Consider the following 71,436-nt stretch of genomic DNA (forward strand, 5'->3'; position numbering starts at 1 on the left):
CTTCCTTTAGCCCTGAGGAGAGGATCATGTTGTAAATATGCATTAACTTTACAAAGCAGAGCTTTGTACCTTCACTACACATGACTTACACTGTTAAAGACGTCTTGGTATTGCTATTGTAGCAATGCAAACAAGGCTATAAACTCAAAAGTTTTCTGTCTACACTGAAAGTCAATCTTCTCCCTGTAGTGTATTTTATTTGGGTTATGGTTTTGACCCTGTTTAATGATGGTACCTTGCTGCTGCACATGTAACCTGAATCTAAACCTACCAGGAGTTTTTGTGCCTTGTTTTGTTTCCGGACGCTGGGTTTGATTGTCACCGTGGAGTAATAATCTCAACTTCAGACGATCTGCGAGTCTAAAAATGAAAGAAAGAATTTAGCTTTTGCAACTTATTAATATTATATTGCTACCATTAGAGATATTTATTTGTATACTCGTGCAACAATGTTTCCATTTTTTGTGTAGCTGGAGTTTGTAGGGGTCAGGACAAGACGGAAGTACGTGGATGTTGGAATAAATGGCAGCTGTTGCTTCTTCTGAGTTGGACGCTCCTCCATTGAGCCGGAGTCTAAATCAGTCCTGCTGAATAAACCAGAGAAGAAGCAATGGTCACTTTTCAGTGTGGTGTGATATGAGCTTTCTGTTCTTTGCAGTTTTTGTTTTTTCTTTCAAAAATGCCACATAAAGTTCAATTAAGAAGAAATGACCAGGCATGATTGACTTCTTTGAATATGTGAGCCTAGGATGTTATTTAAACAGCTTATTGTAGGTGCACTCACGTTTTTCTCTGCCGAGTTCTTCACTTTCTTCCTGAGATAAACAACAAAAGTTGACAGAACATTTCTGAATATTTCATCTTACGGAATAGCATGTTCTTACTTGTTGCTTAATCCTGTGGCATCTTTTTACTGATTGGAAAATACCATCATCTAGGGGTTCACTCAGATTATTTAAAAAACATTTTGTTTGGAAGGAAATATCTGGAGAATGAACAAAAATACAACAAATTTCTTTCATTTCTTTCCTCATTCATCTATAGAGTACACCCAGAGGGCTGAAATTTGCCACTTGATTAGTTCTATCTCAAGCTAAAATCAAACAAAACCATAGAAATGTTCTTTTTCATTCATTATATATGGTGGACTTAAGGTATGTTACTAGTAATTTTTACTCAATATTGTGTGCCGAGATAGAGTAAAGCTGTATTTTTATCCTTGCTTCTGTGATTTTCACGAGGTGCTGCCCGTCTTGGCATCCAGCGAGAAATATCACTAACCGTGACCATACCAACTACAAACATGCAATAGATCTAAACATGCTGGAAAGGCCAAGCATACGGTTACAAAAATCAACACATGGCATGGCATTCTGCACACAGAATTTACTGACTTTGTGAAATGCACGCCTGTGAAAAATGTCTGACAGCTTGCAGTAGATATTGAGGGTATGTTTACACTCTTCTTGGTGCAGTTCGTACTTCCGGCTTTCTGTTTAGTCAGAGTGGCTGGCGCCTCAAAGAGTGTGTATAGTTTGCTATTTCAAATGTTTTTGGGGGAGGGCTGTAATGTAGTATGTGTCAATTATGAATGCAGCACTGTTTTACGCTAAAGAATACGGCATGTCTTACAAGAAATTGTTAGATCTTTTTGTTTGACTTTAAGCTCAATTCAGATTGGATAGCGTCTGTTAATCGACATTTTCAAGGCTTGCTGAAAACCATTTTCCCAGTGGCCATGGTGTGTTCAGGGTCTTCATTTTTCACCTGACCTCCTGCCTGCTTCTCTGATTCATGAGCTCGTTGCCAGGCCTGTCAGACTGGGTGGATGAGCATGTCTTGGTAGATGCACAGTTGTGCTATGCTCTGTCCCTTTCTAGACAACGGTGCTGAGCAGTGCTCAGATGTAACAATACTTTAAACCACTTTGTTTCTCTGTCTTTATGATTCCGGTTGCTCTCTAACAAACTTCTGAGACCAATAATACAAGCAGAACAAAACGCTTAAAATCTTAATTTGAATTTGTTGACACTTTCTTGCCGTTACGTCATCAACTATATATATAAAAAAATTCAAGATATATCAATACTTTTGTGAGGCACTTTAAATGACCTTTACGTTGCTCTTTGCCTGCTCTGAATAAAAACAGCTCGACAAAATGGAAACTCAGTGATGTACTCCGTGTTCACAGTTAGGATGTGTGTTGGGATCTGTCAAAAGTTAATGTTTCCACACACAAAAAAGACATTTCCAGACAATGAAGTCCACACTAAATGTATGTTGGCCAACAGGTACAACTGCATGACTGAGGTAAGTCGTCCCAACTCCTGATGACTCACCTGAACAAGAGCAACGCTTGCGACTAACAGTGCAACGAGAAATAGTCCAACCCCAGCTAAGATGGGAAGGAGCTGGCTTCCTGGGGAGCAAACAAACTCATTTTAGATCATAATTAAGTCAAAGAAAGAGTCCAGCAGCAGTAAAGAGTGCCACAAACCACGCGGCTCTGCTGCCATGGCCAGGACCACCTCGGTTGAGTTGCCCTCTCACCCCGACTGTTTCCTTACATGGCAGACGTAGAGACCGCTGTGGGACGGCTCCATGGAGGGGAATGGACAAGCACCTGTCCCTGAGCCCACGTGGAGCAGGGAGTTGGAGCTGCTCGTTTCTGTCCTTTTGTACCAGGTGTAGCTGTCGGCCGCAGGATTGGCATCGCTGCTGCAGGTTAGGTTGACGCTGCTGCCCTCAAACGATAGGCTCAGCATTCACTGAGACTGAAACATTCTCAGGGTGATCTGAAGAGAAGAAAATGTATGTGTTACACAGAATTATTCAAAAATACTATTGAGCAAAATGCTCAATCATGTTAGGGACGTTCTATAGGGATTTTAAGTATGACACATAAAGACCTATTATTGGTCTCCACTAGATTTAACTTCTTACACCCTGCAGTTGGTATTCTGTTTGTTTTGAGCAGGAAACTTTAAGAACCAGAGACTATTTTTGCATGCATTGCAAACCTTTATCATAGACTGTGCACAGTCTAAGTGTGTTTTTTTTATGTCTTTATTTATGTTTTGCATTTACAGTGACATTCACGGTGAAAGACTGATTTGACTGCAGCAACTCTCTGTCTTCCTGTGTTATGCAACCTGCTCTGCGGCTGCACCGAGCTGTGAGGTCAGAGAGCTGTAGAAACTCCAAATTATGACCCTCAGCAGTGCCGGCCCAAGCCTGTCGGGGGCCTTAGCCTCTCGGGGGCCCCCCTGCCACCACGCAGAATCACCTATGCTAGAAGATTATTGACCACAAATGTCACGTTATAATGTTATAGCGAATATTATAAACAAATACAGCGAGGTTATGTATTAATACAAAATAAATATATACAATACTTAAAATACTTCACGTCTAATTAAAACTTCTGAATACAAACTGTCATTAAACAAATTAAATAAATTATTTCATCATTCATTCATTCATGTATACCACTTGTTTAAGTTATTTAATTGTAAATAAATAAATAACATAAAATAAACGATTGGGGGGGCCCCCCTGGCCAAGTGTCCGCTTAGTTCGCTTTGCCTCGGGCCGGCTCTGACCCTCAGAGCAAAGGGTTAAGTTTATAACGCAGGGCAGGGTCTTTCTCTGTAGGTTTTGACTGCACATGATCAACTGAAACCACATGTTCCAGCTGAATTATCAAGGGGGGAACGACGAAAACGCTTTGCATGAAGACAAGGTCTGCAAGAGCCAGATGTCAATCTATTGAAGACGTTAGCTGCATGTGTTGAGTCATATATTGAGGTCAGAAAACAAAAAGACTGCACCGCTGAAACTCCTGTTGGTATAAAAAAATCTGTTGATGTCAAGAGGAATGAGTACTGCAAAGCGTTATGAAAGCCAGTGGTGAGTGAATCTAGTGGGGCCTGTAACAATTCCACTGATCCACCCCTTGTAGCTCACACTGGACGTTGAGGTGTATCTCTGATGAGTTTATCAGGTCGCTGCCCTCTCCAGCTCAGGCTGTTCCACGCCTGGCAGTGGTACCGTCCCGTGTGTCCTGGGCTGGACCTCTGAGATGACACGGGTCTGACCCGAACTCACATACTCCCCCGTCCTTGTAGAGACGATATCCGCCTTGTGCCACAGGAGGGTTGGCCTTGCTGCTGCAGGTCAGAGTCACCGTGCTTCCTCTGTCGATGTCTCCAGATGGGTTCGCTGACAGCGTTACATCTGTGGGAGCATCTGGTTTTCCAGCGCAATGAGAAGTTTAGTCTCCAAGTAAGCTGAACAGATAGCCATAGTCAAAGATTAACTTTAATTCCAGTATGAGAAGAGAGGGAAATTACAAATATTTTGCTCTGTTGCCAATGCAAAAAGTATTTAAATCATTTGTTTGCAGCAGCGGTGGGTGGTGAGTCTAAATATGTACAGTGTAAGCATTAGCCAAGGTAACAGGAAACCATGCATTTCTTTAAACTCCGATCAAGTAAAAAAAAAAAGGTCCAGTATAAATGTAACATATATTTCAATAACATTCATTCTAGAGGAATTTTAAAAATTTCACCGATGCTTTTTGACAAAAGCAGGGATGCCAAGAATAAATGTGGAAGATGGTGTAATTTGATCAAATGTTTGATTTTTTTTTATTTAGATTTTATACAAGAGAAGATTGTAGTAAAAAAAAACTGATTATTGTTTTTAAGGTTTGATTTTAAATTAGAGAAATTTTATTTAGGTTTACTAACTGTAAGCAGACTAACAAACTGTTTTTACACAAATTATATAAAATACCAAATATAACGCACAATCTATTAGTACTATACCATTAAAAGTTTAAAAAAGTATAGAAGTATTCTTGTTGCTGTAAATAGAGTTTGTTATTTATATAAAAAATATGTTGAAGTGTCGGGTCCCTTTAATTGCCCACCTTGTCAGTAATCCAGGTAGATTTAGCTACTATTCTACAAGAACAGTAGCTCATTACCTAAACTTTGATACAGTATTTAGGTCTCTGTAAAACTATACAGTGTGCTGATTTAGTTAAAAATAGTCAACAACCAATGAGTCAGTTGTGTTTGAACAAGAAGGTAGTCAGTACTCAAGAAGATGAGGGGAAGGACAGTCATGTTTCTTTCCACAAAAAGAGCAGGAAATAATCAGTCCATATACTGTTTAGGTGGATTACAGCCTGGATATGTGGAGCTGGATCTCCATGCAAAATGACATGCTTGAATTTTCTGCCCTCATAGACTCACGTGAACGATCAGAGCAACAGAGGCGGACCAAACCCTCTCCTTTCCCAGCGTGACACAGAGGTAACTCCCAGCATCCCTCTCTTCTGGCCTGGAACACTGTGCTCCAAACACGTTGTCCGTCTTTGAACCAGGCGACCTCTGTAGGATCAGGACAGCCTGACCTGCAGATCAGCCTGACTGTGTCTCCCTCTCTGGCGGTGCTCGGCTGCACCACTGAAGTCAACTCTGTCACAGGGAAACACACGAGTCGCTGAGAAAATCAATCCCTATAAAATGTGTGTTTTATATGTACTCTTGTCTTATTACCTTTCACATACAAAAGCAGCGTAGCTGCTGACCTCTCTCCAGCTCCCAAGGGTTGTTGAAAAACTGAAATAATATGCTCCTTGGTCTGAGGGCTGAACGTTATTGATCCTCAGGTTGCAGTTGCCACGGTAGTTGCCCAAATAAGTAAAATGGTTCGGTGGTGAAGGGAGCGCTGAGAGGGGAACCAGACTCAACTTATTAGAAACTCGTTGGCCTTTAGACCAGCCGACCCAGGTAACAATACTCCCTAAACTATAGTCGTACTCGCACTTTAAATCCACTGTCGTCCCTATTAAAGCGCACTGGTTTTCGTAGGTCACCCCCCAGTTTCCACTCCATACACCTTTGGTAAAATACATTTAGAAAACAAGTAAAATACAACAAAATTTTCAGTCATCTACTTGGCAAAACAGTTTTTTAAAAGAAAGATCTTACCTGGAATAAATCCCAGAATGAGAATCCACCTTCCCATAGTTGAATTGAACAGTAAGTCATGAAACTGTAGCGTACAAAATGAGGACATGAGAAATAACCCACTCTGTGTATTCCTTGGGTATTTCTTGATCACTGAAAAGCAGAAGTAGACCGCCCTCCTACCGGCTGTTTTCTTTTATTATATCATGACAAACCTTCTAAGCGATAATTAAGTTTAAGCTAATATACCTCTCATTGTAAAAGTGAATGACGAGAGCAATGGGAAGCTAAGGTGTGGAGAAACAGGACAAATTCAGCTGATTTGTCAAACCTCCGTGTTGAGACAGAGTACAGGGTGTTCAGGATCTGACAGCAGGAAGCTGCGGTTGTGCAAACGAAGACATGCATGGTTAATCGGTTTTCACTTTCATGTGTAACAAGTACAGACTGGCTATTGAACACGTTTTTAGGAGAGGAATAAGCTCTCATCTGCTGACAGCCATGGCTGCCCTGTGCAGAATCTGTGGAGTGGGATGTGAGCTTCAACAGGATTTTCCTCCTTGAATTCTCACCATGTCTAAAATAGGGTGAGAGTTAGTTAGTAAAGTCACTATTATAAGTCATCATTCTCTCTGTGTTTAGATAAAAACTCACTTTTCTTCCTCCCCATGCCCTTTTGACCTTCTGCGTGCCAAATACCAGCCTTGTCTCATCTTTGTCCACTAGAGGGAGACACTGATTCACACAGCAAAAATCACAATTCAATTTAGCTTTCTGAACACTTCTAACCTTCAAACCCAGTTCATTTGATGTGGTTTGACACGTTTTTTTAATTTCTACTTACTGCATTTGTTTAATGTGTTTAACGTTAGTGAATGATTCAGTTTTTAACCTTCATGTGGTGTTCATTTGTGAAGGTTTGGTACTTTTAGTGCTGAAGGAATGTGAAAACCAAAGACATTTATCAAAAATAGTATTTTAAATTGACAGTTTAACATTTTAACCCAGGGTCTTTTGATTGAACATGCCAATGTAAACAAAATGCCTGAGCTCTCTGGCTCCCTACTTCTCCCCAGTGTTTAAATCTACTCGGCCAAACTTGCTATAGGTATTGGAAGAAAAAAAATGAATGAATCAATTAATTAAATAGTGAACTGAATGATTGTAAAGTAAAATGTTCGCATGATATTAATACAATGTTTTTACACTTCTGTCTATTCTCAGTCTACATTAATTAAGTTCTGAACCATTGCTTCTGAATCTCTCCATTATAAAATGAAATAATATGAGCACAGCGTGGTGACATTAGAGTTGCTGTTTTTCTGTTTTCTGAAAGTTAACATCCTTTAACTTCTTCTGTCATGCTGAGTCATGTGAAATTTTAAGGAAAATGGCCAGGTTGAGATAAAGTCTGAGGAAAACAGGGTTGGGTAACCGGGCGGTTGCCTGTCATGTTCACTTCCGTCCACCGCGTCTCTGACCAACCAGAGAGCATCTTTGCGTAACACCTGAAATGTAGATGCCATGTTTAATTTCCCATGTTCTGTAATATAGCGTCTGTGTTGTAAGATGGACAAAAAGAACAAATACTCGGTGTGGCAACGTCTTCTGGAACCGACCAGTGTCACTGAGGAATTTCTCAAATGTGAAGAAACAGTAATCAGTAATTCAGTCAATGAGCAGATTAGATGGAGTATTCTAGTACCCCTCATATGTTTAATATTTAAAGCCAAATTATGAAACACAATCAGTAGTGAAGTTGAAAAAAACAATCCAGGGTTCAAAAAGCACTGAAAGTCTTTTTTGTTTTATTTTTTCTCAGTATCCCAGTTGTTCACCAGTTGGGTCACAATTTGTTGAAATAATCTACCATCAGCAAGAAGGACTTAAAGCAAGCAATCAGATCCAACCCATTTAATGTAAAAAGTTTCTCTACCATTGATTGGCAAACATCAAGCTTTATTCACTAATGTTCCTAATGTCCCACTGTTGGTCTTATTAGAACAGTTATTTCTGAATACCAACATTCAGCAATCTAAATTTTATGATGCTGTAAAGTATAATGTAGTAACTAGAAATGCAGTGCCAAAATGTTGGTGGGGGCCAAAAACAGTAGCAGAGATATCACAGCTTGTACAGTACAGTGCATAGAAATGCGAGCAAGGCAGCCTAAGGTGCTTTTTTTTAAATTGGCGTTTCATCCTTTAAGCCCTTTAAAAACCATTTTACTTCACTGGACAGCATGCCACTCCGGGACGCATTGAAGGAAAGAGACGACATGCAGTTCAGGGGCTGCGTTAACGGAGAGGTCCTCGGTGCTCTCTGTCTGAACTGGGACGGTGTCATGATTCACACACAGATACAGGAAGTTTTCTGTGCCACCAAGTGATGAAAGCACAGCGACCCGCTTCCCTGGAGACCGCTTCCCCCCGCGGCGTTCTGTGGGACAAGGGCAGCAGAAAATCAGGAGAGTGACCACAGATCAGGCATAACAGAGCAGGCAAAGAGAACAAGACTGATTATCTGTCCATCATAGTACCTGTCAGTGGGTAGCAGATTGAACATTTTATATATTTTCAAGCATTAGAAGCTTAGAAACGAGCAACTGTAACGATTCAGAGAGCTTGACAAGGATTGAATTGCGAGGATGAGTGGGTCACGGCTCCTGCCCTGAACGGCACCTCTTGTGGCGTGTTCTTGGTCTGCTGTGGTAGGCCTTTATGAACTGTGGTCCATTAAATCAACACTGATGGACTCCTAGCAGCAACTGGATCTGGGCCAGAGGAAGGAACTACTTTGGCAGCCCGGTTTGGGCTTATGGGGACCAACGACCAATCAGAACGATGAAAGCACCATTTATTTTAAAACTCAGGAGTTTGTTTTGGTGTAGATCAAGACCAAACTAATTGTTATTGCAGCCGACGTGCTCCGTTTCCCTCATGGCTGTGACCTCTTGTATTTTTGTAAGCAAAATGGTGCAGAGAAATGGTTTGAGGTTTCGACTCAGGCTCCAAGTCTCAATCGAGCAACTGCAGGATGTGCCGACAAACAAGCCTGATTCATGGGAGGCCCTTTCATTTCTTACAGCATGTAAAGAACCTGCTGCTAACATCTTGATTATTCAAACGGTCTTGTGAAGCCAATGCCTCAACAATTGAGAGCTATTATCACAGCAAAAATGTTTGCCAACACACTATAGGGCAGGTGGTCATATTGTTTGTCATACATTTTTACGATGTACGTTCTGTCATTTACCGAAGGAGGAAGGACGAAGAAAGAAATGGATATTTTCAATGAAAAGAGCGCAGGCAAGACACTCCCAATGGACTGGGGGGGCATCATACTACGACAGAATTTGCAGTCTACACTTCCATCTCCGGTAAATACAACTTAATTCTGCTCTAGTCATTGTTCTACTTAATAGCGGCGGAGGGGTACACAGATCGCTACAACGGGGCCGCGAGAAGCGGTAGCAGCAGCAGCCAAGCAGCAGCGGCGGAGCAGGCAGCGGCTGCTCTGCCAGTTCACACGGGCTGCGGCAGCGGGCCGGCGCCGCCGGCTACACGGCAGCTAGCAGCAGGGGCTACAGCCGCTGCTGCTGCTATTACGCCCCGGTTCACGGGCGCTAGTACTTCTGTGTTTACGCTGCAATGTCGCCGACACCGCCACCCATTTTAACAAGACAAAAACACCTAAATAATCCGTAGTGAACATTTTTTTTTTTTAACCTACCGGGCCTCTGCTGAGACGCGGTCTGTGTCCGACGCCGCTTTGTGCTGTTGCACAAACATGTGTGAACAACATCCATCCATTTTCTGACCGATTAATCCCTCATGGTGTCACGGGCGTTGCTGGAGCCTTTTTCCCGATTTAAAATAATTGTAGCCGTCCAGTGGTTTCATGCTTTCGTGCTCTCTGTCTGTACTGGCCTGCCATGTTTATAAGGCAGCTGTATATGTCATGGTACGGAGCGCTTGGCCAGCATTTCACAGACTCGCTCCGTCCCTTAAGGCTTTTGCTGTGTGGATCTGGCAATCTGATACCATCAACCCATCAACTTACTCTTAAAACGATCTTGTAGTACGTTATCTAAAGAAGAAAAAATACGCGGAGAACTCGTCATTTCTCTGTTTGCGTCCGCCATTGTGTTCGCCTTTTGCCTACCAGTCCGGCGCGCATGCGCGAAAAACCCGCCTCAAAACAATAACAATGAACTACCCTATTTCTTCCTCGTTTGCATCTGTGAGCCAACCCCGTACCGCGTCGATTACAGCAGCTCACCGGGAATGTCGGACATCTTTCCCCTTCTAGCTGGGAGGGTTTGTTGGGCCGACTCACACAGCACACGGTGTCGGCTGGTTCTGGTGGACGCTTTGGCCAAACACAAACAAAGGCAGACAGACACAAACCGCAGAGGACAAACTAGATAAATAGGATCACAAATCACGGAAAATCATACCAGACTCCGCTGCGGTGCACTGAATCGTGATTCAAAGCCATGTTTTCTCCCTCCTGTCAGCTCAGTAAAACAGAAGATGCTGAGTTATTCTTAGACCGATTCAAAACAATGACAAAGACGGCTCTACCTTGTTTACATTCTCCACAGGCTCTGCGTCTACTCTGTGCATGTTCTTGCTGCGGAGACAGTGACGGAAGAAATTGAGAAAACAGACCCGAAAGTGACAAATAAAAAAGGGGGGGGGGGGGGGGGATAAAAACAGCTGCTGCAGAGGTAAAAGTACTTCCAGTCACCTGATCATGACGGCCACCGTCAGCGTGATGAGACCAGCAGACACGCCCACCGCTGAAGCCAAGGCGATCACTTTTAAGCGACCTGCCGGTGGACGCATTGCAAAGGTTATCAGCGTGACAGAAACATGAAGTCATCCTGAGCAAAAGAAGGGGGTTTGGCGGGCTAAAAATGAACAGAGGGCATAAAAATAGAACGAAAAAGTGATTAAAGAGCTAAAGATCTGCACATCAGAGAGCGCCTGTCTGGACCCCAGTTTAATATTTCCACTTCTTCCTTCCAAATTTCTTCAGCTGTCTAGACTCAAATAGCAGTTTTCCGCAGCACCTCATCGCCTCCTCTCCTTATAGTGAGAGTGGTTTACATGACTCACAGTGAATCATAGAAAAACAGAAAATCACGAGACAATGAAAGCCAGAGGCTGGACGGACCGCTGCGACGGGTGACAGCGAGGCTTCATCGCTCATTGCTGCAGGCAAACAGAAAGCCCATGTGGAAACCTTCTGCGGCGTAAACACGAACGCACACACACATGCAGTTGTTCGTCTTCTCCTTCGGCGTCTGACATAATCAGAAACACGGCTGTAAATACACAACAGGTGGCTTTCACCGCAGCTATCCGCGACACTTCATCTCTGCGGACAAGATACGACAAATTACTGACGGCGTCCGATGAAGTAGCAAAAAAAAAGAAAACAGCAGCAGGGGTGGTTGGAGAACATCAGCTTTTTGCTTTCAGACTGAGTGTGAAGGAGTCAAAAAGTATAAGGGTTGATGGATGCATGAAGGATGATGAGACTTTTCAGGATGAAAACCCTACGGAGCAGGGCTCGCTCAGCGTTGGGGCCTTAGGCTGAAAAGCATCAGATCAAATTTAAGAGTATGCTCATTCTCAATAAACAGACATAAAATGTGTAGATCTATGGTCTGTGTTATAATTCAAGCATTAGTGGGAGGCCCCTGATATTTTGGGGGCTCAAAACAACAGCTTATTGGGATTGTGCCTTTGACCAGCTCTACTATGCAGCCAAAACAGGAAAAGCCAAAAAAGGTAAAGTGGATAAGCGCTCCAGCAGTTGGACTTTCTTACATTATTTTGGTTATTTAAAACAAAAGTGTTGCCCACAATAGCTTAGGACTGAAACGAGGACCTAATCAAACAAAACAGGACTGATAACAGCCGAGTAGATTTTAAAGAATCTAGCCACATCCAAAGATGATCCACCATTAGGGATTCGTACCTCTGACTCTAACGGTCAGGACTGGAGAGCTGTGGGCTCCGATTGGATTCCTGGCTTCACAGTAGTACTGACCAGTCTCACCTGGACCGACCTCTGAGAAGGCGAACACAGGACCAGACTTGGTGGCCCATGCTGCCTCATGAAGAACAGAAGAAAAATAAGATCAGCTTGACAGTTTTACTTTGAGACAAATGGGGAAAAAAGGAGAAAAAAAGACTAAATTGGCTTTAGTGGCTGTAAGCCTTCAACACAAAGAAAAATGACTTGGTAATGCGGTTATTTCAGCTCATTGCTAACATTGTACTGTGGCCCCGTCCAGAGCCAGTCTGTGCCAGGTGAAGTTGTCCACCGCTGGGTAGGCCTGACTGCTGCAGGTCAGGGTGAGGGGCCGGCCCGCGTCCACCACGCTGGAGGGACGAGCCACAATGGAGGTGTTCTTCGGGGGGTCTGGACAGAGGATGTATGAGACGAAGATTCATGCTCCAATAAATCATTTTTTCATTAAGACAAAGCAAACACAGAGCGAAGTCTAACACAGAGTTCACATAACTTTTCTCCTGTCGCTGTTTAAACTCAACAGACTGAGCCTTAGACACGGAGACAACCGCCAGCAGCAGAGTCAGAGAGAGGAGCGGAGATCCAAAGAGAGTCCTGTTCAAGTGGTAACAGTCACAACCCTTCAACTTTGTCACATTTTGTCTTGTTACAGCCACAAATTGGAATGTGTTTACACAAAGTAGTCCATAGTTGCAGCCACAATGGATGGTTGCTTTTCAAAATATTTACCTAAAATAATCAGGTATGTTTCTGCCATCTTAGCCCACCAAAAGACTGAAATCTTTTCCCATTCCTGGCTGAAAATAAGCTTCAGTTCAACCGGAATGGATGGAGAGCATCTATAAATGTCCCTTTGTACGGCTTCCCACAGATCATCAATGGATTTTAGGTCTGGACTTTAACTGGGCAGTCCTGAGATTATTGAGCTTTGATCTAAACTACTACATTTTCGCTCTGCCACCATGTTTCTGGCCCGTTGTTTTGCAGTCTTTTGTCCTGGTTTAACTCCATCCATCAACTTTGACCAGCTTCCCTGTTCCTGCTGAAGAAAAGCCTCCCCACAGCATGATGCTGCCACCGCCGTACTCCATAGTGGGGAAGGTGTATTCAGGTTGTTTATTTTTTGTCACATATGACTATTTGCACGTATAGCCAATATATTTAGTGTTAGTCTGATTTTTTATTTATCTTTGAATTGGAATATGCTTTTGGTATGAATACCACCAAACACCATAGAATTTGTACCATAAAATAATTTCCAATGCCTGCTTTAGGCTTTGGGTTATATAAAAAATATTTATTTATTCAGTGTTTAAAATACAAATAAAAATAGTCTAATTATGACCCAAAACTACAAAACAAAACACAATGGCATTAAATCTTGTACCAATGATTCATCACTGCATGGTGGGCCCTTCTTCAGTTTAATGTAAAACGTTCCCAGTCAGAGTTTAGTGTTTACTGCTGGTGAGGCGATCCACATGTTGACCCTCCTCATGACAAGACAAGCCTTACTGTTACCTCTGGCTGCTACAAGAACTACTGAACCAAAAGCTCACTGAGCGCCCATGAGCTTTACCCTGATCAGGCCAAAGCACCTTCTTCCTCATGTCTGCTGTATCTTCAACATGTGTTGTTGTGGTAAACTTTAAGCCGGACTTCTTATGTGTTTGGCTAATAGTTTTCCTGTCACTAGATTCTCCAACCTGGATCCTAGAAGCTGCTCCAAAGCGACTGTGGGCCCCTGCTCTAAATATTCTTCAGATTGCCCTGACTCACTTTCTGATTTTGGTTTGAACGGGCAGATGTTTAAAGTTTTGGACGTTTTTGAACTAACAAGTTTGGCTAGATTTTATCTAGAGGTACCAGAGTGAACACCATGAAGCATTTATGTTTCCTTCCCCTTCACAATCATGCAATAGCTTACATTAATCTGTAACATAAAATCTAAATAAAAACATAAAATCCTGAGGTTGTAAAATGAAAAAATGTCAAAGAGTCACACCCGCACAGGGTGCAGGACATTTTATGTTGGCTTATAAGAAAGAAAAACAAATAAATGGCCGCCACAAAAGATAACTTTCAAAGTCGTCACAAAGACCCATGAAGGTGTCCTGTACTCACAGAGGACCGTCAGCGAAGAAACAAGAGAGGCCTGGGATCCCAGTGGGTTTGAGGCGATGCAGTAGTACTGACCCGCATGCTGAGCGCCCACAGACGGGAAGGTCAGGTTCTGAAAGTTACCTTTAGCCACAAGCTGCTCCCCGACAACTCGATACCAGGCATACCTGCAGAGGAAACCAGGGAGATGATGAGGACGATGATGAAGATCAGAATAGGGGTACAATTACCCAAACCTATTTTTGCAAACTGGCGTTGGACAGAACTGTGAATTGGTCGGTAATAAGTGTTTATTTGCCTGTTTAGAACACCGATAACGTCACAGTAACAACATATCCATGGTGATAAAGATGAAGCATAATAACCAGCTTTAGAAAAGATGAGGAAAATGAACAAGGCGACAGATGACAGATGTGAGCTGATGTTTTACCTGCTGGGAGGGGGGTAGGAATGGCTGAGACAGCTCAGGTGTACAAAGGAGCCCTCTCTGATGTCTCTTCGAGGACTCACCCACAAATGTGTGTTCTTTGGTGAGTCTAAACAGGTAAAACAGGAGACATAATTTCAACTTTGTGTTAGCTGACAAAAAAGTCATCAGGTAAATCATCTCTGCCGTCCTGCTGTGTAACTGATAGATCAACAGAACAGTAAATTGCTGTAAATATTGCTCTTGTGTGCCCGTAATACACTTGGCCTGGGGTGCAGCAGAAACCCAGAGGCAAACGTACAGGTGACATTGAGAAAAAGAGATCCGGAGCGATCTGTTCCCAGCGAGTTGCGAGCCACACAGTAATACTCTCCTCTGTCCGTGTATTTTAGGTAGGACAGGTGGAGCTGAGGACTGAAGCTGTCTGGGATGCTGCCGCTCTCCATGTCTGGAGGGAAACAAAGGAGAAACAAATGCACTTACACGCACACTTTGATATCAACACAGCAGTGGGTAGAACAGCTCAACTAAGTCATTCCTTTTTTTTTTTTTTTTTTTTTTTAAATGCTGATTAAGATAGATAGTGCCCTCCACAATGTGCTAAAGATGTTAACATAAATTACTTTCCTCCTCAGTAGTATAATCTCACACTAAATATTTAAACTCCACCTTTCATTTAATAAAAATTAACCATGCTATGAAAGATTTATAAAATCAGTGGTGGCATGATGTTGGTACTACTAAGCATCCATGCAAAAATATAGGCGACTGAAGCACTTTCTTAAATTAAACATTGCTCTGTGAGTTAATCATAGTTTCTGGGAACTATCAACAAGTAATCCATGACTTTTTGTTTCCCTGTGAGACAAATCTGACAGGACATGGAGCCCTATTTCTTTTACAAACTGGCCACTAGCTCTTATGGTCCAAAAACATAACTGATAGGTTAATTGGCCTCTCTAAATTCTCCTATGGTGTGAGTGTGTGTGAGAATGGTTGTTTGTCCTGTTTGTCTCTGTGTTTTCCGGCGATGGACTGATGACCCGTCCAGGGTGTACCCCGCCTCTCACCCACTGACAGCTGGAGATAGGCACCAGCACCCCTCACGACCCCACAAGGGATAGACATGCTAGAAAATGGATGGATGGATGGATATTTATCTTGCCATCATGCAGAATGAGCAAGATGGTAGGTAAGTAAAAAAAAAACTTTAAAGATCCCCAAATCTTTATGACAACTTTTAGATAGCTACTTGATGAGTGGCTAATTTGATATGACCGAAAAACATTTTTATCTGTCCTCAAATGATATTGTTAATGTGTTTTCTAAACACCACCGGGACTGCATCCGGTTGTTTTGTTCAAATCAGATTAAGATTGAAATTTTTCATAACCTACACTTTAGATAGGTTTGCCATAAAACAAAGCATGAACGGGCAGGAAAGCCCCACTGTTAAGCACAGCAGAGGATGTGTGATGCTGTGGGCATGATTCGCCTCTTTAGGCTCCGGGAACCTTGTTAGGGGGCGCGTTGGCATGAACTCTTCATGAAATTCATCCCTGGCTCTTTTAGAAAGTCATTGACCAAAAAATGTTTGGCCAACTAAACCCAGACATGGTTCATCAGACATAAAATGGCCATTCTTCTCTGGCTATTTTAGTCCCCAGACCTGAATCCAGCAGAGAAGCTGTGAGGTGAAGAGAGCACAGAATAAAAGAGGATTTTTTGCAACATTCCCCTTTCTGTTTCCAATGTACTCCAAATAAAGTTGAGATTCATCTCAGTAAGTCAGTGTGAGATTATTCTACTGCAATAAAAGAGGGATCTGTTTTACATATCTTTACCGGAGATATAAAGGAGAGTTTGGAAAGCATTGTAAACACTTCACAATGCATATTGAGTAGTTTACAATGCAGCTGTACCTTTAAACCATGCAAAGCTCTCGACCGGTGGGGCTGCATCACTGCTGCAGGTCAGAGTGACTGAACCCCCCTCTGACAACTCCCCCGCAGGAAATGCTGCAATGGAAGTGGAGCGAGGACTGTCTAGAGTGAGACGCCGAGGAGAAAACACGTAATTAACAGGACAGAATCATAATGAAATAAAGTGCAAACTGCTTTTCCAACACCTATTCAAATGCTCTGAGTAAATTAACCACAGCCCATAATTTAAAACAAGGTCTACTACATCATATTTCCAAGGAAAGATTATTAAACTTTCTCCAAATTCTCTGCTTCGTGTTTTGTTCAAATTGCTTGACAGCTGTGCTCGACCATGAAGAACTTGGTTTAGACGCAAAATAAATATAATTCCTTTTCCATTACTTCCAGGTGCCTGTCCACGGTATAAAACTTTAGAAATCATAAAAAGTTTCCATTTTGCTAAGCTGACTTTACTTACGTCCCATTGTCAGAGAGACAGGGGGTGACTGTACGTTCTGCGGCGGGATTGGTCGGCAGGTGTATGCTCCTGCCTGCTGCTGGTCAAAACGGTTAATAGTCATCCACTCCTCAAACGAGCCCAGGTTTAGTCCGTTCCTGTGTAAAAACGTTGCATAACAATGGAAAACCTGTGATTTCACTCCGTTAACTGTTAGGAGATAGGGGTGGGAAAGAAAAAAAGAAAGAAAGAAAGAAAGAAAGAAAGAAAGAAAGATTACAGTGTCATCCATCCATCCATCCTATTTGTCTGTCTATCCCTCCATCCATCCATCCATCCATCCATCCATCCATCCATCCATCCATCCATCCATCCATCCATCCATCCATCCATTCATCCATCCATCCATCCATCCATCCATCCATCCATCCATCCATCCATCCATCCATCCATCCATCCATCCACCCAGGAGGGATCTCAAGGTGTCCTCAGACCAGACAGGATATACAGGTACATCTAAAAAAAATGTAATATCATTCCAGAATGTGAAACTGGTATTTTATAGATATTCATTACACATAAAGTAAAAGTATTCTAAGCTTTTATTTGTTGTGATTTTGATGATGATGGCTTACAGGTGAAGAAAACAAGTGTTGCAGGTGCTTAGATCAGGCCAGCAGCAAACATGTGTGGCGTCATATTTGAGACACCAGTCTGAGCGCAGAATGAGAGTGTGTGACTGGTGTCCAGGTTTAAAAACTCCACAGATGTGCTGCATTGTTGCTGCATTCAGAAGAAGTGTAACAGTTTGGGCAAATGAGAATGGGTAGGTTTAGGATTTTGACACAAATGGGTATCTCTGAATATTTTTTTTTTGTATAGATTATATTGAGATAAGGATTTTTTTTTGGACAATAACAGCACCTCATTTTATAGTTATTATTTTTACTTTTACTCTTAAACAGAATCTTGACCCAGTCTTATTCATGGTGCTGTGTCTCCTTCCTGTCCTCTCAACCACTATCTGCTCACAGCAGATGTCTGCTCAGACTGTGCCTGGTTCTGCTGAACTTTTTTTTTAGTTTTTTTAGTCACAGGATTATAAAAACTGGCTTGATTTAAACACACTTTGAACATAATAATTGTATACACACACACATATATATACATATATACACACATATATATATTTTTGTTCTCTAAAGTGCTTTTCACTTGACATTGGCTGCAGATTAATGCTATATAAATGAAATCCTCTGAACTGAATAAAATAGGTGATCTGGAGGTTTACCTGTACAGTGCCAAGCTCTTCCCTGGGGCAGCACACCCTCTGGCCCGGCATCCTACAAAGACTGTTTCTCCAAATCCAAACATGTTGCCAGGCCTGGCAGGATGCACCTGGACCTGGAGGTCTGTGAAAAACCCAGACACAAACACACAGGATGATGCATCAGATGGTACTATGGACGAACTCCAGGAGATGAGATGTCTCAGCAGCTTTTGCTACTGCTCGCCCACCTGTTACGTCCAGAGTAATGGTGTCCGGGGAGGTCCATCTCCCCAGCGGTTGGTCTGTCTCAAACCTGAAGTGATACTGGCCCGCATCGCTCAGCTTCACACCCCGAATCTGGACCGAGCAGCTGGAATAGCTTCCCCCGATGTAGCTAGAATACAGGCAATGTTTCAGTACAATAGCTTCATGGTAAAAATAACACGTCATTTGCAGTTGTTCTCACCGTGTGCGTCCACGGTAAGACAGGCTGATCTGGTTGGGGTCGGTGTGGTGGGCAAACTCCCTGCGACCCTCGACAGACACACGGAACCACATAACCCGGCTCACAGTATGACCTGAGAAGTTTTACACAACATCCGGGATTCACTTAAAAATATCCAAGAACCATACAACGTCCACAAGACTGTAATTTAGGGGGGGGAATGTAGAAGAAATTGACATAAACTGTAGAAGTATAATTAAAAAGTATTCTAAAACCCCATCAACCTTTCCATGTATTGTACATATTAGACCCTATTTGTAAAATGTGCATTGGATTTATAATTACGCAACCCCCCTTTACTGTGATACCCATTAATAACGTTTAGTGGAAACAACTGCCTTCAGAAGTCAACTCATAAATAGCAAAAAGTCTATCAAATCTATTGGTATAATTTCATCTCAGCATAGTGCTTTATAAATAAATAAAATAAAGTATAATTAAACAGGGTTGTAGAGACATCAGAAATTTGTTGATTCAATTCAATTTATTCATATAGTGCAAATTCACAACATGTGATTTCAAAGGCACCTTACAAAGTTTATTTGAATATCAATAATATTGATTTAAGTCAAATTATACAGACAGACATTTTCTATCTAAAGAAATCGCGTCACTGACTTTCAGCATTCACTCTCCTGGATGGGCATGAGTAGCCATAGTAGGACAGTGTTGGCATTTATTAATGAACAAACGGCAACCCTAATACATAAACCTGTAGGTGTGCATCTTGTTAATCTGCTGTTTATGAAAGAGTAAAGAGAAGAAAGCAAACTGGAAAGAAAACTTGTCACAAGTCAGTCAAAAGACACAGTAAACATGCAGAAGAGAAGGGTCTGGTCTGAAGAGACCAAAATGTAACTTTTTGGCCTAGTTTGACATGTGTGGCAGAAAACTAACAACCAATCCATCATGTGAAAAATGGCGGTGGCAGCGTCATGCTGAGGGGACACGTTTGATCAGCGCGTACAGGGAAGCTAGTCAGACATGATGAGGAAATTGAGCAAAATACGGGGCATAGAGACTTGAAAACAGCTGTTTAAACACGCTCGCCATGACGAGCTCAAGCTATTTTGCAAAGACACGGGGATATTTTTTTTCCTCTTTAGGTTTGCAAAGATGGTAGAGACATACCTTAAAATATTAGCATATGTAATTGCATTGAAAGCTGGTTCTATAAAAAGATTCCCTCAGGCAGGAGAGTGCATACACACAACAAACTTTTCAGATTTTTACTGGTTAATGAATAATCAAATAAATAAAAGGAGAGCTTCAAATATGTTGTGTGAATCTGTCACATAGAATCGCAATAAATTGCATTTACTTGTTGACACAAAAATCTGAACAGTCCATATAAGCTAGGCCAAATGAAACTATTACCTGATGGGTAGTCATACCGGCAGGGCAGAGTCACTGTAGTTCCTGCCCACACGCAGATCACCCTTCTAGAAAACGACACGCTCCACCTGCTCTGAGTACCTGGGAGACACAAACAGTGCTTTCAATCTTTCAGAGTCAGGGTTAGGCATAAAAATAACACCCCTAAAAAAGTTTGAGGCAAACACAAACATACCAAGTTACATAAAATCAGCATCCAACTGATTTTCTCCACTTTCCCTTGAATTACCATCTCCTAACTGCACACAGGTTGATAACAAGCAACAAGTGCATGGCCAGTTATTTCTCTAAGATGTTCCAACATCAGACGTCAGCATTTGAAAGTTAAGCAGGAAGCGTTGACGTGCAGCCATGGTGTCACCCTGTGCTGCTGACTGTGGGCCTGCCTGACCACCTCGCACAAAAGATAATCGATACTTATAAATAAACCTGAGCGTAAAGACAAGGGCACCTGGCTGCAGAACACTGCGACTACAATGGCTCTTAAAAGTCAATCGTTGAGTTCCAAAACTTAAATCTATAGAATAAATAAAAAAAAAAATCTTTAACTGAATGATTTTCTGTCCTAAAAAAAAATCTGAAAACTCCACATGCCTTGTTCGATTCGGGCTTTTCAAATGCAAGGGGAAAGAAATCAAGCTTTACAAGAATGTTAAAATTTCCTTCATACCTGGGAAAGCTGTGAGGATGGTGCCCAGCACTAACGCACCTGCCAACATCTCCGCTGACACGAGCTCTGTTGTGACACAATGACAATCAGATGAGAGCTGACGAACACGCTGATCCCCTCAAACGCTACATCAAGCTCCATAAACCCTAAGGACTCACGCTGTCTGTCTCCACCTCAGCAGCTCAGATAAACACAGACACTTGAAGGATGCGCCCCTGACAGTGATGGAGGCGAGGAGGTTTTATAGCGATGAGAGAGGCTCGGTGTTTGGCTGCTGGGAGGAAGGGTGGATGTGGAGGGGGGGGTGAAACTGAGATCATCTGTCATTGTTTGTACCATTTCCACTTTTACTTTGTGTTCCACTTCATTCCGTCTGAAGCTGTCTCTGAAGATTTAAAAAAGCAATCCCCTTTAAATGTGACATCCATGTGATCACATCACTGTAGCTATTTCAGAGGCAAGCGTCTGTGCTACAGGTTAAATGTCATTGACCTGCAGTATGCGTTACATTCAGACCTATTATGTTCCTCTTCCCCCTCCTCACTGGCTGCCAAACCGTCTTTGTAGTTCACCCCAAACAGATTAAACTGAACAGAATGTTAACTTTAGTTTTGAGGATTTACACGATGGGGCTGCGGCCTTAAAGCTGTGCAATATAAATCTGAATCAGGAATCAGGAATATTTTATTTGTCACCATGTGTTACCGCTGTCAAACTTCTCTTTGACCACTCCAGTTCACATCGCACATAATGAGGCAAAAACTGACAAACAGGCAGTGAACAAGGGTTAATTTTTATTTTTTACGTTTAGGAGAGTCACAAATAACAGATTATGAGGTATTAAGGTGCTTATTGAACTGTGATGATGTGAGGCTTCATTGCAGCAATGTGCATTTAGGTATTCTAAAATGATAGTGTGCAGGTAGGCAGTAACATTAAGGTGATAGTAACGTATGACGGGCTGGTAACAGTGGGGTGATTTTAAAGCGTTGGACTGCAGTCTCCCATCAGGGGGCAATTGCTCTCACAGCTCTTGGGAAGAAGCTGTTTCTAAGCAGTTGGCAGAGATGTGCTGAATGACACAGTGGAGCTGAGAGACAGGGTGAAGTCAGGTGATGGTTCCCACCATGCTACTTATCCATGTCTTATGGAACATAGTTATATGCAGCCTGGCATATCGTCAGTATATATGTTAGGGGCTGAGAAATTAGCTGCAGCTCTCTAACAGTGAGTTTTGGCTATACCCCCCCCCCCCCCCCCCCCCCCCACCCCCACCCACTTACCGTCCCCCTCACTGTCTATGGTTGCAAGGTAAACTTGGGTTTTACACTCATTAATTATTGCTCTGATTCTAGACGTGGGCAAGTTTTGTTAGGTGGCTGTTTTGTTGCCATTCCCTAACTTATGAGGATAAACACACGTTTTCTGTCTTTCCCATTTTGAACAGTAGCTAAGTGAAGTGGTCCCCTGTGTCCCATTTTATTCATCATTTACAAGAAATTTCTGTCTTTTTCTGAGGTTAAAAGGACACCTGCTTTATTTTATACTTGTTTTCCCATTTTTAAGGGTAACTTTGAGTAGTAGGCCTCTCTGGTATGATATATCTATACCTCAGAAAAACAGGAACTCATAGATTTCCAAAGTAAAAGCTCCTATAACGCTGATTAACCTTAATGAAGTGAAGTGTTTAAAAAAAAAAAAGTCAAGAATCTTTACTGTCACCATGTGTTACCAGAATGAAACCATAATGAGACAGACTTTGGCTCAGGATGCACACAGATTACATAGAAGAGGCAGAAACAACAAGACATGTTTCCACACTTTATCCCCCCATGAAATCAATTGATTGCAAAATGGTTGCGTAATCTTTTACAGAATCTGTCAGAAGTGTTACTGAATGATGAACATGTGGTTGTGTGCAAAGTCAATTCTCAACTTCCATATAGTTTTCAGTGTGAGATTATGCCACTGCATTGGAAACATTTTTTTTGACACATCCCCACTAAAAGTGCCAATAAACGGGGAGCGTGTCGTTTTAGTTTTGCTGCTTTTAAATGACATCATGTCTCAAAATTTAGCCAATTTCTGCGATGCACTTTAAAAGATACAGTTAGTAAAGACTTGCTTTAAGTCATGTGCAAAAGAAACACCAAAGGCCGTGTGAAAAATAACTTCCAAACGGCCACAAAAAATGGAGTATTTAATGATGTCTGTTTTGTGCCTTATGATTGTCCCTCTAAGGACAATCTTCACATCAAACATGACCTGTAGACTTTCTTCGCCACAGCAAAAGATTCATTTATTTTAATGCTTTTCACATGAGCACAAAAAGGAGTGTCGTTAAGTGTGGGGGGCACTACATGGTAAACTCTAAAATTAGAACATTTAACCCATTATTGCCCTGTATGTATCAAACTGTTTCTCATCGATCACGTAAACTTTTTGTAAATCTAAGGGAATATACATTACTTTGCCTGTATAACCTAATATAAAGCAAAAACCACGGTTTTAAAACTAGAATAATTAAGCAGGTAGTCATAACCACGGAAAGACTGAAAACATAACTAGGTTGTAAAATTAAATTTAGTACTAACAGATGGTGCATAATACAAGAGAAAGCTTTTGTTGGCCCACAGCACCACTGGATCCTCTGTCTTCTCTGGCAAGCATTGTATTTTCTTTTTAATCTATATGCAAAAAGCATTTGACTCCCGGTTCATATAAAGAGGTTAGTGAGGGAAGCTTGTCCTTTAGAAATACACAATAAATGTAACGGAACCACACAGCCATCATAGTAAAAGTCAGTAAGTTCTCACTCTGCTCAGATATCGTCTCAGCATCAGTCCAAGCTGTAAACAGAGTGACTGACATTTGTAGCTCCGTGCACGGTTTATTTATGAAATGAAACCAGGCCTGCGGGCGGACATTAATATACATAAGTCAAACAGACATCGACTCGGCCGCACAGATGTCCTCTTATCCTCTGCTTTAATCGAGAACTGTTGGCACTGAAAGCTACCCACAGCCAGACGTGTGGAGGTTCGAGACCTCTCAGTCAACTGTGTCCACTTAGCCTGATGAGTCTAAATGACTTTAACATCCTACCCTGCCGCAGCTTGGCCAAAAGATGTCAGTTTAGCGTCACGACTTGGCCAATTGGCTACTTACCCCAGCTCTGACCCAGGAGTAATGATGATGTGCAAGTTTAACATTTCAGTCAATCTCTGCTCACAAGACGTCCAAGCAAAGGGAACCAAGGAATGCTGATTTCCAGGTATCATAGGTACACTGATAAAACACGCTGTTACAATTTAGCTAGTAAAAAATCAGAAGGGCAATTCACATATTAGGGTATATTTGAACAATCCAGCAATCTTTTGTAGAAATTGTATAAAAATGTAATGTTCTGTTGTTGTTTAGGTTATTTTCAGTTAGTCAACTTTTCTGTTTTAGGATTTATTTCTGTGCTGTGTTGTTTTGATTTGTGCTTAGTCTGCTTGTTGTCATCTAGTCTTGGTTTTATTTGCTTAGGGTTTTTCTTTATTAGTCTGTAGGTTCCTTCTATTGCTTTCACCTGTTTTGGTTAATTAGATCCGCCCTGTTTTCCGTTTCCATTCGCCTATTTAAACCCGCCCTAGTTTTCTGTTTGTTGCCGGGATGTCTTGCTTTGCCTCCACTCACTCCGTCATTGGTAAGAACAGTCCAGCATTTATGATCAGTCTGTTTACCTGTCCGTCACCTGTTTTGATCTGTTTTTGTTATTTGAGTCTGCCCAAGATTTTCCTGATCACTTGGATGCCAGCTCTGTACCTTTTTGTTTTCACCTGGACTGCCCATCTTTTACTTTAATAAATCTTTGGCATCAGCTCCGTGTCTGGCTCTTATAGGATTCCTCACCGAACGTTACAAAAAAAGCTAAAAGATACTTAAATAAATTAGTTTAATTCCCTCCCATTCTCAAATTTGACTCATTCAAGAAAATTTGTCCAATTCTAACTCATTTTATTGCTGTATAACATTGATTTCATTCTCAGAACCGTGATGCTGTGTGCTGCAGTAGCTCTTAGACATTCCTTGTGACGCTTTACTTTTAAAACATTTCGTCCTTGTTTTTGCATTTAGAAAAAATACTCATTTTGGAAGATTTTTCATTCTGTTCTTGTATTTGTTGATGTTTACAAGTACTTATATAATAAAAATAAGGGAAAGCTTTTTATTCTTTAGGCTTTTCCCTTTCAGGTCTCACCACATTGAGTCATCTGTCTCCATATAGCTTCTATATCTTCTTCTCTCACACCAACTACCTTTATTGTCATGTTTTACCAGGGTGAAATTACCTTTGAGGCAGACACCGGCTTAGGACGTACAAAAATAACATGACACACTTACACAACAGACTTAGTATTTACAGGGTCTACACACATTAGAGTACACATATTTGTATCAGAGTCTGAGAGCTCTGATATCAGTCCCCTTGCAAGTGATATGAGCCATGTTACATGGGTATAGTCCCTAATTCATGAATCTCAAGTAATGAGGTAATTTTTGTGCAGTGATCTTAAGGCTTCATTTACAGAAATGTGCAATTTGATATTCATGAGAATAAGAGTGTGGAAATAAGCAAAAACAGTGAAGTGATTGTAAAATATGATGGACTACTGTCTCCCATCAGGGGGGCGATTGCCCTCACAGCTCTTGGAAAGAAGCTGTTTCTGAGTTTATTTGCTTTGGCTTTGATGTTTCTGAAACGTTAACCTGATGGGAGAGGGGCAAACAGCGCATTGCCTGGGTGGGTGGGATCAGTGGAGATGCGTCTGGCCCTTCTTTGGACTCATGCTACATAAACTGAGTCCAAATCCTGAAGACGGCATCCCACAATCCCCTGCCTTGTCCTCACCACCTGTCCTAAGTCCTTCCTTTTCTGCACTGTGCAGCTCCCATACCATACAGGTATGTTGAGACATAAAACACTTTCTATGGTAGCTCTATAGAAGTTCTTTAGCAGTTTAGTGGAAAGTCCAGTCCGTTTATATTTTCTGAAGAAGAGTCGTTGATGGGTCTTCTTCAACAGGTGGGAGGTGTTCGCAGTTCAGGAGAGGTTGGAGGAGATGAAAAAATGCCCAGGAACCTTATGCTCTCTACTTGCTCCACCACCTCCCCCTCTTTGTAAAATGGAGTGTGTTCAGTACTCCTGGACCACCTACAGTCTATTATTACCTCCTTGGTCTTGGTTGTTTCTGGAGCACCACTGTCAGACTGTGGACCTCCTTTCCTCCTTAGTGGGTCTGTGGGATGGATAGCAGAACAGTCCTGGGTGAAGAGGGTGAAGAGAGTAGGGCTGAGGATACAACCCTGCGGCATGCCAGTGCTTAGGATCAGTGGGGCAGATGTGTGTTTCCCTGTCCTCACCACCTGGGGTCTGTTGGTGAGGAAGCCACTGATCCAGGAGCAGAGAGGTGTGGATAATCCCAGGTTGTGGAGCTTCAGAGCCAGCATGTCTGGTAGCACGATGTTGAATGTTGAGCTGAAGTCCATGAAGATCATCCTAACATAGGTGTTGGAATGCTGCAGATAAGTCAGAGCTGTGTGAAGTGCTAACAAGACAGCATCCTCTGTGGAGCGATTCTCGCTATAGGTGAACTGCAGGCTGTCCAGGCCAGCAGGGATGGCATCCCTGATGTACTTTAGGAGGGTCCTCTCGAAGCACTTCATGAAGACGGGGGTCAGAGCAACAGGACAGTACTCGTTAAGGCAGGTGATGGTTGTTTTTTTTGGGAACAGGCACGATGATGGAAGATTTCAGGCAGGCAGGAGCCATGGAGAGCTGAAGGAAGAGAGGCTGATGGTGCTCCTCTGGCTGAGGAAGATGTTCAGGCTTCCTGCTGCTTGGAGAGTGTGTGAAGAAGCTGTTTAAGGTGTCAGGGAGAGCTGGGTCGTTGCTGAGCTGCTGGTCTGTGACGGTTCTGATGCCTCTTCACATGTCGCATGAATTGTTGCTGTCGAAGTGTTCCTCCCTGCCCTGCTTGTACCTGTGCTTTGCCTTTTGGATACCTTCAAAGTCTCAGTCCTAGACTTTTACCTTTCCTCGTGTCTTCCTGCCTACGGCTACATCTTCCTCCTCCTCTTCCTCCTCTTCTTCTTTGCTGACCAACAGCAGCCCAGTTTCCGTCGATACTTGGTCGGTCACCAGCACCAGTGACGGCCGTTGTTAACTTGAAAGTGTATTGAGTATTATCACAGTTTCTTTAATGAGGTAATCTGTTTTGTTCTCTAAGTTGGAAACAAAAGGATAAGTAAAATATTATTAAACATCATAAATCTTTTGACTGAGAACCAGAGCTAACTAACTCATCAGCTGGTTTTTCCTAAGGAAGAAGAAACTCAGCTTGCCAGCAAGTGTAATTATAGCAACAGCTCTGAAGCGCCTCAGTTCCTGCTCCAAAAGAGGAAATTTCTCAAAAATAAATCTAATGACAGTTCTTAGCAATGACTGAGTTAAAGTATTTATAGGGTTGTCCTACCTGAACCCTAACTGTTCATGCTGGATTTATCCCCTAAAAAAGGAGTTAATGCTGTTAAATCTGGATTGTTGCTGAATGCTAACATCCATCCATTGCCTATACCTGCTTATCCTTGCAGAGTTCTAGGTGGACTGGTGCTTATGTCCATGCATGCATGAGCAAAACATAGGAACTCAATGCATGAAGCTCCCAGGCCAAGATTCAAACTTAGAACTTTCTTGCTACAAAGCACTAGTGCTAACAATTATACCATTTTGCCGCATTCAAACAAATTAATTTAAATGTAAGTATCTTAATGTCTCATGTTTAATTCTCGTTGACAGAGATTAGGCAAGGATTGTGAGTGTGTGCAGGAAAAACAGGTCGAGGCCTTTTCATGTACATTATTTAACCTGGGAGAACGTAATATCTGCAGGTTTTTATAGGTCTTTGTATCATTAAAACAGAAGTATTAGTGGTTTATTAAAATGACTTACAAGTGGAGAGCTAGACCAGTAGATACTCAATATGTTCCTCATTTGGCTCCTAAAAGTATGAAAGAGGTCTGCGTTGTGTTTAGTGGAAACTGTGAGTCCAATTTTAAACAGGAACCATAATAGGGAACAGAAAGTCTGAAAATCCTCAGGATATGGGGTTAAACGAACAATATATTCCAGTTCACAGCTCGGTTGGTTGGATTATGGGTTAGGGTCCAAAATGGGTCTCTATTGGGTGTCCACATTACCACGACTCGTATACGATTTAATGATTCCAGATCCCAGAGAGAGAAAAAAAAAAACAATGACTTTGGTCCCTGGCTGAAAACTTTTACAAACCTACGCTCGTTTTTTTTTTTTTTTTTTCTTTCTTTGACTTTCCCATTGCTGTCTGTATTAGACTGAGTATGAAGATTGGTGGGCTTTGAGCTTAACCTGTAACCACAGCATGACTTCAAAAGGATCATGGCACACTAATAGGTCAAAGCCTGATGTAATCTTAATCGAAAGCAGCCCAGACTAAATGAGTGAAGAGAAACAGATGGATGGAGCTAGATTAAGTGTGACTGACCACAAACAGAGAGACAAAGAGGGTGAGATAGAGAGAGGAGGGAACGGGAAAGCCTGAGGTGAACGGTACGGGGGGGAAGGGGGCACTAAACATGATCAGACATGAGAAGAGAGATGTAGCCGGAGAAGCCGAGAAAAAGCAGGAAGGATAAGGTGTCAACTTTGATAGGCGCGCAAAAGGGCAGAAGAGAAATGTTGGACAGCGCACCCTGACCTATACAGTAGGGATGGTATCCTTCCACTGACCGCACGCCGCAGGCCAGATGAAGTGTGACCGTCTGGTGGTCAGACTGGACCTGAAGATTTTCCGCTGTTGCAAAACACTTCCTGCCTGCTGCTTTCTTGTAATGTGAGCACTCACAGTTTGCTCCCCTGCCATACTTTAAGCTGAACAATATGTTATTCCTGGGTTATTTCTTATGCCCACAGAATGGACTCGGAGCTCTCCAGGCCCTCGCAGGCTTGGACTCGCTCCACATGAGCAAATAACGACGGGACCGTCCAACATGTGTTAGTCTTCATATTGAGTGGTGCTCTCGGTGGGGGCAAGAGAGACGATGATCAGAGCCGCAATCATATCTGACAAGGTGATATGTCGTCCCAGCGCTGTCTTTTAAAGGCTGCGCGTGACGACTTGACGAGAGGATTTGTTTTTCGCCAGAAGAATCACGGATCCAGCAGGGAGTTTAGTAAAAGAAATAAAGGGGAAACTGTGAGGTGGGGAGAAAGACTGAGCTTCCTCTCGGTTAAACTAATATCAACAGCTAAAACACACAGCCTTTAGTCACTTAGACACTTGACTTTACAAATAAGCCAAACTAAACATTTGGTGATTTCTTAAAACTCCTAAGTCTCTGAAACTTGTTGGAGCTCTATTAAATTTAGCCTGGTTTTGCTCATTCCTGTCCCATTCACAAACTTTTGCTGTGGGGTCGGATTTCTGCTCTTTGTCTGCCAGAGACCTGTTTGTGGCTGCTGTGGTATTCCACGCTGAATGAGTCATGTCTGGTGGTTATTATAGGGCAGGCGTTTGGCTCACCCCCCCTACTCTCACCCCGTCTAGTGGCAGCAGACAAAAATTACACCATATTTTTGAGCCTCATCCAGTTAAGCTGACGAAGACCGGTGCTCCTTCAACTGGGCAAGATGAGTTAAGGACACATTTTTGCTTTATGATGTAGGAATACCTGGCTGTATTTAAGATGGCAAAGAGCCCTCTAAAAATAAACCATTAACAGAGGACTTCAGGAGACAGCTTCTTTTAAAACAGAAGCAAAACGTTTCACTGAATCCTTTCTAAATTTAAGCTAAAATCAGAACCTTAAAGCTTTGAAACAGCATTTAGCTTGTAATTTAAACGGCAAATAACAAACACATGTTAAGTGGATCCAGTATTTTCCGTAATACAGTTTAATGATATATATATATATATATTTATTTATTTTTTTGCTGTGGGACATAGAAGCAACAAGTTAAAACTAAAAAGGACTTTTGAACAATAGTATACAATACTATATAGTGCCATAGCACTATATAGTTCATATAAACTTCTCCTTTTAGATCTGGAAAACATTGTTCTATTTGTGAAACGGAAAGTCTGACTGGCATTAAATCAGACTAATTTCCTGTTTTAGGTCAGTTAGAATTACAAACATTATTTCTTTCTGCTGAATGGGAAATAAAATGATTAGATATTTTTGTATCACTTAAAAAAATCAGATGTTCATGTGCACTCAGGTTACTCTGCCTTTGAACAGTTTGAAAATGTTGTTGCTTTGTGAGCTTCTGATAGTCTGAGTCACATTATGAGTTAAATGGAGGCACATCTCTGAATGCATTTAAGGCAACAACTGTAGCACAATTTCTCTTTGACATCAAGGAAAAATCTAATTATGCTAACTAGCAATCAGGCTAGGTATCAACAAAAGAACTGTGGACCGCCACAAGTCTGGTTTTTCTTTGGGTACGATTTTTACAGGACTGAAAAAGCCCCATTCAACTATCCAAATGACAACAAACTATATGTTACTGTACAGTCCACAGCATGGACTGGACAGCATTCATACAGATTCATTCAGAAAGAAAGAAACAACATGATTGTGTTGCTCAGTTATTATCTTGTTTTGGTGCAAAATCCTATCCAACCCAGACCAAAAGCAAAATGTCTTGTGAAAAAGGTGGCGGGGGCTGGTGGGCGATTTTCATTATCCACAGTAAACCTTTCCCGACATGTGTTGGAGTGCCACAAATTACAGTTTAAAAAAACAAATTACAGTTTAGAAATTCATCAGCTTGGCTTCTCAGTCTCTCTCTCAAAGAACACCTTGTTCCATGCGTCCTCACTCAGTTAGCTGCCTTCTCAGCATTTGACAGTGTAGCTTATCCTCAATAAGAAGTCATCTGCCATTCAATACAGCATTGAAGTTTATTACAATCTCCAGAAAACACTGCATTGCAGCTCAGGGATAAAAAAATAACTATAACCCTATTTAGCTGTTTTTTTTTTTTTTTTTCTGGAGCAAGTGTGGCTGCTCTAAAACCGAGTTCAGCCATGTTCTAGTTATTTTGGGTCTGCTTGGATTGTGATGCCTTAAGGTTGATGGAGAGCTTAAAGTCATTTTCAGAGTTGGCATGGTTCAATTTATGGGATGTTTGATAATTAATAAAAAATTGTTCCATTGTCACTAAGAATTAAACGTTCATTATAAATAGGATTAAAGGCAACAAAATGTTTTCCCCCATTTTCACGTCTTTCAGGGGAAACCAAGCCATACTTGTGGGGATCAAGGCTTCAAATCTCTTTATCTCTCCTAACATTGTGACAAATATAGTATTAGCATTCATTTTGAAACTTTTCATTTCCTTTCTTGATGTTTTTTTTTTTAGAACCCCATACTTGATTTTACTGTAAGCAAAAGCAAATAGGTCATTTACAGCATATCAGCAGCTATTGTTAATGTTAAACCTAAATTATTGTATAACGGTGGGCTAGATGATAGAACAAAGTAGGTTTTCCATAAAAATAGAAAGTAGTGTCTTAAACTTTTTTTATAACAAACTTTTCTTTAGTTCCCTTTTTTCTATGCTCACTGATATACTTGTAGTTACTCTGTTCTAAGGCAACAGCTAATTACCCACCCACAATCAGCCCTCTAATTAGTTTTTTAAAATGATTTCCATGGTATTGTATTGGATACAATTCAACTTTCCAAAGTCTTGTCATCAGGTTGATGTAGAAGTAGTGCTTGGCCAAGAAATACAAAGTAACCATATGCTGTTATTTCTTTGTAGCCTGAACTAATCCAAACATAATATTAATTTGTGAGGGACAGCCTCAGCCTTCATTTCCACAGAGTGCTTCCTAGCTGCAAAACAAATGGGCATAGTTTTTAAAATGTTGGACTATTCCCTCAGATACTTGCCACTATCACAGATGTCATGATAATCCGATGATGTGATGTTATGTCACAAAAAATAAAAGAAACAAAAAGACATTTCCATTTAAGCCATTCTTTATTGCTCAGCTCATGCACTTTCTCAGCGGCAACGATAATGAATTCCCGGCCACGTGTTTTATTGGAAAGGCTTTCTGCAGCCCCAAACAAATTAAACTGTCTGAGAAAATCTGAGGCTCAGTGACAAATGGTTGTGTGGGAGTGCTCAGCTCACCTTGTTCACATCTACTGTCTGCTTCCTAAATATTCCCAGCTGGGAATCCTGATCTCGGCCTGCAGTGGCACAAATTCTCTGCTGGGAGCCAAACGACTTTCTGTTTCGGAGTCTGTCCATTTGTATTTCTTGAGTCTTCAAATGTGAATGAAAGCCATTTCCTGGCCGAGACTGAGAGCGAACATGTGTGTCCACTGTATGTAGGAGACATTGTGTGTGTGTTCCGCCTGCGATGGTTTTACCATGTGCTCGGTCCCTGTGTGAGGTAGTCGGATGTGAAGGAAGCTGTCAGGACCGGGCTACTGTCGGAAATCCGTCCTCTACTAACACTACGTCCTCCTTTTCCTCTGCTCCCTCATTCTATGTTTTGGAAAATGTTTTTTGAGTTCATCCCACTTCTGTTCAATGTTAAATACGGTGTGGTTCGGTTGCATTCAAAGCTTTCTGTTGTAGATCTGCTGCTTTGTTTTGTGATAGTTGTGCCATTCCCTGATCCACTTCTGAAAACTTGTCGCTACTGAACTGTTGGTTTCATATTTTAGTTTCGCTGATCTTTCTACAGGTGTAGCAGCAGACTCAGAGGATGTGATCCTGCACTCTCTCTTTGCCCTGCTTTATTTTTGTCCCTATTCTCTCTCTTTTAAAGTTTTGCCTCAGCTTTTTCTCTTCCTTTCTTTCTCTTTTACCTTTCCATTTCTGTCTCCATTGAATCTGAAATAATCCCAAAATATTGTCCAATACAGGTTTCTGATTACGTATCAAGCAAAGAGCACTATAGCGAAAGCAACAATGCTCCCTTTGTAAAAGTAAATCTGCGGGGCTCTCTTTGGCACTAAGAAAGCAATTCCTAATGCTACATAGCCAGACAGGACATGTAAAAAGAACAAAAAAAAAGACATGATCCGTAATTTATGGAGGAGTTTATAGACATTTTAGTGACTGCAGGGTACGTGGGTCCTATCTCTGCAAAACAAGCATTCATCATTTCTCCTCCACTGCCATGCTTTCGCAGCAGGAGTCAGGTAGTTGTGCTTTATGCTTATTCTTCTGTTTTCATCAAACATGGTGCTGTGCACTTCTGCAAAACACCTCCGTATTGGTCTCATTCCTCCAGAGGAAGAGACTCGTTCCACACATCTTGTGGTTAGCTCTTGTTTAGAAAGCGTGGCCCTGCTGCTAGGATCCTTATGGCGAGAAGATCTTTTATTCTGGAAAGCCCTTCAGACAAGGCCGGCAGCATTAATTTATTAACCGTGTTGCCATTAAATTTACTGCCACTGCAAGTAACTGAGTTTTTTTTTATTTTGAGTCGGCACAACTGGGTCTTTTGCAAATTCTCCAAGTAATGCATGAAGGCCTCAGGATCAAATTGCTAATATGTCCACTGGTGGAAAGACTGAGTTATGTCTGGTCTGTTTTTAACCTATAAATAACGGATCTCACCAGATAATAACAGACTCTAAGGAATTTGTAAGGACCTAAAGCTAAGGCAATACATATGTGTTGTTATCAGGCTGTACTCATCGTGGCAGATCTTCCATCAACTGTGAGTGGATGTCAGGGAATTAGTTAACCGGGCACATCCTGACCAGGTCCAGGCTGTCCATCTCAGGTACATCCATATAACTAAGACTTCCTCTGCAGGGATTACCATGAGGGGAAGAAAGATCAGCTGTATAAGAAATAGTGAATATTTATGCTTTTCCTGTCTAGAGTTGACTTTTTTTTGTTTGTTTGACTTGTGTCTCACACAAACTACACTTACAACATTATGATTATTAGAGGTTTATGGGAGGAAAGTATGACTCAACAATGAGGCTGCTGAGTGTGTTTTAACGGCATCATTTAGAGGCAGCTGTAAACACTCACCCAGCGGTTCTCAAAATCCAGATTCGGACCCATTCCAGACCATAGTTTTAGGGCATCATGATTTCTACTGTGCAAAAGCACAGAAAGGATCTGGGAATTGAACTTGTAAACTGAAAGCCACGGTACAAAAAAAGTGGCACACTAGAGTTTTCACCGCAGCCTTTTACGGGGGCGGTAATGCACTGCTTTGTATACTCAGAGGAGGAGATGAAGAAAATAATCAAACCACAAGTGGAATAAAATAATTTTTCACCAGAATACCAAAGCAGGTTTATTATCCTCGCTGTCCTTGAGAGATAAATTATCCACACTGGGGGAAAAAGGCGGATCTCTCTTGACAGGATTTCTTCAAAACAAGCTTTGCTGTTGTATTTCATCTTCGCCTCTTGATCTGTGTTTTGTTTGCCACCCTCTGACCGGAGTAGTCCTGTCCCTGTAGGCACACAGCCAACGCGGCCACTAAAACCCAGGCAGCACGTGGACGTCCGCAGAGAACCTGAGCAGACCCTGATTTATGACACGCGGGGCTTTGTGGTCAGGCGGACAGTAGAACAGACTGGGAGGTATAAATGAGGCGTTGGCCTCAGCAAACATCTCCCAGTGTAAGGAGCAAGTTGTCTATCTACTGAAGGCTTTTTGTGGCTGTATATGCCAAGTCAGACTGTCCTTTACAAACACATGAAACAGTTATGTGAGTCAGGGGAATCGTTGTTACGACAACACAGCGGCTCTAAAATCCAGTTAACCCCATGTTGGAGCAAAGAATGGAACACGGTCCTAATGCTACCACCGAAGATGTCTTACTATTGAGATTTCTACAAAGAGCTTTTCCTTTATAGAAACATTTTTACACTAAATGTAAAAAAAAACAAGCTGTCGTGATTTAGGTTTATGTTTGTTTTGCATTTGGACTTTTCTCAACCAGCCTTTGCCTCTAAGCCATCATCCAATCAGCTCAGCCTCCCTCCTGCCACCACTCTGCTCTGGATCAGCTCCACCTGTTGCCACTAATTACAGTCAGCACGGCTCACCTGTTCACCTGTCTACACATACCTACCTCAGTCATCCACTCACTGCCAGAACATCTCATCTGATCTCATCCTTTGTGATGTGCTCTTTCTCCTCCAGTTCCTGTGGGCTCTGCCAGCTGGACTCTTCTGTTGAAAGTTGCCTGTGTCTGCATGCTGCACAAGTCTGCCTGTTTCTCTGTGAGTCCCAGCTCAATACCTGCATCCTCTGGTCTCCTGCTCATCCCTGCCTGCCTGCACCATTCAGGCATTAAATCATCTGGTCAAGTCTGGTCCTGCTTGCCTGCCTCATCATCCACTGCTCATGATTTCAATAAACTTTTTAAAAACGTAACTCTATGTCCGGCTGAATTTCAGGTTCACTAGCATTAATCATTATACAAACAAACAAACAAACAAAAAAAGGTAATGTAGAATAGGTGTCAATGAAGGTGATAGGTAAACAGCATCGGCAGAGATTTTAACATCCTCTGTGGATTTTAATTGCAGACATCTTCTTTTCAGCCAATTTTGTAAACAAGAAAAAAGAGGCAAGGCAATGCAAGGCAAATTTATTTATTTATATAGCACAATTCAGTACAAGGACAATGCAAAGAGGTATTCCTGCGTTTAAAAAATCCACCTGAAGCCCACAGTGGCCAAAATCCTACTGCTTTTATACAGGACATGAGCAAATCAGTTGGTATCATTAGAAAATATGTTGGGCCAAACCATAAAAAAAAAAAAAAAAAACAATAAATGAAAACTGGAACAATTATTAATTTAATTTACAAATGTATCTACACAACTAATTGGTTAGTAAAGTACAATACTCCACACATTGTAGCTCAAAAAGTTACTTTAAAGAGAATAAATAATATTGTGCAAAAACAGAAAAACCCTCCATTAGGTTTTATCCAATGATGCGATCGATGACATCATAAAAGCAGGAAGTTCTGGGCTGGCCTCTCCCTTACACCTGCCCAGGAAGTAGGATCTGAACAAAGGCACAAACAATGGTGAGTTTATAAAAAAGAGCATTAACAGAAACAATTTACAAGAAATTGACCTTAAACAGAAGCAAAATATAAATTAACTAACGGTTTAAATTCAGTTTATCCATTTAGTTTTTGTCCTGTGTGCAAAGAAAGGTACTTTTTTATTTAAGCACAAAAAGTTATTAAAATTATCTTGTTAAATTAAAATTCATTGCAAAATTGGACTCACCAGGCTTTACTGTCTGACATTAGAGCCGATTGGAGCCACAAGCTAATGGCTGCAGGCGTAAAGTGCCTTTTCTTCTCAGTTCTTCTAAACCTTTCGTCTTTTGTACCTTTTTTTAAATGGGAATGTTTGAGAAAACCTGCTCTAATTTATTTTCTGCTTTGGCGATGTGATGTTTTGGCATAATTGTCTTTTCTTGGCTTTATAACACCCTAAGCCTAACTAAAAGTAGACTTTAAAGTGTCACATAGAGGCAGCTGTCAGGTTTGCCCAGTCACTCCCTGGCAGTCCCTCGGGTACACCCCCTGGTTTCATGTCCTCTGTGTGGACCAAGCTCCTCGAGCCAGGACTTTCCTGCTATCCCAACCCCATTCCTAACCTTAACCCGAACCCTATAATTAGCTTTTTTGGAGAGAAAAAAGCGAACCACACCAGCCATTTTCTGGTAATTGACTGCAAGCAGAGTTTAAATAGTCATAGACACATGCACAGAAACTCAGCTTGCATGCATGCACGTGCTCTCACATAAACACGGCTCCTATAGACACAGAGAGTGGGTGCAGCTGCAGCATGTGCGATAATGAGGCAGTCCTTGGAGGGACTCATCTGGACTGTGTTATATCATCACCCTGGAAACAATCCTCTGCTTTAAAATAGGACTGTTTGCTCCCAGTCAGCTGCAGCATGAGCTCATCCAATATCATTTATACGATAAAGGGGAAATAAAAGAGATTTAATGCCGTGAATTTGCAAAACACAGTGGTTTCCTTAATGCCTTAAGTGTTTGTTGTGCTGACTGATTCGGAGCACCTACTTGAGATAAAATTGCTTTGCACCTGTCCCTTGTCTTCTAAATAGGGGGAGTTGTTTAAAAGAAGCAACTTAGTTTTTACAATTGAAGGAACACGATGAAAACACATCAGGTCTTAATAAAAACCTTGCTTGATAAAAATGATCAACCCACAGAGGGCTTTGTCTGAAGTCAGTGAGAAAGCCAAACAGAAAAGTTGATGTGGCAGGCCGGTTCAATTTGCTGAAATGTCATTTCAGCAACTCTAAATGGTCTTCAGTAGTTTTTATGGCCCCCGTGTGCTCGTATGCATGCCTGACAATGTCGGGAAAGGCTCTTTATGAGATGACGGTTGGTGTCCCAGGGTATCTCCTCCCAGATACTGACCGGGGCATCACTGAGGTGCAACCTGGTGGCGAATGGACCTAAACATGCCAGTCGAGCTCCATGGTGCCAGGTCACCTTCATCAAGTCTTTTTCTAATGGTTCGATCACAGACACTTGTACCAGTCGCCCGCTGGACATAACTTTGGTTGGGCTCAGTACTCATCCTGTCCCTTTTTGCACAAAGGAGCAGATACGAGTCATGCTAATGGTTTAAAGACCTCAGATGGTCCTGTCCAGCTCTCCTAGAGTAACTGTCTGTTTTCTGGAACGCATTAATGTGCCATCCTGGTGGAGTCGAACTGCCTGTGCAACCTCTGGCGGGTCCAGGTATCGCCTCATAGCACCTTTAGTGACGATGACCATGGTCAAATGCAAAACTGCTGAAAAGGAGGAGGGTAGAAATTAGAGATGCACCAATCCGATACCTAGATCGGATATTGGCTACGATATTGACTAATTAGCTGGATCAGATATTGGATGATTGATTTCTTTTTTTTATTAATATCATACACAGCAATACAGATACACCAATCTAGTCACTTCTATGCTAAGTTTGCATCGGTGGTTATGCAGAGCATGCACATCAGCTAGCGATGAGCAAACACAGAACAACTTGGAGCAAGAACCGAACCAAGCCAAGTCTGCTATATGAAAACATTTCAGACTTGGTATGCCAACAACTAGACTGCAACATGCAGCATCTGCAATGCATAAGTTGCGAGGGGGTGATAAGGTTGGTAAATTCAACACCACAGACTTAAATAAGCCCCTCCAAAAGCACCATGAAAAAGAACATGCAGAACTTCTTTAACAATGTTTATTTCTAGCCTGATGACTTTGCTCACATGACAAGGTACACGGTTTATTCATCCAACAGTAGTATCAGATCAATGTCGGGTATTGGCCAATACACTTAGCCCAGGTATTGGTATCGGATTGGATCGGAAAAAAAACTGGATTGGTTCATCTGTAGTAAAAATATCTGTGACCTCCATCTACAAAACTATTCCAGCTTCTAGGGTTGTCTCATTGTTGCCTGGTTAGTTGTGTTGTTGTTAATTTCATTAACACCAGAACAGCCGATACTAATTAACAGCCCCCTCTATCACTAACAGATTAATAATATACAAGTTTACCTGATTTGATGTTATACTCTGATTAAAAAAAACAGTCCTTTAATTTTCTTTGAGCAGTGCATTTTGTTGCAAACATCTTAAACACGACGTGGACCTGTTCTGAAGTGTTGTGCACATTTGTATTTAGCCCCCCTTGCTCTAATATGTCTAAATAAAGTCAAGTGCAATCAACCACTTTCAGAAAGCAGCTAATTAGTAAACACCTAAATGTAGTTTAATCTCAGTATAAATCCTGCTGTTCAGCAAAATCTTCAGAGGATTGTTGGTGAACGTTTGTATTAGTGAACGAACAGCAGCGTGAAGACGGCAGTAACATTTTGAGGAGATGTTTAAAGCAGAGCTAGGTCATAGATTAATACCCTGAGCTTTAAACGTCTCACACATTCTCAGACAATTTCAAACATTTCTAAGTATTTAGTCATTAATCATTATGTTTTTGCCTGCAATTCCTTTGGGTTCAGTTGAAAAAAGAACAAGCTTTAGGTCGCTCTTTCTTTGAAAACACTTTATATAGTTAGCAAAGTTTATTGAAAGAAAAAAATTTGGGTCCACCAAAGTATGAATTTGTGTAAAAGTCACTGATTAGATGTGGTCCTATTTACTAGGTAACTAAAAAGAAGGTACAAGCTTGTTTATTAAAAGAAAAATGCTTTGAGTACTTCTTAAAATGGAACATTTTAAGAAGATTTAAATTAATTTGCATTGATTTTGCACTTATTAAAAATGAAAAGTCTCTTTCAGCTTCAGCCACTTGTGTCGGTGGGCCACATCTGTATCATTGTCAGGTCCAGGGTCCATAAGGTCCAGGTCTGCTGCTGCACTTTGGACAGCCCTGTTTTAAATCAAAGCATACATTTACTAAAATGGTCTAGTTAAAGTCCAAACCTAAATCCCACTGAGAATCAGTGTCAAGACTTGGAAAATGCTGTTCATAAAAGGTCTGTATATGTGTAAAGGAAATGTAATGTAAACACAAATACATACTAGAAATTTCAATATTTGTTTAGTCTGAAATTCAAAATAACATCTATCCTTCTCGTTCAGTCTCACAATTACGTGGCATCCTATGTTGGGCTGAGTAAACAACATAGTTCTTTGTGGTTGTAATGTAAGAACATGTGAAAAGGTTGAAGGAGTATGAACACCTTTGCTGTGTAAAACCGCGCAGCGCTCGGCTCATTTGGCCTTCCAGGTGTTCCCCTTCTCTAAAGAGTCTCTGTGAACTGCTGACTTCACAGCGCTCAACTGGTGTCCCCTCCTGGTGAGGCTTGTATTACTAACCCCACATCTGGATGCTGGAGTCTTGCAGCCAATGATACTCTTTCACAAATCCCATATGCAGACGAAACTGTTATGACACACATCAGTGGGACAAGAAAAAAACAAACATTGTCTCATTTTTATAATTCTTCTAATTTAAGAGTCATTTGGCTGCTTCATATGAAATATATCTGCGATAGAGTGGCGACCCATCCAGGTTGTACCCCGCCTCTCGCCCATTGACAGCTGGAGATAGACACCAGCAACCCCACACGACCCCACAAGGGATAAATGTGGCAGAAAATGGATGGATGGGCATGAAATATATTTGGGGAACAGAAAAGCAAACCCGAACAAAACCTTTGTGCCAGATTAAAGAACAAGCATGTCAGTGGATGTGTCAGGGCTTTTTCTCGGGCAACAACCTTATTAAGGGCTGGGTTTGTGTGCGTGTGGGTGTGCTTTTGTGTGTGTGTGTGCGCGCGTGTGAGGTTTACTAGCAGGTTGTGGTGGTCCAGAGGGGACAGCCCTCTCCAGCTGCCGCTTTACAAGGCTGTAACATCAAACACGTGCATTCTCACACGTTTAACACGAGGGTCTGACACATCTTTTACTTCATCCCTCAGAGTCCCTTAACAAGTTCATCAAATAAACCCGTCTTATTTCGTCCATTCTTTGCATACCTACAGTCCTCCCTCTTGAACCTCCTGGATATGAAAACAATCCAAAGCACGGCTATCGGTATGTCCAGATCAGGTCCAGATCATACAGGTTTTTTAGGGTATTTTTCTGTGAGCTTAGAGATGCAGACCGGTTATAATTAGAGCGCTGATCTAAGACAAACCCATCATTCAGCCTCAGCTCGCGAGGCGCTGGTGTGCAGCTGATAAACCCAGATGAGGGAAGGGAGACCGCCTCTCTCCAACCTCCTGCAGTCCAGTGATGTCAGTGACACTTTTAAAGAAGGATTACTTTTCACTCTCCCTGGATCTTCGAGTGGAGCTCGCCTGACTGCGGCGCAGCAGTGGAACTGTCATAAAACTCTGTATGAAGTATGAAATGTTTGCACTTGACCCGCCTTAAAACTGCCTTCACACTTTATCTTTGCAATGCGTATCCACGTTATGTCTCGTAATGGAGCGAGACGTTTCTCTGGTGACTGACATTTACGGCGTCTTCGTTCTTCATCTTGAAAGCATTTACTTTGTCAGAAAAATACATGAAATGCTGTCAAAGAACTCTACCCAAAGTGCTTCAGACTGTTTACAGATATTGACAATCTGAGAGAATCTAATGCCCGTTTCTATTTGTAACTAATACACGTTGCCTTGCTAAAGTATTCACACCTTCAGTTTTTACCTATTAGACCAATACTAAGTAGAACATAACTGTGAGGTTAAAGGAAAGGGATACAAGTATTTTTTTTTTTAAAACTGTGACTTAAATGAAAATCTGAAAATTTGCACCTTTATCTTTCTTCAGCCCAAAAACCAGGGCTACCAGTTGCCTTGAAAAGTTAATTATTTTTTATTTGGTGGATAGCGCTCCCCCGTGTGCGAACTTATCTAGGTGCAGCTCCAGCTGTTGTGTAAAGGCTGCAGAGAGGTTTTAAGCAGGGCGAAACTATTTTTGCAAGGCAAATGGAAAGAGTATTGCAAACCCGCCGAGGCATTGCTATCCTCTTAAGCTGGTTGGCAGAGCAAAGGGAGCTTTTATGTGGCCCTAAACAGGTGGCCTAGGGGACACCTGGTAGAAGGTGCTTTAGTCAGATGAAACAAAAACTGAAACATTTTGGTTACATCCAGTGTGCCATCTGTGGCAGAAAACTATTGCTTCACCGTTTCCACAGTGAAACACAGCGGTGGCAGGTGTTCTCCATCTAGCCGGAAAACAACTTGAATCAACAGATGTACAACAGAATGGTTTAACCATAGCATATTTATGCGCTAAATGGTTCAGTTCAAGCCCAGACATAGATATAATTGAGAATCATTGACACTCAATGATTATTCTCCTTCCAATCTAATAGAGATGGAGTTTTTTTTTTCCTTTTCTGGTCAGTTTTGGTTAAATGGTTTTATTTGCCAAAACTATTGTCAAATAGTGCTACGCAGCAGCAACGTTATTCACGCTGTTATCTTGCAGTGCCAAGGGCCTTGGTGTGGGTTCTTGTGTTCACCAGTTCTCTCACACACTCCAAATGTAGGTTAGATTAACAGAGAAACAGAGACAGGCACTGATGAACTTCTCATTTTATGACTGAACTAGGAACCAGAACATTCAGAGCCACGGCTCCATAAACCCAGTGCAGTCAATTGAGATGAGAGAAAACAAGACGTAGAACAAAAGGCATTTTGTTATCAGTTTGTATAAGTTTTCAGGTGCTGGGACCTGCTTCTTTAATTTTAATCTTTTGTTGCTATTTTTTATTTTTATTTTAAATTTCAACATTAATTTTACCAGAAAAATCCCAATGAAGTTAAACAATTTTTTCAAAGTTAGCCTGGCCAAGATAGGCAGCAGTGGTCAAGAAACATACTGTAGTTACACACAACCCCAAAAGAATCCCAAGTATATGTAATACATTTAAAAGATGAAACTAAGAAAAACATGTACATGAGCCCAAATCTCTTCTGGAATAATTTAAAAGCTCTCAAAGACACTAAGTCTCTGAATTTGTGGTCAATCTGCTTAATCCATGCAAGCAGACCACAAACAAAAGCTTTTTTTTTTACCCATTTCAGTTATGAGCAAATGGAACCAAACGTCACATGAACAAAGAGTATGCAGCAGTACTTTTTATTGCATTAGGTGACATACATATACAAAGGCAGTAGTCCTACTGCCTCAGTTCTTCCTGTCTAAACTTTCTCAGACACTGATGGGGCATTTGATAAAGTTAGACCTCTGATCCCCTGAAAATACTCAGCACTCTTTTTTTACTTTGTTAAGAATTTTCTTTCATCAGCCGCCAATGTGTGGTTTGTTTGCGTTTCGATTTACCTCTTTACTAAATTAACCAATAAAGCACAGTATGCTTACTGATAGCTTCATGATTGATTCCATAAGTGACTCGACCGATTTTAATCAATCGCTTTTCATTGAAGTAGTGTGAGTCTAAATATAAATATTTTATAAAATCTTTATCTTTATTTCTAAATGTATGAACTAATACAGCTCCACCATAAAGAAAAAATAAATGACTCCTTCAGATTATTGATAGATTTGAGACCGACAAGGGATGTTTGGCTACTGTTTTTATTTTTGTGGAGATGCAAGCAAATTGTCTTGATCAACGTTTTCAACAAGATCATGACGTCCCCTTTGACGCTCGGTGTCTCTCTTTTACGTTAACTCCTTTTTCTCTCTTCCCCCAATCTCGATGGCAAGAATTCTACTTTGGTTTGTAGGTTTCAGCCGATCGAATCGTGATCACTTTGTACCCGTGTCTGTTTCCATTGCCCTGTAAACTCTCCCTTCTGGTCCCCCTCTGTCTTTCCTCTGGTGATGCGAGCTCCCTGGCATTTGAGGCAGCCAGTCATTACACCATGGAACATATCAGCGCCAACCAGAGCCCTGAAAGTTTGGAAAACTGTGGTGCGGAGGATTTTATTTATTGTTGCCTTTTTTACAGTAGACAGACCCTGTTAGCATAAATCATTCGCCAATGATTAAAGGTTGGAGCAGCCGTCGGTTTATCTCTGTCAGCTCCAACGGCCCAGACGGACGCATCCAAGGGTGGCTCTGGAAATGATTGAAGCTTACCAGAAGACCAAGACAGCTGAGCTCATGTAACCACGGAGGGAATGACCCGGGGAGGAAACACGAGCGGTAGGCAGAGGTGGTTGCACGCAGGAGGGGGGGGAAGAAAAAGTGAGGGCGAGAGCGTTTGAGGGACTTTAAGAGAAAGTTAAAAATACAGGCAGAGGTGAGGAGGACTGAGTCAGGTGGTCAAACCGTACCGGCCACCTCATTAGTGGCGGTGACATCACAGCTGATTTCTCTCTGAGACCGCTACTAGAGCTCCACCGGCCCTCCGGTTGACAGAGAGCCGGAGCTGCTACCGGCCAGATTAAACGGCAGAGTCTGGGGAGTCGCTTTTATGTTGCCGAATAACTCAAAGCAAGAAAAGGAAAGGAGGCCGGACCTGCAGTGATTCTGGAGAAATCACAGCAGCGCTTTTTATTTTTTAGTTCTTCAGTCAAGGCGGGAAGGAATTGTCACTGATGCTGTTGTCTGAATTTTTTTTTTTTTTACTAAAAAGAAGAGATTCCTTCAGTCCAGCTCTCTCTAGCCATTGATAGGATTTGGTCATATCAGCCACTTCAGCTATCAGCTGGTCGTACATCCCATGCAGGTTTTCTTCCTCCCATGATGGTTCCTTCATTTCCTTCTCTTCCCGCTTCCATTATGGATGTTTCATCCTCAATAGTGGTTCTGATACTCACTTGGCCCCTGTCTCCTTTGTGCTCAGTGTATAGCCTGTATACAGCTACACTTACCATGTATGCTGAGTAGCTTTTGTGTTTTAACATCAGTGCCATGGATTTCTTCCTTTGGCCAACTTATTACCCCAGAAGGGTGGGTATGCAAACCTTGAAATGGCACATCGCCTTTGTGTTGCTTGGTTACAGAGAAACCGAAGAAGCAGCCGACTTTTGGACAGGCTGTCAAAGAAAAGCCCTGGCAGTGCATGTAGCGATAAGGAGGAGGGAAAGCAGAAAGAGAGCTTGCAGGGTGAGGTTGGATAATATCATTGGAGTTTGGAGAGTTTAGCTCCATCACCGCAATGCTCATTGAAATCCTCAACGCTAAAATGAGCGTGTAATGCCTTCCTGACACTTGATATGAACTGGAGGTGAGAGCCTTGAGCGATATGCTGCTCCCTCAGTTGCTCCCATTGAGTCGGTCCTCGGCCAGGTGTGAATTGGTGCAATTGTGTTCTTCTAAAACAAAGAGCCTATGTTACCAAAAAAAAATAAAAAAAACTTTTAAGATCAGAAGTCAACTTAGAGAAAATGCAGAAGAAATGAAACTAATTTTAAATGAGCACCAGATAACAGATTGGAAACAGACTTCCACCCAGCAGAGCTTCTTTTATTGCTCCTCTGTGTTCACAACGGCGACGAGATTCACACAAACTAGATGAGACACGCTCGTACGGCGCGGACCACATGCATGACGACAGCCTTCAGACACACTCAGACAAACGAGATAAAAGTCACAGACTTTAATTCCCCAGCCTTCGTTTCATTGTTTTACAGCATTCTGAGGGTTGTCGAATCAAACAATAGCTTTTTACTGTGAGCCTGAACTCGCTGCACCGCAAGAGTGTTTGTGAGAAACTCCATCATAAAACGGGATATGAATGGAAAAAACTAAGAGAGCGAGCATGGCTTCAACTGATGTCTTCCAGTTGTGTGACCTCTCTTTCCTTTCTGCTTCTTTTTCCTGTCTCTCTGCTTCTCTTGGTTTAATAAGGCCAGCTGTAGAGTCTGGCTCTCTTGGGAAACCCAGTAGAGTGTGGCTGGCGCTGAGGCTGCATGAGGCTGAAATTGGGGCTGGGGTGGGGAGCGAGTTAGGGGGGGGCGAGCACTTCCGACCGGTTTCCCGATGCAATACACCATGCAGTCTGGAGCGTTGGCAGACGGCCACCATCTCTTTCCCATTCCTCTTTTAAGTTGCAACCTTTCTGGGTTTACTCGTCTTCCTACTCTTGCTCCTTGGCTTTCTGTTATGCGCCCGCTCTGATTCGCTAGCGTGGAAGCCTAAAAAACGACTTTTAGGAAAGAACCACTCCAAACGGCTGCTCAAGGGCATCAAAACGAGGCCAAATCCTCACTTCTACCCTGTTTTATACAAAATTAACGTATATGACAGCTACAATAAATGGCTCAGCGGCTTGGGGTGTCTAGGGGTATATACGTTCCTGTGTTCTGGTACCGTATCAGGTCCAGACCTGCTTCAGAGCTTTGACAGGCCCCTGACCCATGCCAGAATGGTTCAACTGGGTTGAGACGGTGGGCGTGTGTTGTATATCTGTCTCTGTGTCAGTTGTGCTTTTGTGTGAGCGTATGTCTCCGAGAGAGACTGGACCCAGCTAAGCTGGTGGGTGTTTTTCATCAGACTAAATGAATAATATGTCTGAGCTGAGAAAAGAGTATCAAGCGAACGGAGAAGAGGAAGGGAAAGTATGGGGGAGGAGACGGGTGGGGTAATGACTATCAGATGGTGTTCTACTACTGTGCTGCTGCCACCACTACAGCTGCTGCGTCTTTTAAGGGTACAGAACCGCTCGGTTTTACAATTCATATCCAGTATATTGTCGTTATTCTCCAGAGGTGTGGAGCAGCCACCGTGAGAAGAAACGGCTCCACCTCAACTGCAGAAAGCGTTAAATGTGCAGCCCGAATGCGAACGATCAGATACCCATGAAGAGCCAGTCTTTGGATTTCTTGACACGGAGTTCCGTCTTTTCATACGTGTGTCGAGAGAAGTTTGAGGAAAAGGAAGAAAGGATTCTTAAAAACTTTCCCCTCAAGACATTTGCTCAAACTACCTGCAATCTTCTGATGTCTAAAAAGCCGCTTACTTTCAGTACTTAACGATATTCTGAGTTCCAACAAGAACAGCAAGATTTAATTGGTGAGGGATCTCTGATTGACCATTCTAAATTATTTTAAACAATTGTGTTTCTTTAACTTCACTATACCTATCTCAGCCAGCCGTAGGAAATACATGCTGTTGGCTATGCATTTCAAAACATTCTCAGCCTTGGGTCAGATGCAAACACACCTATGCCAACATATCAATGATTTCAAGAAGTTTTAAGAAGTGATTTGGGAAAATCTGAATATAACCGCTGATGGACCCACCAACCCATCAAACAAAACTGTCTTGAGTATTCTTTTTACAAAATACCTAAAATGCTCTTGTGTATTAAAGTAAGATTTCACCATGAACGTACTCTCAATTTTTTTTTTGTTTTATCCCTAAAATCTGTCGGTACCACCTGATTGACAGTCAGTCTTTTCCAACAGAGGCATGTCCCACTTCATCATGTCAATCCCGGACTGTGTCGTGGACTTAAGTCAACAATTTTCTGTAATTTTGTGTAAATTATACCATTATTTTTCTGTAATATAGCTCCTTCCTTTTTCATATAACCGTCCTTGCCCAAATACAGATGTGGTATTGTTAAAAAGACTCATAGTCAACTTTATTTCAGGTCCAATGTGTTTTAGCCGGGAGGCAGTAATTCAGAGTGAAATGGATGCTGTTTCAGACCAGCCATGCTCTCAGGAGAGATGCAAATACGAGGAAGATCATGCTAATGCATGTAATGATGGACCACAGTGGGTGTAGCTGGGTTGGAAAAATATTTCACCGAGCAGAGGGCCAATAACATATAGACAGAAAGTGTCCGTAGATAAAAAGTGTGTTTAAGGAAGTTTAATCATGGGGAGAAAACAATGGCTACTACCCAGCTTGGTATTTTTCTTCCAACTATTTTAACGCAATCCAAATAAACTGTTTAACGTGCTTGTTTTTCCGCCACTACAGTATCTTGTCCACAAGCGAGAGCTGAAACACTTCAGATCAGATTTCATGCGTTGTATTTTCAAGAAGCTCATCGACGAGGTCCGTTCTGTGGTGTATCCTGCTTCCCATTACATCTGCTTTTACTGTCTCCGTCAATTTATGTCAACGACGCCGAGAGGACGGATTATTTGTAGGCAAATCTGAAATGCATCCTGAAACTAAAGCCAACTGTTTACTGGATTATTGGTAGCCCCCCCCCCCCCCCCCCCAATGCGAGAGCAGTGGGCCATTAAATTGGAGAGCAAGGTTTCAGTACATTTGAGTTTTTTGCTGAGTCTTGATTATTTAGCAATGCTATCTAATTCTGATGGCAGAATTTTTGGCTGTTTCATTTGTTGCAAGTAAACGAGGTGCTGATACTGTCTTATTAGAGTTTAAAGTCTTGGTGTTTTGATGGTTCAAAACAACAGAAAACCAACAGAATTGTTCCACCTAGGTTGTGTTTTTGGCATTTGGAGACAAAACTCTGACCTCTGCGTGCTGTTTCCGCCCTCCTCGGTGTTTCAAGTGCTTTGTGTATGTGCTGAAATCAACCGCTGCAACCAACATTGGCTTCTGTTTCTTCACTAAATACCACAGCATAAACAGTACGCCTGAGACACGAAGAAATGGAAGGGGAAGGGAGGGAGATGTGTGGACGCAAGAGGAAAAATCGACAGAGAAATTGAGAGTGATGAATGCTGACCGTAACATTGTGTAACTCGCGTATTATTCATTATGCCATCAGTTTTCAGCAGCACTTTAATGTTGCCAAGCTACACAGAAGATGCATACCAGCAATAGCAGTTGGTTTTGAGTTTTCACAAAGGCACCGCTGAGGATTCTGGACTTCGTACCTGGGTTTTACATATGGGCTGTCAGGCTTTAATCACTGTTGATTTAAAGACGGAAAAACATGTAAAGATTATGCAGCTACACGCTGATAGCCAATAAAACCCCAAGATGTTCACTCTTACCTATTTGCTGTAGTTTGTCTGTGCTTCCCTTGCGCCCCCCCCCCCCTTCATTCACTTTTTCAGGCAGATTGTTTGAGGAAGTGACTAAAGCAGCAGATCTGTCCTGAGAATCCATGAAACTCATCCTCATCACATGAACACCAAAGCCCTAATACACCGTCTTGTCTAAATTCTCCTACCCCTTGAACTTTGTTTTTGTGACAACCACAGATTTGAACTTATATCTTCCGACTTTTATGTGATATACACACAGCATACAACATAAAGTAACGCATACTTGTGAATTAGATGGATGATTGTACTTGGTTCTCAATGCTTGTGTGATACGCGTTGGCATTTAGAGTTAGTTTTTTTTACCTTCTTTCACATGGCTTGTGGCATACATCCCAAAGTTTTCCTTCAACAATGGTAAACTTCTTGTCTCTCCTCCATAAAGGCCTGATCTGTGGAGTGCAGAACTCACAGCTGTACTGATCAGATTGTCTCCCACCTGAGCTGAGGACCTCGACAGCTTTTCCAGTGTTAGCATTGACACTTGGGCATTTTTAATAATTAATGCTCTCCTTAACTGGAGTTTATGTGGGCTAGCATTTCTTTCTAAGTCTGTAAATGTGCCGTATTAAATCACACATAGGTGGGCTTCTTTTAACTAATTGGGTGCAATTAGTTGTACTGGATTTTATTTATTGTTCTCACTGTAAAAGGGGCTGAAAAAGGCACACCACCATTTTCAGAGTTTTATTGTTATTTTTATTCTTTGTAGGTTTATCCCAATAGACACAGATGGGTTTTTTTTGTGCTAGTCAGAAAACGGGATCAAGTTCAAGCTCCCAACTGAATCTTTTTGCAAGGCACTAAATCTGACTCTGTTATAGAAGAGATACTTAAGGCCCTCTAGTGTCAAAAACGGTGAAGTTGAAGCGTAAGCCATGGCTCAGTAAAAGCATTAGCAGCCTTTCTTCATAAGCTCAGTCTGACGTCCGTCCATCTTCTCACTCTGTGCTGGTTTACTGTCCGGGGGACAAACATAAAAAGGAAGGACAGCAGAGTGAATGAAAAATGGCAGCTGGAAAGGTTCGCCTTCACTCCCCTACTCGCAGTCAATGATGTGGCCGAGCAAAAGATGAAATTTTACGTCCGTTCCTGGAAGCCTGTTCTGTCATTTAATGGTAGAAACTTGGATGCCAAACACATTTTTCAGATACACATTCCGTCCAGGACACAGCCTAAAATCAAATAATAAAAAAGTATTAAAATGGTACTCAAAAGTTTTCTTTAAACATTTCGGTCATGTCATTTCCAGAATCTAATGACTTTTTTACATATTCAGTTTGATCCGTTTGCAACCCCCTTGTTGGCCGTTTCCCTCCTGCAAGCTGACACTGGTTTTATCTGTTCTTCCTATCTGTAAACCTTATTCACGGTGACTGGATGGGGAGCTGCAATGGCCTCTGAGGGTGATGCAAGCGCTGTTTTTGGGTGGATTTCCCCCCAGAAAGCATCAGCGTGCAGCCAAAACAAACTCCTGCTGATGGCTTGCCTCTTGCCTCCGGTCTCTGTGGTCTGCTTTCAGACGGCAGCCGGGGGACGCTGAGCGCTCAGAGGAGGAGGAGCGCGACAGTCCTCTTGGCCCTCCCTCGGACTATAAGACCAGAGGCAGGCTGAAACACTCAGACCGCACGCACACGTGGAGCAAACAGGCATAGAGGGAAGAAGGAAGAGGGGGACAGACCCAGCAGAAGGCAAAAGAGCATGAAGGTGCCGGCACAGAGCAGTTTGCACTAGTTTGGCGTTTGGAAGCGAAGCAGGTAGAAAAAAAAGTGGAAAAAGTCAAGAAGTAAAGAGACGCCAAGAAAGAAAGGGCATGTTTTGATCTTGCGGTGCTATTTTGAGTTCTGTTATTCCCAAAGGAGTAACCGAAGAGTGAGCAGACTTTGGGGATGTGAAGCATTTTTATTGTTGTTGTTGTTTTTTTTAAAGTAGAGAAGTAGAGAATAAGACTGAGCTGGAATCTAAATGCACCTGCAACAACAGATCAGAAGACTGACTTTTTCTGACCTTGACCTTCAGATCAACCTGCTGATGTTTTACTTCAAGTGAGGAAGGCCATAAACCAAGTCCGCTTTGTTGCACGCCACCATCCAACGCTTGTTGGGAGCATCAGCGCCTTCTGCTACCCAATCAGACAAGGGCTCACAGAGTGCTTTGAAGAGCGGGACTCATCAATAGCCGTCGACGTCAAAATGACTTTCGCCATGCTGCGCACTCCGCCTCCAGCGGGCCGCTTCTTGTACGGAGACATCGGCCTCCTCTCCGAAGACGACGACGACAACTGCAGCGAGGGGTCAGGCTCGGAGGACCGCACCAGCAGCTCCTCCAATTCTGCGTCCTATCGCCTGTCCTCGTCCTCCCAGTCTGCCTTCCACATCAAGATGAACAGGAAGAGGAAGATGTGCGGGGGCGGAGGGGTGAGTGTCGCCAACCTGACGGGCAGGCTTGGCCCCCCCGGCTCATCTCCGCCCGGGGAGGTCAGACAGAGGACCGCGGCCAACGCGCGGGAGAGAGATCGCACCAACTCTGTCAACACGGCGTTCACGGCGCTGCGCACGCTCATCCCCACCGAGCCGGCCGACAGGTACGGGGTCACAGTTTTCATCCTTCCATGTAAAACCGCATCACAATTTGAAAATGTATTACATGAGGGAACTGTCAACTTTGTAACCGCAGGGTTGGTATTAATGTTGCAAGTTACTGTTTTTAATAAATCTTGTCTGATTACAGGAAACTCTCAAAAATCGAGACGCTACGTCTGGCCAGCAGCTACATAAGCCATCTGGGCAACGTGCTGCTCCTCGGCGAAGGGCTTCACGATGGACAGCCGTGCCACGCCCCCTCGCCTCCGTTCTTCCACGTCAGCTCCTCCCCCACCCGGGGCTCAGACCAATCGGCTCAGCCAAAGCACATCTGTACCTTCTGCCTCAGCAACCAGCGGAAAATGGTAAGGTGAAAAACAACAAGTCTTAAAGATATCAGAGAAGGGCGATCAAAGCGTATTTATTGCGACGGGTCTAACTAAAAAAAACAAAAACAAAAAAAAAGTGCAGATTTAGCGGGAGAACAGGGTGGTCATCGAGGCGGGCTGTTGAGTTAGGTCAATTATGTGTTAAAGCCTGACCAAGATAAGCAACTCTGCCCATAAACCTGACTGGCCCAGAGGGGCTTTAAAAGTGCAACCTCCTTTAGAGTCCACTTTTTGGGGTGAACGACCGCGCAGTCCTGTCCTGCAGGGGGGGGGTTTACTGGAGCAGCTGTCTCGAAGGTTCAAGGTGCTTTCTAAAAGTCCTCTGCACCCCACATACATTGGCTGTTTTTCTGTCACAGGAAATTAGAGGGTGCTCAGGGGGACTGGGTCTTTTTCCTCAGAACCCCATGCATTGAGAACATAAAATATGAATTTAAAGTTTAAGGGACTTTATACAGAGGGAGATTTATCATCAGTAGTGCATCAAATCTATCCTAAAGCGGCATAACTTTTTTCTGTCAGATATGAAAGAATTGCCACAACATACAGGTTTAAAATAAAATGAATAAATATAAATCCAGAAGAGCATGATAAAAAAAATAAGCATGTTTTTTTTTTTTCTGCCAGACTTTCAAAGACAGAGCAAAGGTGAACTTCTGTAAGTGTGAGTTTCTGCTCGACTTATCCAGCACAGGAAATTGTCATAATCAAGAACACTCCGCCATGAGAAAGTCATTGGTCTGATGAGAAATAACAGGGAATGAAGGATTGCCATCAGCTGAGTGAAATCAAATATTTACGAGCCCAGTTCGGGTTTTGACAAACCGAGCGGAGAATGATAGAGAGTTGACGTCCGCTCAGGCCTTCCTCTATAACTGAGCCTGCTGCCCATTTAGTGGGATTTATTGGTAAGGAGCTGACATCTGGCAGACTCCCCCGTTACCCCAGCAGTGTGTGAAAGCTAATACCCTCCTCAGTGTCTAAACCCAGGGACCCTTTAGCTGAAGGATAACCGGAGTCACAGCGCCGCAAGTCTCCCCCCTTCTTCTGCTTCACCCTCTGAACTTGAGCGCCTGAAAGCCTAGACGTCCTTGGTGTCTACGCCCAGAAGCCCTCAGCTGGGAGATAACTGGCCTGAAACCAGTATCGTTTTCACCTCCAATCCTTTTTTCTGTCTCTCCTCCCAGACACCCTTGTTTTAACCCCACTCTTCCCTTATGCTTACCCACATCTCCTTTCGTTTGATCCTTCCCACCTTTAACTTGTGACCCCCGCTACTTTGCATATCGATCAGCCGAGCCTAGGTCGGGGCTGTCCGTATGAAATGTGTAATACTATCTACGGCTGCCAACCCGGCGCTGCAGACGCCTGACCGACCTGCAAATGCACGCTGCGCGGAGAACAATTTAGAACGTTTCTGATGTCAGAACGCTCAAACACGGACACTTTGACAAAGGCCCTCATTACCGTCCGTCAGTCACATTACACTGGTTCCCATTATAGCCGGATAAAAACTCCCAGTGTTCCTTTGAGAGTAGCACACACTCGGGTGATGAAATGAAACCACATGAGAGTCATCATCTCCTATTTATTTCTTGGTTAGGGCATCAAAGTCCTGAAGGGGGAAAAAAAATGAGTATGTACCATACACGAGATCTGAAACACAAAATGGAGATATAAACATTAAAAAAACATTAATACTGAACAATAAAATCAGATTAACAAGTACAATCAAAGTCAGACTCACAATGTTTTAAAAAAGTGTGTTTTTAGGTGAGATTTAAAACTTACAACCGAGGGAGCTTGTCTTGTGTGCAGATACAGATTGTTCTAGAGTTTAGCAGCCACAAGAGAAAATGCGTGATCACCTCTCATTTCTACTCTGTGATTTAGGAATCATCACCAGTGTCTGGTTAGTGGACCTGAGGGAACGAGACGTGACACAGGGGTGGAGCAGGGTGGACAAATATGCTGGTGTAATTAAGTGACTTAAAAACAAACAAAAGAACTCTAACATTCATCCTGAAATAAATGGGCAGGCAGTGCAAAAAAAATCAACACCAGGGTGATGTGCTCTCATATCTTTGTACTTGTCAAAAACTGTGCCGCCGTATTTTGGACGAGTTGAAGACGTGACAGTTCTTGAGTTACAATAACCCAACTTGAAGTTTATAAAAGCATGGATTTCTGATTCCATGTTATGCCTTAAAAGCAGAGGTTTAATCTTAAAAATATGTTTAAAATGGGGGGAAAAAAATGATTTTAACATAGTTATCAATCCTAAGGGGAGCATCTACTTTAAGGCCTAGGTTGATGACGAGAGACTTTAAATGAAGTATCGGGGTGAAGAGATCAGCACAGAGAATTTGAAATTGAATAAAATCATTTCAGTTTTACACTTAATAAAATGTAATGGACCATCCATGATTTGATGTCACTGAGACGGTCACTGGAGGTGGGAGTAAATTTGACAGTCGTCGGCATATAAATGGAATAAAAGTCCCATATATTCATAAAATAGATCCCAGTACATGTTAACTCACTGGTTTATATAAATGCAAGTGGAATCACCTAACCTGCATCAGTTCGGATCAATTCAGATTCTTCCAAGAATCGATGACAAGTTGTGCTCTGGTTCATTTAAAATATGCTGGGTAGAGGCAGGGCAGGTTATGGTAACCATAACTGCACCTGATTATATAATTATGTTGAGGTAAATAAAATGCATATCAGTAAGCTTCTTACTGGTTACTTCTGCCATATCTGAAACCGAACGTTTCTGTCACAAGGGTGGGCCCCAAGTGGGCTTGGGCCCCTGTAGTAGACAAAGATCACATTGCTCTATTTTTATTTATTTTTTTAATTAGGAAATTCTCAGAGGATTGGAAATCGAACAGCAGGTCAGCTAGCGTTGGTATGTTTTAGCCATAAAAATCTAAATTAAATGTAAACAAATATTGACTGTCCGTTTTTTTTGTCTCGGCCCTCACACAAAGATACAGTTCGGAAGAAGGCCCAGCAGAGACTGTACTTCATGTGGCAACTCAAGATGTACAACCGTTCAGAGGCTGTTGACATCGTCTACACTGACATTGTTCAGTCTGTCTTGTGTTTATACTTCACTGTGTGGTTTGGCTCATCCACAAAACACAAAACCATGACAGGTCCAGACTGCAACGGACAGTTAGGGTTGACCTTTACTCCATCCAGGACGTTTACAGGTCTAGAGTCAGGAAAAGGGCCGCTAATGTCGCTCCAGATCCTACAATCCTGTACACAAACGGTTAAGACTTTTACCCCCAGGTTGGTGCTACAGGGTGCTATTTCTAAAAACCAGGCTGTTTGTTTCCTGGGCTATCTAATGAACGTAAAACACAGCTTACAGCGTGAGTAGTGAACTACACTGCTGTGAAAGCAAAACAAGTATTTTACACTTTCACAAATCAGAACCTTTCTTTTAACATAAAGAAACAAAAACAAAAAAAAACATAAATTTTATATACGTATGTCTTCCAAATCAAATTTCTTGCTTGTGAAATTTCTTGATTTAGCACAGTCCGGGAGAAGTAAAGATTATTCAGATTCATAACTTTACCAGAGACGCTTGTTCAAGGTGACACTATTTACTCTGCGTTAGTATGAGAGGTTACACTGGCTGGAGCAGTCTGCCTGATCAGCTGCTAGACCCGATAAGCTAATCGTTTAATTCCTAAGGATCTGGAAAGTCACAAAGACATAAATTATGACAATTTATAAGTAGCAGCCTGTTGCAAAATGCCATTGTTTACTTCGTATGCTCTGGACATGGAGGGGGTCCGATAAGTCGCAGCTGATGAGAAGGGCTGATAGTTAGCAGCTAGTCGGACGGACTCCCCATTCCCCTGCCCCGGTTTTTACCAGATTTTAACATTTTGACATCTCAAACTGTTTATCTCTATGCAAGCCCCTTAAAGTGACTGTTATTGACTCGTTTCACTGAGTCCAAGCAACATCCGCGTTACCATCCTAAGCTTCTGCCGGCTGAGGGTATTTGCTGTATCAACCTGTCTGATCGGCTCATTATCAGTCTGCCAGAATAACTTTCAAACAACTATCATACCTGGGTAAACCACAGTACAAACGATATTAACCACAGCACACAGAAACTGTTGTGTTGAGAAAGTGGTGAGGAACAGTTTTTCAAAGTGAGGCTTTGGGACGATAGTATCAGTAATACTTTGCCTACCGGTAGTGGATAGATGTCAGATCGCAGTGAGTTTGTAGAAAAGTGGAAAAAATCCCCAGAGAGAAGGAAACCTAAGAGCCGGTCGGATGGATGCCCATTTTTAGCTGATTGTAACAATTCAAAACAATGCAAACTAAAATGTTTACACCCATGGTATACCATGCTGTATTAGCGGATGTTAACCATCATCGCTTTATAGAGACTTTTGCTATGTTTGTCGCTGGTTTCTCTGAGTTATATTAAACTCTTCCTAGCTGAGGCTGTACAGACGCCCCTGAATCAGCTCAGTCATTCAGCTGGAATAACTTCCCAACTACTATGTGACGCGAAAGACTACCGGAACATACCAGCCTGTTGCAACGTCAGAAAGTTTACTCCACTCTGCCAGGAGAAGTTCAGCATGGTGACACAAATGTTTAGCTGAGAAAATGGCAACAAACTTACCAATGATCATAATGTTGCATCCTCTGGATATGGATGGTTTCACTTTTTCAGTTTTTTTAAATGCCTAAGATCATCTTGAGAGGGTGCCAGTCTGACTAGGTGTTGGTGTTCTGCCTCTTGGAAAAACTCACTATGGTCATGTCGTCCTATTACTAATTATAACGCCACAGAACAACAGCAACAACAACACACAGGCCTATCTTTATGATTTCAGAATAAGCAGTCATCTGATGCATTGAAATTAAATTAAAGAGCATAAATCGGTGGCAAATTGTGAAATGTGTCTGCATGTTTCCATGCAGAAGAGCAGAAGACCTCCCAGAGGAGCAGGTGGTTAGCACTCTTATTACCTCACATCTACAAGAGTGCCTTTCTTGAGTTTGCAAGTTCCGTTTTTTTTTGTTTTTTGTTTTTTTCTTTGCAGGTACCCTGGTTTCTTCCACAACCCCTAAAACATAAATGCACTGAATATTCTTAATTGACCTTAAAAGTGAGTGTGTGTGCATGGGTGTTTAGGCTTGAGCTGTTGGCACGAGTATATAGAAGGATTTGAGTGGGATGGAGTCAAAATAAACTACATTAGTCATGTTTACTGGAGAGAGAATGAGTCAGCGTTCATTGTAAACAGGAGTAATAACAGGTCATATGACCTCAAATTGGTGCTATTATGATTGAATACTTTCCAGATCATTTATTTTTTTTTTTTTGCTTTTAACGTCTTAAACAGTAATAAAAAATGACTAGTCTGTGTTCTCCTGGCATATAAACGGTTAACTGTGAATAGGACAACGTTTGAGCATTTCTTTGCCAAATTTCTGGAGTGTGTTGAAGTGGGCTGAAGGGCAGAGAGGGCGTTAGTGATTACAGAGAGGAAAAAAAAAAGCCAACGTGCAGGTAAAAGGGGAGTTTCTGTTCAGAGCTCTTTCTCTGTATGTTTTCATAGTTGTTGAGGTTCATCACTGCTGTCACCTCTGCTTAGACTGCCGCTTCAGTTACTCTCATTTCCAATGCAGGAGAGGGTGAAAGTGAGAAAAGTATACAGTCATTTCCTCTTATTATGGGTGACTACGGTATAACTGTTTCAAAACAAACAGCCTTGGTACTAATGACCGCTGCGCACTCAGCGTCACATGTTACATGTCCAGGCATGTAGTGAGGGGAATACAAATGTGATTTATTCATCTGCTTGACTTAATCTGAGGGCCAAGGGAAGGTGTCAAATAAAGATACATTTTATTTATTATTATTATATTATATTTATTACATTTTTATACCAATATCATAGGGAGATAGGAACCCATCCATCCATCATTTTCCTACATGCTTATCCCTCATGGGGTTGCGTGGGGTGCTGGTTAATTCCAGCTGTCAATGGGCGAGAGGCGGGGTTACACCCTGGACAGGTCGCCAGTCTATCGCAGGGAGGGAGATAGGAATGTTTTGTTTGCTGCACTGGGAAAAAAAAAAGATAAGATACAATCTGTCATAGTAAAAAAAGGTAAAACTTAAACTTTAAATTTTAAATTAAACATTTTCCCATTCAGTTTTCAGTTTAACTTATTAATACAGCTCAGAATTACACACCGGGCAGTGGGTGGGTGCGGGTCAGACAGATGTGTGGTCAGCTGTCAGCTGGAAGGTTGTGAGTTTGAGTTCTGAGTTCCTTCCTCCTGCTACTTAAACTGTTAATCAGTCTTTGTGAAAATTTCTGAGCGCGGATGGGTGACTGTGACTTGAATTGTAAAATCCAGTCAGTATGACTTGGTCAGCATTAGATCATATTTTTTTCATTCATTTTTTGAAGTGTAAAAACAAGTCCAGCTCATATGCAGAATGCAGCGCAGTCCAAATGCCAGTCATCTGACATGTCAGAGAAATCCCTTTTGATTACAATGCAATCCAGTCATCCAGTCACATGGAGATCAAATCTTAAACTGTGCAGTTAAATCATAATTATACTGCAATAATAGCAGAATCAAATTAAATTGATCCCAATGCAAGATGGTGAAAAAAAGATCTGTAATGTTCATGTTTTGAGCTGTTAATGAGTCTAAAATACCAGCTCTTCTAATTTCTTCATGAATTAATTGTAAGGTAAAGCTACTTTCTGCATGTTTGGACATCTGAACCAGCCAGCATTTTAAACTGTTCAATTATACTTTCATAACAGGATGACAAGTAAAACAGACTTTATAAAAAAAAAACTAGAGCGATGAGCCAGGATCCATTCAGTGAGAGGCCAGGATTTCTGTTCTCATCCCTTTTGATAGTTGCATTAACTCAAAAGAGGATGCCGTAAATTAACAGAACAGAGTCCGGGATAAGGGCCTGAGGTGAGCTGAGGCGCTGTTTGAATCCCTCTGCTGTCTAAGTGATTGATGCACATATCCTGTGAAGGAGCTCTCACTCTGCGCTCCCTACGACTGTCAGGTGTCTGGAGTCTGGAGTCGACACACAGCCACAGCGTTCTAATAACCGGAGCTTTAGCCTCCAGTCGATACCAGAGAGGTGTCTGTTTGAATGAATTTGAAGCTGTGGTCATCAGCGGTGCCAGCAAAGCCCTTCGCTTAAAGATATTGGCACTGATGATACATGGAAAAATATCTCACATCTAAATGTGTGTTTTTAAATTTTTAACTACTGAAGCATTATTTTAGTTAATCAGGAAGTGTAGAAATGTTTTGTTAGTAACATCCTTGTTTCCCTGGAGTATAAATATGCCATGACACAAAGAGCAACTTCCCTTTTTTTTCTTTTTTTTTCAAAATGGGAAAACATGAGAGCATAGCCTTCAGAATAACAGGTGTGTGTTGATCACCATAGGTCAGGAAATGGCTTTGAGAAAATAGGTTCTTGCCCAACCTTAGCCAAGTCCTCAATCAGAGGCAGGATTACAAGTTTAAAGAAATGGGAGCTCCTGTAAATAAAGCCAGACAGTTTATCTCGTCAAAAAAAAAAAAAATCTCCAAAACTTACAACTACAGAACTATAGCATTTCTCTTTGTCTTTAGAGATGACAGAAAACTCTTTGGAGGCCATGGATGATGCGTGGAGCCTTCATGGATTTTGTTTGCTCCCTTCAGCTCTCATCAGATTGATGTGTTGAGCGTTGCGTGGCTGCATAATTCAATAAAACTTTATTTATGTAGCACCAATTCACAGCACATGTCATCACAAGGCACTTTACCAAGTCAGACGTATCTTGGTAGGCACAGTGGTGCTCTTCCAGAGTAGTTTCTAGAGGCCCGTCTGCTTTTGGTCGGGGTGAATTTGGGGTGACAGGTTGTAGTTGGGATGGTCTTTCCGTACATAACAACTTTAACCATGCTTAATTTTTCTACTTCTGTTTTAAGGGCCCAGCACTCTGTATATTTTTACAACTTTTTCCACATATGTGGCCTATTTCTATTGGCTCAAACTAGGAAGAGGGTCAGCTCAAATTAATGGCAAAAGAAAATAACAGTGGTAATTTGTCTGCCAATGACTGCAATTGTGGAGAACTTCTCTCCTTTTAATCTCTGTTACAAGACAAGACAGTTTACCCAGTATCAGGGTTTTTATAGCTCTTTTTTTATGAAACAAAAGAGAAGGCTGAATGTTTGGAAGCGACATAAAAACTCTGGAAAAAATCCAATTATCTTGGTACTTATAGTGCGGTTTGTGTAACTAGACCATTGTTTCTTTTGAAATGGTTAATTTTATTGGTATTATAGGACTCAGCCCATATTAATTTATGATTTGAGGGGACTTTAAAATTCAAAATTAAATGGCGAGGTTCAAAGTCGGTGACACCGCAGATGCAACGTGTGCGCAGTGCTCCTAATATGACTGACTGCTCGGATGCTTTGTACATGGAAAGAAAAGACCAAAACAGTTGGAAAACAGCTGATTTCCATTTGTCTGTTTGTACACTTTAGGATAAAAGCAAACAAAGACTCGATGTGTGCACTTGCGTAATCAAAGATGATCCTGATAAGAAAGCGCTCGTGTCGTCTGTCGGATGAGTCGATAGAAACCTTTTGCGTATTTTCGCCCCCGCGGTCACCTCACAAACACACAGACACGTCCTCCCTTCGGCTTCGGCTGGCTCTCTGTGTCTGGAAGTCATTGGCAGAGCCGAGCAGAACAACAAATGAGCTAATTGTTCTGTAAATGATTTATCCTCTGCTGAGGCAGTGCAGCCAGTGTTTAATTCTGCGGCTGCTATTAGAAACACATTGACGCTGAGCTTTGATGGTGATGGTAAAGGAGCCTGGAAACCGCGCTCTGTGGAACGCCCTCTCTGCTTACACTCACACCTCCACAAAGGACACACACACACACACACACACACACACACACACACACACACACACACACACACACACACACACACACACACACACGTGGGTGCACATTTCTGCACAGTCCACAACCTTTCTTGAGTTTTTTTTTTTTTTTTTGTAAAAGCGTTTTATTTCTATTTCCCTTTTAATGTCAGCCAGATGGCAGCTTTTTCCTCCTATCTAGACCGCATAAACAAACCTTATATGATAGCTGGGGAGCTCTGGACCGCCACCGTGCTTTCAACACTTTTTTTTTTCAAACTAATGGCGGGCAGGGAGTTTTGGAAACGGAGATGGAGACGGAGAGTTAAAGGTGGCCAACAAGTCAGCGGGATAATCAACTTAGCTATCTATCCACCCGCTTGGACGTTTGCTTGTTAGACTGAGCCGAACCTCCACTTTGCTTCTCTATAGAGGCGCAATGAAGCATGCACCTAAAAGAGGGCTTAAACGCATGGCTGGGACGTGTTCAGAAGCTCGCTAATGGCTGCGGTTCCTCCAGTTATTTGGACATTAGTCTGCTTCAGCTGGAAAAAGCATGACGTCACGCTCATGCACCGAGCTGACATTTCAGTGTCATAGATGATGAAAAGCGATAAAAAGCTGGAGTTAACTTGGAAGTTAATGATTTGTGCCTCATGAGCAGGAGCAGCAGCGTCGCCGCCGCCGCGCTTTTTTATTTCAACCTATGCTAATGAGCTGCATCAGGCTAAGCTCAGACTCTGCGGCCCGATTCTTAAACATATTCTCCCTCACGCTCCGTGTGTCAGACCCAGAGCCGTCTGGGTGTTTGCAGGACACATGGAAGCAGTTAAACCCCCTAATTCAACACCAACAGAAGAAGCCGGGTCAGATAACAAAATCTATTAGCAAAACTATCATTCTGTTGTCATTTGGTCTTCAGGGATGGAGCCGCTGGCGGGGCAAATTAAAGCTACAAATACAGAGCTACATGCCAGGCAGAGACCTACGACACGGCGGGCAGGAAAGCAGAAGTCGGCGCTTTTAATTAGGCTGTTTCTTAAAACAATATCTGGCTGGGCCTAATGACGAATTAGCTGTTGCAGGGCAGACATCTTAGCGGCGATGATAAAGTAATGCTATCGGCAAAGTGGGGCAGAACAAGGCGAGAATGAAATCGAGCTTGCTCTACGCATTAAAACATTAAATCACAGTGCTGGTAAAATCCATGGGCAAACTGCTCAATCCAAATTAATCCGTTGCTTTTCAGAGGATGTTATGACAGTAAACATGAAAAAGTTTCATATCTGAGAAAAACCCGTGCCGGCTTGTTAACCTTCTGGAAAAAGAGCGAAATGTAAAGGCAGATCATAGATAGTGTATCTAAAACCAAAATGTACATCATGGGTTTTTGTTATAACAAGTTGATATTAACTGGTGAATCTGTTGGGCTATTTTTTTCCAGGTAGGGATGCTGCCTGTCAACCATAGCTTTGAAACTGTCAGGCTGGTGAAGCACCATACCTGGGGGCTATTACACCCTTTAGCAGCCATCCGGGGTTTAATTCCTGTCCTTTGAGCCATTTCGGCATGTCTTCTAATAGAACCCTAAAATACTGCCAGTGCCACAGAGTCTAAAAATTTTTATAAAAAAAATGGACTCCTAAGTAGGAAAAGCAGCTATAGCTGTCCTAGAAGGAGCTGTAAGTAGCCAAACCATCAAGTAATTTTCCATGTGCTTCAATCATAATGGACGCTGTCAGAGAGAGGAATGGCATCATGGGAGGCAAAAAAATTGGCAAAAATTAAATCTGCATGATATCAGATGATGATGCAATGATGATATTGTTAGTAAAGATTGCAATGATGAGATCACTTGAGATGCATTTTCCTCTCTTTTCCAAATATGCTTTTAACCCTGAATATCGTACCGACCTGTAAAGTAGGAGCTCATGATATTTTGGGATGCTCAGCTATTTGCTAATATTCAAACACTCCTTCGGATTATCCTTATTATCCTTATCATGATGATATCTTTGGTAGATTTTGTGCAGTGTTGGTTAAAAAGAAAAAGCTTAGGCTTTTTTTGTGTGAATTGGGATGTGCAAGGGGCCCGAGGCAGCCCCTGCTGCTCATTGAAAAGAATAGGAAGGATAAATACTTTCACAACAGACTCTCCAAAAGAAAATTCTCCAGTTACAACATCAAAAGTTGCTAGATTTGTTGCTTGTGGATTTAGAAAAAAAAAAAAAATTATTATTACAGATCTGAATACTTGCTAAATAGTCCAACAAAATTCATTAAGTTGGATAAAACTGTTGAAAACATAGTTCCATAAGTAGAAGTGATTGGGCGGAGCGTTTTTCTAGGGGTAGAGCAGGTGGCCCTTTTAGGGAAGCTATGCTCTACGACGTAGCTGCCCACGGTTTAGTTCCTGACCTTAAGGTCTTGGCTGCATGTCTTCTGCTGATTTCCTGTCTGATGACCGTCACAAAGGCTGCTAATGACACAAGTTAGGGGTGGATGGCATTTGTTTAGTTTCTACACTATGGCTGTTTGTGTTTTTGAGTCTTTCTTATAAAGGGTAGGAGTGTATAGTAGCCTTTATTGGACTAGCTGATCTACAGTGAGCCTTAACTTGGTGCACGGGCAATCCTGCATTATTATATCCTCAATATAACCAGATAAAACTGTTCAAGCGTGGATTTTTTTTTTTGTACTTCAATAAAATGAGTTTAAATTGTCGGAACGGTATGAAGGAACATCTTAGCTTTTTTGAAACCATACCTTTTTAAAACCTTCATATACCTTGATGCCGGTAATCGGCCAGTGTCTGTTACCAAGCCACATAATGACAGATTTTTTTTTGGTCTTTGAGTTAGCTCACTTTAAATGTCTAATGTGTTATTTCTTTAATTGACGGTCATTTATGTGGGTAACTACAGCTTATATAAGCCAGCGGAGGCACTGACACAGTCTTAAATATTTTCACTTAATAACCTAAAAGGTTATAAACAGCTTTTATTTCATGGTTAAATACCAATCTCCTTATACGAATGCAGGCTCATGCCCAAGTGGAATTATTTTTTCCAAATAGTCAGTCCTGTCCTCGTACAGCCAGGGACTAAATTAGATGTTTTTATTTGACAGACTGCTTAAGACAGGAAAAAAAAAAAAGCGAGTGCATGGAAAATCCACAATTATAGGTAAAGAACCAGCAGGGTTGAGTTTCGCAAAAAAATATATTAAAGTTTAAATTTGTGGGTTGATAAGATGCTCTAAATAAAGTGCTCAGTGTCTTCACATCAAGGCTGAGACAGGCTGCTTTTCACCTTAATAGAGCGATAATATTATTTCAGGGTGGTGATATCTTCACATTGTATCTTGTGCAAACATCGTCAGGTAATCATGTTAGTGTTGGACAAATCACCCTCTGGGGAAGCTCCTGGTATGTCAGTGTGTGGGGGGGTGAAGAAGGAGCAGAGCAGCGATCTGACCGTGACCTATTAGACTTTAGGAGATTGTTTTGACTACCAGGCCAGCCTAAACGCGACCCCTCCTCCTGTTTGGATTGAACCAGTTCAGATCCAGCCTCAGCAGCTACAGCTGCGCTTCCAAACTGTCACTGATTGCTCACAATGAGACGCAGGGTGATTCCATCCTAATTGGATGTAATTTGGTTAATCGGCTAATTTCAACGCACAGGTTTTAAGTGAAATATTTAGTGTATCCTCTTTCTCCGACCCCATGTACTTTTGCCATCTCGGACGGATGCCAGCAATTTTCCACAGCGCTTTCCAGCAAACACCAGAGAGCACGGCTGCACTTGAGTCTCGCAGCTGTTAGTTTGATGGTTTGTGTTGGGAAGTGAGCACGATAACAGGAGCGCTACAGCTTGGCCAGAGTTTCCCAGGCTGTGTTAAATTCATTCTCACAAAAAAAAATAACTTTTTGGCTAAAATCCCATAACGCCCACTGTCTTGCACTTAGTTTTGAAATGCACTTTACTTGATATTGGCACAATCCAAGGAACTCTATAAGGTCTCAAAGATGAATCTGTTTCACCTCTTAACCCTCATTCATGGGGTAGATTGTGCCGTTTTGTTTCTGTTGAGTAGGAGTAGGGCTACGTAAGGGTCTATTTCACCCCTAAGGAACTACTGGCTATGAGTTGGGCTTGTAAACTAATTAAATTAAGTTTAATTTAGTTTAATTGAATTGTAAAGTATTTTTCTAGTTACCATATCTTTACTGGCTGAATAACGACTGTCTAGTTGAAATCTATTGTCATATTATGTTTTATATCACTGTACATGATTGATGATCAGTATGAAATAATATAAAATGTTTAATTTTAAAAAGTTTTTTATCATAACAACCGTCATGATGTGTAGTTTTAGGCTCATTAATGCATTTAGGTTGTTATCCATTGGAAAAACAATAAAATTGCATTCATATGTTCCGATCTGTTACTTGAGAGTCAAATAAATATGTTACATCAATTAAATTTCGACAGACATATGTATAGGTGCTCCCAGACTGATATAAGTCAAGCAATGTATGATAATTATTTTAGAACAACTGCATTGTCATTTTCTTTGAACTCCAGCAGTGGACACATGCTGCTGGTCGCAAATCTGATGATTTGAACATGCATGAGTTCTCTCAGGTACAGCAGGTTTATTTGTACACCACCACTAGAATAAGGAAAGAATAAAGATGATCAAAACACATTAAATACATAAAAAGACATCAAAGTTATGATGCACTTTTAGACAAACAAAGCTAACCCATGATAGAAATGAGCTGATGACATTTAAGTTGCAGTAAACCGTGATGTTTTCGGTCTTGATTTCAAGGAGCCAACAGTGTCTCTGGTTTGAAGAGTATAGAAGCTAAATTCTGCATCTTCTCCGTTTGTTCAGGTGCAACATCCTCAGGTTTGTTTTGACCAAATGGTTGTCTTACGCCAGTTCCCTAGGCTGACGGACCTCGAGAAATAATGCCAACATTTGACTTTAACGAGACCTTTGTGAGTAATCGACTGGATGAGACAGGATGAAAGCACAGTATCTGAGCTTTAGGCATTTCCTGAAGGGCTCTCCTGTGCAGAATTAAATTCAGGCAGCCAAGTTTAGCAGAAAACTAAATTCCAGATAAAAACAGACTTGCCTCTGTTTGAGGTATGGAAATACTAGATCCAGACTGTGTTATCATAGTTTACAAATAAAGTAGTTGATCATCTGCATATTATGAAAGTAGCAGGTTGTAGGTTGAAAATAGCTGATGAATTTTTATGTTTTCGTGGGGGATATTGTGAAGTGAACTTATGTAAAAACTGTAGTCTCCATAGGAGACAATGTTATGAAAAGGTCCAATGAAGTAGCTCCTCTTTTGAAACTTAGATTTATGCACCCAAACCCCCAAACTAAATGTTATTGTTCGTGTTTGCTCGCGGCCAACTACGAATGGTAATGGTTCAATCACAATCTAATAACGACACTCATCTCTGTCCAGCTGGAGGAGGGATCGCCAATAATCGTTTCAGCATCTCCTTGTGCTCGCCTCAATCAGTGGGAGGACCAATTCCAGTCCAAATCCTGTGATTTCATCCTCTGATTACCACCTGATACCCATCCAAACACCTACCCACCTTTGCTAATGTTAATCAGATGGGTTTTTCCAAACACCTACACCTTGTGCTCTGTCTGAAATAAAGGAAATGCGTTACAGGTGTTGAGAAGGAGGCCAAAGAGGGGAGGCTGAGCAGCTTAGCTGCGATGATATGAGAAGGGAAAGGAGTAATAAAAACAATTCTCACAAACCTTTCTTGGCAGAAAACCTAATAAACGTAGCCAAATTAAAATTGAATGAGAACAAATTTTGATTAGGATACATCTATCAGCAGACAGACATTAGGTTTTAACATGATTAAATCAGATATCATTATTTTTTAGAGACATGACAAAGACGGAGTACGTTGAAAATCCCTTAAAAAATAACCTCATTAAAATGCTTTGAGTTCTGCACAAAAAAAAAAAAGCCAATGGTGCATGGTCTGAGCAGTGAGCAGGGGAGAGGTTAGGTGAGGAGGGAAAAAGTGATGTTATTTTCCTGGCCAGATAGAGAAAGGCTCCTCATCGGCCAGGAAATCAGGGCTCCTCTGTTCCGATACCACAGATAAATGAGGAATATATCGTCTTACATTGCGCTCGTAAATCAGCTCATGATATCATCGTTCAGCCTGTGATTGAATTAAACAAACGCGTGTTGCTCTCAGGCTACCACAGCTAATGTTGCCTCGCTACTGTGTGGAATGTGTTTGTGAGTTTACTGCAGCCAGTCAGGGGTAATTTACTTGCTCAGCAACCAGAAGCGAAATGCTTACAAAACCACACTGATTGCAGAAAACCAGATTCTGATGGTAAAATTGTCTGAAGTGCAAGTTCGTGACCCCCTCCTGCGGGAGGTTAACAAGAACGGCAAAAAAAATGTGTATCGGGGTCGGAACCTGTAAAGTAGGAAGATGATTAAAAAAAAAAACCACACACGGGTTGAAAAACCAGCTGCTTTTTCTGGTTTTGATTTCTTAAAATTGCATAAGAACGTTTTTTTTTTTCTTCTTGGCTTTCCGAAAAGAAAGAAACAACAACAAATAAAACAAACGCCAGCACATCTAGGAATTGTTGCTGATGTAAGATTATGTTTTCTGTCTGTTGCAGAACAAAGACAGAGACAGGAAGACGAGCATCCGAAGCTAACACGGAGGGCACAAGCCACGCTGACGAGATGTTCACAACTTCATGTGATTTTTTTTTTTTTTTTTTTAACAACCACTGCAGCTGGAAGACTAGCCAGACTTGTGATGCATTTTAAAGACTTTTGAAGGATTTCTGTAGCACTTCCTTTACAAGGAACCTTTTAACGTTTCCTTTTTCTATTACTTTATACGAACTCTTTGTTTTACAGTGAGGAATCATGAACAGTACTTTCCATGGATTACCATGAAAAAAAAAAATCTTTGAAGAGTACTTCTAAAAAAAATATGGCACATGATCACTCAAAACCTACAAATTTGTATTCATTATAAACTGTGTCTTATTAAAATGTAAACTGATATAAAAATGTATATTTATGTAACATAACGATATATAATGAAACTGTGTTATTTAACAGACCTTATGGCGTTTTTGATATTGTGCATTGTTTTTAATTACAGACTTTTTTTTTTTTTTTTGCCGACTCAGTTTGTAGCATCACAGAGAACATGCTGGAACTATGGTGGTAATGGTTATTCCAAATATTCATCCCTGAAAGTGGAAAATAACTCGAGCTGACCAATAAAGTGTTTGTAAATCTGGGAGTAAATCATATTTTTCTGACCATACTGTATTTTCACATCTTGTCCCAGTAATTGCCGGTTCCAACCAATAAAGCTTATAAAGTTTCCATTTTGAATTTATGATGGCATGCAGATGTTTCCTAAAACCAAATTGTGGCTTTTGGGGATACTTTTACTTCTACTGGAGACAATGAACCAATGAAAAGCTTCTTGGTTTTTTTTCGGAGCAATCTTAAGACATAACTATCATACATAAATATAATCAATGCTTTTGTGTTTATATTTCAGTTTGTATTTCCCTTTAATTTCAAACTGCCGGTTTGTTTTTTCCCTTACAGATTTCAAAGCAGAAATTTGTCATATGTTTGATGCTTTACAACTGCAGTTGGTTTTGTGCACTGTGTGCTTTAGCCAAGATGATCTTGCAAAAGCAACCTTTGCTGTGCTAAAATGAAGTTCTAAATAAATGTTAAAAAAATTAAATAATGCAACAGCGGTCAAGGATAAATTAGAAAAGCAAGATCAAGAAGTTGAGAAACGGGCGAGCAAAAGAGCAGGAGTGGGAGGAGGGCTGGTGTGGGCTGCAAAATTGCATCTGCAGGTACGGCTACTTGGACATCTGCCTTTGTCCCCTTGCTGTCCTCTTCTTTACCTTTCCACATGCTTGTTCTCTTTTCTCCTCCTCTGCTCTTCCTCTTTTTTCCCTGGAGTGCCACTGGCCAGAATCTGGTTGGTGATGGCTTTCCAGTGTGTGCATCCTGACGGTGCGTGCCTTCTCGTAACCTTGTCTGTCCATCTTTCCATCCTCTACTCTTACACTATAAACTGTATTTTCCAATCTTTGAAAATGTCTTGTGCTTGGATGGAAAATAAACAGGATACTCTTACAAACTGTTATTTTCCCCTATTCCTGCCCCTAACGGATCTGTTTAGATGATCTGAAGGAAAGACAAAGCTTTCCATCAGCTTTCATCTAATGGCCATAGAGAATGAGATGGCGCCTTTTGTCTCAACAATTCTGGCTGAAATTTGAAAGGGGAAAGACTTCCACATGTAAGATCTCATCTAATGTCGAAAGGGATTTCATCACTCTAGACATTAATCAAATGTTAATCAAATGGGCTAACCAAGGGTTACTTTTACAGGTTTCTTCAGGCCAAATTAGGATTGGACCTATGGAGGTCAAGATTTTTCTGGGCTAAATAAATTCAAGGACTGATCAATGTTCCATAGCCACAAAAAACATTCTGATAGACATCAAACTTTTTCATTGTTTGGAGGATTGTCTTTAGTATGCTGCTGAAACCAGATGTTTACATGTATTATTTAAAAAAGACACAAACACTGAATCAGACCACACTATTCATGTTATGTGTCAGATGGGATATTAAGGTGAGGAGAGAAAGACTTTTATTTATATATATATATATATATATATATATATATATATATATATATATATATATATATATATATATATATATATATATATATATATATATAATCTCGTGTGTGTACATATATATACGATATATATGTAGATGTTTAGAAGCGACATGCAGATCTTTTTTGGTAAAACTACCTTCAAACTGTGTTTTTGGGTATCCTTCTGCAAGCTCCCCTATATTCATCTCTGTCCATGCATAAAATCCCATTTGTACCCGCGCTTCAACCTTTCTGGCTCATATCTTGAGACATTGCTTTGATCTTTCAACACAGTTTTTTCTGTCTTGATGGCATCCATTTCGGGAAGTGCAGTAGAGCCTCCAGCAGCAAAGCACACCTACAACACAATGTTGCCATCCCTGCACTTCCCAGCTCTGGTGGTGTTTCTTAGACTTGCAAGATTACCCCCTTTTTCCTCCAAATATAACAACACTTCCTTTGGTCAAACACTTTCATTTTAATTTCTTCAGACAGCAGGTCATGCCTCCATGTCCATTTGTAAAGCGTAATCAAGCTTTTTTTTCATAGCCTCTTTCTGCCTTTTAGCTCAAATTGGACTGAGCCATAGTTCCCACAAGGTTTTTTACTTTTGTTCTAAAGTTGATACACACATTTGGCAGCAAAACATGTTCATCTCTCGGACATTTAACCCGTCTACATCTTGAATAGTATGAAGGCCTGACATTCCCATGTTGTTTGTACTTGTGTATAATTATTTGAACAGATGAACATGGTACTTTCAGGTATGTAGACGCTGTACTCAAGGACAAAGCAGACTTGTGGACGTCAACATTGTCTGCATGATATCGTGGTTGATTTCTTTATTTCATGATTTCCCACAAGGAAACTGTGTGTTTGAGGTGTCGTCTTGAAATGCGTCCCAAGGTGTATCTTCAGTAATGCAGTTGTTTTTGAATGAATATATCAGAAGCTTAAAGAGCCATGACATTATCTGTGCCTTCCCAGTTTGTATAAAAGCATAGCATTTTCAGTGTGTATGTAAACTTTTATATTTGAGGAAAGCAATAATAAATAACTTTCTAAAGAAATCCCCTTTCGTAATTCTGCCATTTAGCAAAGAAAAGAAATATATGACAAAACAGAAAATAGTCTTTCAGAAAGTGAGTAAAAAAGGTTGTCTTTTTATTTGGAGTATGTAAACTCTTAGTTTTAACATGGATTGTCTTGGAAAATAGTAGGGGTATCCCAATACCATTTTTTTCCCCCAACCGAGTACAAGTACGAGTACTTCAGTTTAGCTACATGCCGATTCCAAGCACCGATACTGAGTACTTAATAAATTGGTACTTATAGATCGCAAATAATTTACTATCATTGACCACTGAAAACAACTGACCATCAAGGGCGATGAATTTGGTTAGAGCTTCAGTTATCTTCTCTCCTTTTTCTTTTGTAGGGTCGGCAAACAACTTCTTGGTGTATAACACCACTACCTGGTATAGAGTGGTATCCAGCCTTCGAGTTGCAGCGTAGCCCAGCCCAGGAGGAAAATTGGTATCGCTTCAGAGTATCGAGTTTCTTTTACAAGTATGAGTATTTGACGCTGGTTTCTGAACCGATACTAGTATCGGGACACCACTAGAAAATAGACATTAAATCGTCTTGTTATTGAAAAGTGCTTTATAAATCAACTTGCTTTGCCTTGCACCTTTTTAGTATTTTCATTCTGTATTTTTTAACTGTTCTATAAATCAATTAATATTGCTGTTGTCTTAGTTCAGTTTCCCAGAACCCCATGAAAGCAATTTTCTACAAACATTTCTAACATTAAAGGAGTTGAGCCATTTTTAAAGAGTGCTTAACCACAATGCAGCAATTGTTTGTGGTTCCAAATACATTTTCTTAACAATAGTAAGAAGCTGTTAGTTTGTATTGACTTTTTTTTGCAGTGTGAGAAGTGCCTTGTGAAGAAAAACAGGCCAAAATAAATAAACAGGGTCATTTTGTGTCTTCTTACAAACTCCAACTTTTAAATTATGCTGAAAACGTACTTACATTTAATGCCACTGTGGTCCCTAAAGGATGCCACTGACCGAGTACCAGCCTCTTTAAAATGTTTCACAAAAATGTTAGTAGTGGGGGGAAAAGTAGCTATATACTAAAAAAAAAAACATTTTGCCAAAAATAACATGCTTATATCCAATCATGCTTTAATCATCAATTACAAACTCCATTTAAATGATCATTTTTAATCTAAAATAAGCTGTGGATACCAAATTTAGCTATTTTTAACAAAAGTGAACATATAGTAATGAACCTATAAAAAAAGAAAGTTCAATTCCTTCCCCAGTACGGGGGTATGCTGGTCTTAACTCAACTTCAAAATAAATCCATCCACAGCCATGCGCCAGCTGCTAAATTCTTAAGTCTGTTCGGTACCATCGAAA

General features: G+C 41.5%; 3 protein-coding genes across 5 annotated transcripts; 1 reads left to right on the forward strand and 2 right to left on the reverse strand.

Moving 5' to 3' along the window:
* Positions 1–8,998: 8,998 nt before the first annotated feature.
* Positions 8,999–17,154, reverse strand: si:dkey-33i11.1 (B-cell receptor CD22). Its single transcript, XM_036127544.1, has 11 exons — positions 16,978–17,154; positions 16,500–16,622; positions 14,879–15,025; positions 14,581–14,686; positions 14,154–14,317; positions 12,270–12,419; positions 11,973–12,107; positions 10,734–10,815; positions 10,568–10,616; positions 10,263–10,352; positions 8,999–9,010 (listed from the first exon to the last, which is right to left on the reverse strand). The coding sequence occupies exons 1-11, from the start codon at positions 17,078–17,080 to the stop codon at positions 8,999–9,001; spliced, it is 1,161 nt and encodes a 386-aa protein (XP_035983437.1). The 5' UTR covers positions 17,081–17,154.
* A 443-nt stretch (positions 17,155–17,597) lies between these two features.
* On the reverse strand, positions 17,598–21,035 carry LOC118557758 (sialoadhesin-like). 3 transcript variants are annotated; one of them, XM_036128048.1, is made up of 7 exons: positions 20,955–21,035; positions 20,797–20,862; positions 20,109–20,207; positions 18,693–18,804; positions 18,475–18,620; positions 18,248–18,368; positions 17,598–17,739 (listed from the first exon to the last, which is right to left on the reverse strand). In XM_036128048.1, exons 2-7 carry the CDS (start codon positions 20,843–20,845, stop codon positions 17,709–17,711), a joined length of 558 nt encoding a protein of 185 aa, XP_035983941.1. In that variant the 5' UTR covers positions 20,846–20,862; positions 20,955–21,035; the 3' UTR covers positions 17,598–17,708. The 3 variants fall into 3 exon arrangements, with proteins under 3 accessions (XP_035983941.1, XP_035983946.1, XP_035983934.1); XM_036128053.1 differs by having other exon boundaries at positions 20,836–21,003; XM_036128041.1 differs by having other exon boundaries at positions 20,797–21,003.
* A 28,873-nt stretch (positions 21,036–49,908) lies between these two features.
* Positions 49,909–67,689, forward strand: LOC105923305 (basic helix-loop-helix transcription factor scleraxis). Its single transcript, XM_012859202.3, has 3 exons — positions 49,909–50,898; positions 51,045–51,261; positions 66,963–67,689. Exons 1-3 carry the CDS (start codon positions 50,507–50,509, stop codon positions 66,999–67,001), a joined length of 648 nt encoding a protein of 215 aa, XP_012714656.1. The 5' UTR covers positions 49,909–50,506; the 3' UTR covers positions 67,002–67,689.
* Positions 67,690–71,436: the final 3,747 nt, after the last annotated feature.

The sequence above is a fragment of the Fundulus heteroclitus genome, chromosome 3 (genome assembly GCF_011125445.2).
Source record: "Fundulus heteroclitus isolate FHET01 chromosome 3, MU-UCD_Fhet_4.1, whole genome shotgun sequence".
NCBI classification, from domain to species: domain Eukaryota; kingdom Metazoa; phylum Chordata; class Actinopteri; order Cyprinodontiformes; family Fundulidae; genus Fundulus; species Fundulus heteroclitus.

Excerpts from the sequence above, each read along its gene's own strand:
- si:dkey-33i11.1 (XM_036127544.1), bottom strand. The coding sequence starts at position 17,080 with ATGACTATTAACCGTTTTGACCAGCAGCAGGCAGGAGCATACACCTGC. Across the intron at positions 14,687-14,878 it reads TCTTTTTCTCAATGTCACCT|ACTCACCAAAGAACACACAT; the intron begins GTACGTTTGCCT and ends TTACCTGTTTAG. Across the intron at positions 10,617-10,733 it reads ACGGTGGCCGTCATGATCAG|CAAGAACATGCACAGAGTAG; the intron begins GTGACTGGAAGT and ends CTGTCTCCGCAG.
- LOC118557758 (XM_036128048.1), bottom strand. The coding sequence starts at position 20,845 with ATGTTGGCAGGTGCGTTAGTGCTGGGCACCATCCTCACAGCTTTCCCA. Across the intron at positions 18,805-20,108 it reads CCGGTATGACTACCCATCAG|GTCATACTGTGAGCCGGGTT; the intron begins GTAATAGTTTCA and ends AAAACTTCTCAG. Across the intron at positions 17,740-18,247 it reads AAGAGCTTGGCACTGTACAG|CAACAATGCAGCACATCTGT; the intron begins GTAAACCTCCAG and ends TTCTGAATGCAG.
- LOC105923305 (XM_012859202.3), top strand. The coding sequence starts at position 50,507 with ATGACTTTCGCCATGCTGCGCACTCCGCCTCCAGCGGGCCGCTTCTTG. Across the intron at positions 50,899-51,044 it reads CCCACCGAGCCGGCCGACAG|GAAACTCTCAAAAATCGAGA; the intron begins GTACGGGGTCAC and ends GTCTGATTACAG. Across the intron at positions 51,262-66,962 it reads TCAGCAACCAGCGGAAAATG|AACAAAGACAGAGACAGGAA; the intron begins GTAAGGTGAAAA and ends TGTCTGTTGCAG.